The 72,089-nt window shown below is 42.5% G+C and overlaps 1 protein-coding gene and 1 pseudogene across 2 annotated transcripts in view; one reads left to right on the top strand and one right to left on the bottom strand.

The window, feature by feature from the left end:
• The window catches only part of LOC309960627 (UDP-N-acetylglucosamine--peptide N-acetylglucosaminyltransferase 110 kDa subunit-like), a gene marked incomplete at its 5' end in the record, with an annotated part of 3,157 nt that extends 1,266 nt beyond the window's left edge, over positions 1–1,891 (top strand). Inside the window, one exon of the mRNA XM_082837521.1 lies at positions 1–1,891. This exon is cut by the window's left edge and continues 1,266 nt beyond it. Coding sequence (XP_082693647.1) covers positions 1–1,875 — 1,875 coding nt within the window. The 3' untranslated portion in view covers positions 1,876–1,891.
• Positions 1,892–15,301: 13,410 nt separating this feature from the next.
• Positions 15,302–54,482, bottom strand: LOC309958861 (ferritin light chain-like; annotated as a pseudogene). Its single transcript has 3 exons — positions 54,342–54,482; positions 53,644–53,768; positions 15,302–15,844 (listed from the first exon to the last, which is right to left on the bottom strand). The product of its transcript is annotated as a ferritin light chain-like (transcript).
• Positions 54,483–72,089: the final 17,607 nt, after the last annotated feature.

The raw sequence follows: 72,089 nt of genomic DNA, 5'->3' as shown, positions 1-72,089 counted from the left end.
CAGATTAACCCTGCACTTGCGGATGCCCACAGCAATCTGGCTTCCATTCACAAGTATTCAGGGAATATTCCAGAAGCAATTGCTTCTTATCGCACTGCTCTGAAGCTTGAACCTGATTTTCCTGACGCTTATTGTGATTTGGCTCATTGCCTGCAGATTGTCTGTGATTGGACAGACTATGATGAGCGAATGAAGAAGTTGGTCAGCATTGTGGCTGACCAGCTGGAGAAGAATAGGTTGCCTTCTGTGCAGCCTCATCATAGTATGCTCTATCCTCTTTCTCATGGCTTCAGGAAGGCTATTGCTGAGAGCCATGGGAACCTCTGCTTGGATGAGATCGGTGTCCTTCATAAACCACCGTACGAACATCCAAAAGACTTGAAGCTCAGTGATGGTCGACTGCGTGTAGGATACGTGAGTTCTGACTTTGGGAATCATCCTACTTCTCATCTTATGCAGTCTATTCCAGGCATGCACAATCCTGATAAATTTGAGGTATTCTGTTATGCCCTGAGCCCAGATGATGGCACAAACTTCCGAGCGAAGGTGATGGCAGAAGCCCATCATTTCATTGATCTTTCTCAGATTCCATGCAATGGGAAAGCAGCTGATCGCATCCATCAAGATGGTATACACATCCTTGTAAATATGAATGGTTATACCAGGGGTGCTCGAAATGAACTCTTTGCTCTCAGGCCAGCTCCTATTCAGGCAATGTGGCTGGGCTACCCTGGGACCAGTGGCGTGCTTTTCATGGATTATATCATCACTGATCAGGAAACTTCACCTGCTGAAGTTGCTGAGCAGTATTCTGAGAAACTGGCTTATATGCCCCATACTTTCTTTATTGGTGATCATGCTAATATGTTCCCTCACCTGAAGAAGAAGGCAGTCATCGATTTTCAGTCCAATGGGCACATTTATGACAATCGGATTGTGCTGAATGGCATCGACCTCAAAGCATTTCTTGATAGTCTCCCAGATGTGCAGATTGTCAAGATGAAATGTCCTGATGGAGGAGACAACGCAGACAGCAGTAATACGGCTCTTAATATGCCTGTCATTCCTATGAATACTATTGCAGAGGCAGTTATTGAAATGATTAACAGAGGACAAATTCAGATAACAGTTAATGGATTCAGTCTTAGCAATGGACTGGCAACTACCCAGATCAACATTAAGGCTGCCACTGGAGAGGAGGTTCCCCGTACCATTATTGTAACCACACGTTCTCAGTACGGGTTACCGGAAGATGCCATTGTGTACTGTAACTTTAATCAGTTATATAAAATTGACCCATCTACTTTGCAGATGTGGGCAAATATTCTGAAGCGTGTTCCCAATAGTGTACTGTGGCTGTTGCGTTTTCCAGCAGTAGGAGAACCTAATATTCAACAGTATGCACAAAATATGGGCCTTCCCCAGAACCGTATCATTTTTTCACCTGTTGCTCCTAAAGAGGAACATGTTCGGAGAGGCCAGCTGGCTGATGTCTGCTTGGACACTCCACTCTGTAATGGACACACCACAGGGATGGATGTCCTTTGGTCAGGGACACCCATGGTGACTATGCCAGGAGAGACTCTTGCTTCCCGAGTTGCAGCTTCCCAGCTCACTTGTTTAGGCTGTCGTGAGCTTATTGCTAAAAATAGACAAGAATATGAAGACATAGCTGTGAAACTGGGAACTGATCTAGAATACCTGAAGAAACTTCGTGGCAAAGTCTGGAAGCAGAGAACATCTAGCCCTCTGTTCAACACCAAACAATACACGATGGACCTAGAGCGGCTCTATCTACAGATGTGGGAGCATTACGCAGCTGGCAACAAACCTGATCACATGATTAAGCCTGTTGAAGTCACTGAGTCGGCCTAAATAATGACTGTGTGCACAGGAGAATTACCCTGTACCTGAGCCTCAACCTTCTGGGGGAAAGGGAACTACTTTTTCCTTATCTGTACAATACCATGCTGCAGATGGGTGACAGACAATGATAAGAAATAGCACAGCCAGACTTGCTTCCTGCATGATCATGATCATGATAGGGAGAGACACAAGAGATGGGAAACTGCTGTTCCACAAGGAGTCTCCATAGAATTTTGCAGCAGCCAGGTGTCTGGAAGGTCTGGAAGGTAAGTCTGGAAGGTCTGATCTCCCTTGGTCTTCCATAGGATGGATGGTTAGTGTGGAAGGGAGATAGAGATTGCCCAGCCGTTTTGTGATTATCATGGATTGATTGAGTCTTCTGGATTAATATTTTTCTTTATATTTTGGGTATTGGAGCTTTTAAAAATGTTTGGTTTCAGGTATTTTTATTCATGTGAAGTGTGTATGATTCTCTTGAGATAAGCTTTTAAGCTAAAATATTCCTTGTTTTAGTTTCTGAACTCTACAGATAAATGGGGACTTTGCTGGTATAGTCTTTTTATAGGTTGTGTAAACCACTTGAGCTTATATCAGTCATTTTAGTGTCTGACATAATGTTCGGAACTATCAGTGCTTTGTTGGTTTATAGATGATGGCTTAAATTATTTTCCTGGTCCGTTTCCTTCTTCCCTTCCCCCCACTTTAAAAATTCTCCTGTAACTTGGCTAACAAAAAACCAAGTCTGATTCAAAACCTCCCAGAGTGTTTCTCTTAACCGCGTCATCTGGTGCCGAATGAAGATTCTTAGGAGTGATTATTAATTCTGAAGGGCACAGTTGTGGTACTGTCACTGATGATAATAATAATGGATTTTTGGCCTAGAGTGTTGACCTATTTCACCAGTGTTTTACCGTTGACTGCCCCTCTATGCTGCTTCCAAAAGTGATAGTGTGTGTTAAGATTTTTACTTTCATTTCTAATGTATGTTTGTTTGTTTTAGTGAGTCCTGTTCTTCCTTTTTCTTTCAGCAGAAATGAAATCCCAGGTAAGTATAAGTATTCAAATATTTGATCAGTAAGTCACAGTTATCTCCAGTACATTAAATAACTTTCATCAAAAAACATGTTCTAGGTAAAAAGCTCTGAAGGACCAGCTATGTATATGATAATTATGTTTCAGACCTTCTAGGGTATTATGTATAATAACTTGTCTTCTGGACGTGGTCTTGAAGTCTTTATGGATTCAGTCTCAGTAGTAGCGAACTGCACTGCTACTTGGTTTGGAGTACAAATTAGACTTTAGCCCTCTTGGAGGTTGAGTTTTTGGTATTGAAAACCATAGGAATGAAATTATTGTATTTCAACAAAGGATCGAGGGCTTGAGGCTTAAACAAGGCAACATACGTGTGGGAAGCAGTCAGCCTTGAGGGCAGGTAAGGACATGCCAGGCATGCGGCCGCTGCTCGAAGGGACTGTCCCTACTTGTTCCCCTCCTTGTTCCATTCCATGGGAGATAAATCACCAGGGCCCAGAGATCAGAAAGAATGTAAAATGAGACAAGCAAAGCTGTCTCCCCCCTGCACATGCAGGTTATTTTTGATGCTTCTGGGTTTATGGGTTTCCTCCCAGGGAAGTTTATCTTGAGCCGAGACAGTCTGTAGATAATGTAAACCACCATCTGGCAACCTTCCGATTTCTAGTCTAGATAATCTGCAACTGTAGCATAATAAAATTTGCCTTGCAACCATCAGTTGTCTTGGTCCTTCTGACCCCACCCTTCGGTGCCTCTTCAGTTCCTTACCCCTTCCCTTCTGACCCTGGGGGTGAGATCCTCTTTCTCCGGCTGGTCCGCGGCAAGTGGCACTCGAACAGGGACCTGAAGCGTGAAGGCAGTTAAAAGAAAAAGAAAGTGCAGGTAAGAGAACCCTTATGCAAAATATGTGTGGCCACCAGTAAAAGTGAAACGAATAGAGGCATAAGGCAATAGTCAGAAGTAAAATAAGATGGGGCAAAAGGGCTCAAAGATGTATGAATTATTTGCTCAGGTTTTACTTTTGATGCTTAAAGCTCGGGGTAATAAAGTTTCTGAACTTTATTGTTGACTGAATTTTTACAGCATATCCATGGTGTATCTCCCTGGTTTCCTGATGGTGGCTCTGGTGACATAGAAATCTGGCAGAAAGTTGGAGAAGATTTAAAAAATTATTACGAGTCTCGAGGGCCTACTCATACTCCTGTTGTTACATATAGTTTGTGGAATCTGATAAAAATATGTTTAGATTCTTCTCATGATAGTGTTGATTTGAATGTAAAGTCAGAAAAACATAAGCCTCTGACAGAAGGAGAGACTGTATTATCAGCTACTGTGTCGCCGCTTCCTAAACCGAAAGAGCTAATTAATTTAAATATTTTAGATGAAGAGGAACATTTTGACTTAACAGATGAGGCTTGTAAACATAAAAGAGAGAAATGTCCTGAGGATGATTTTCTAGTGGCTGTGATAGATAAGTCAGTGAGAAAGCTGCAGGTTAATAAGGACTGTCTTCCTCAAAAATCTACATCTGTAAAAATGCTCAGTCCCTTGCAGCACGCTGTACAAGGAGCCATAAAACGAGGAGAAGATCCTATTTTCTGTTGTCCCGTCATAGAGAGACCTGATCCTAATAATCCTCAACAAGCTACTAGGGAGCATCAGGCTCTCCCTTTTAAAGTTTTGAAAGATTGAAAATCTGCCTGTGCTCAATATGGGCCCACTGCTCCTTTTACTGCTGCTATGGTTGACAGGAGAAGCTCTTCCCCCCGCTGATTGGAAGTCTATTGCACGAGCTTGTTTAAATGGTGGAGATTATTTAATATGGAAGTTTGATTTTTATGAACGGGCTGCTGAACAAGCAGAAAAGAATGCTGCCCATAATATTCCAGTTGATTATCATATGCTGATTGGGGAAGGACAATATCTTTCTTTACAAGATCAATTAACTTATCCCTTTGTTGCTTATCCTCAAATAAATCATTTGGCATTACAAGCCTGGAGGAAATGTCCTTCTACACACAAAACTGAGGACCTTTCAACAATTAGACGGGGACCTGATGAACCATACGCTGATTTTGTAGATAGGTTGTCACAGGCGGTGGGGAGACTCATTGTGGACGGACTCACTGGTACGATTGTAGTTAAGCAGCTTGCTTTTGAGAATGCTAATAAGGCATGTCAGGCTGCGATTCGACCTTGGAGAAAACGGGGAACATTGGAGGCTTATATTCGCCTTTGTGCAGGCATTGGGCCTACTTATATACAGGGTGCTGCTGTGGCTGCAGCATTAACTAACGTGGGGTTTAAAAACAATCAAAAGAAAACAAAGACTTGTTTTAAATGCGGAAAGGGCAGGTCCTTTTGCTAGAGAATGTAGATCTTTTAATTCTAACCCTAGTCCTTCCTTCCCTACTCAGAAACCTCCAGATGGTCAGAAAATCCCTGGTTTATGCCCTACATGCAATAGGGGGAAACATTGGGCACAAGATTGTTGCTCAGTGGCCCACAAGGATGGGCCACCACTGTCGGGGAACTCCTCCCGGGGCCTTCCCCGGCCCCAACAAATAATAAGGGCAATGTCTGTGTATCCTCCTCAAATTATCAATCAGACATTAACCAAAAACAGAAACATACAATATCCTCGCTCTCCAGAGCAACACCAGGAAGCGCAGGACTGGAGCTCAGTACCTCCGCCCGATATGTATTAACTCCTGAAATGGGTCCTCAGGCCCTCTCTATGGGCATCTGTGGACCTTTACCCAAGGGTTTGATGGGACTATTATTGGGAAGAAGTAGTGTCGCCATGAAAGGTTTAACTGTTATGCCAGGAGTCATAGATTCTGACTACGAAGGAGAAATAAAAGTCATGGCACAAACTATTAAAAATATAATAACTATTTCTCCTGGTGATAAAATTGCACAATTGCTACTTTTGCCCTTTGTACCTCATGGACAAATTTTACAACATCAAAAGAGAGAAACAAAGGCTTTTGGATCGTCTAATGCTGCCTACTGGATTCAGAAGATAGGGAAAGAACGTCCAGAAATGAAATGAACCATTAATGGAAAGGTTTTTTCAGGTTTGTTAGACACTGGAGCTGATGTCTCTGTTATGACGCAGGTACACTGGCCTAAACGTTGGCCCATTAGTCCTACTATTACAGAACTTCACGGAATAGGACAAAGTTCTTCTCCTATGCAAAGTAGTCAGTTTTTTTTAATGGCAAGATAGTGAGGGCCATTCAGGATATTTCCAGCCTCATGTTTTGCCTGGGCTGCCTTTAAACCTCTGGGGCCGAGATATATTAAAAGAAATGGGAGTATTACTTTATAGTCCAAACTCTCAAGTCTCTAATATGATGTTGTATCAAGGATTTCTTCCCACAAAAGGGCTGGGAACAAATCAACAAGGAACTGTCTGTCCTATTGATGTGAAAATAAAAAGTGATAGACAAGGTTTGGGTTTTTCTTAGGCGCCTTGGATTCTCCACTCACTGCTGATCCAATTACTTGGCTGACTGATGACCCTGTATGGGTGGACCAATGGCCCCTCACAAAGGAGAAATGAGAAGCTGCAGAACAATTAGTACTGGAACAATTAGGGCATTTAGAAATTTCCAGTAGTCCTTGGAATACTCCTATTTTTATTATCAAGAAAAAATCTGGAAAATATAGGTTATTACAGGATCTAAGAGCTGTTAATAAAACTATGCTAATAATGGGAGCTCTTCAACCAGGCCTACCCTCTCCAACAGCCATACCACACAATTATCATCTTTTAGTTATAGATTTAAAAGATTGTTTTTTCACTATTCCTTTGTTTCCTGAAGATAGAAAACATTTTGCTTTTAGCTTGCCTTCCTTAAATTTTAAGGAACCCATGAGGAGATTTCAATGGAAAGTATTGCCTCAGGGCATGGCAAATAGTCCTACATTATGCCAAAAATATGTGGCTCAGGCCTTGACTCCTGTGAGAAAAAGGTTTCCATCGTTATATCTCATACATTATATGGATGATATACTTTTAGCCACTGATAATATTTCTTTATTAGAGACTGCTTTTCAATTTTTACAACAGTCCTTACAATCATTTGGCTTGGTCATTGCCTCAAAAAAAATTCAAAGACAATCTCCATTTTTATATTTGGGAAAATATATTGATAACACTACTATTAGGCCTCAAAAACTGCAAATTCGAGTTGATAATTTAAAAACATTAAATGCTTTTCAAAAATTACTTGGAGATATTAATTGGCTAAGGCCTTCCTTAAAACTTACTACTGCTCAATTACAGCCTTTGTTTGATAATCTTAAAGGTGACTCAGATCCTTCTTCTTCACGCTCTATGACTCCAGAAGGATTTCAAGCTTTACAAATAGTGAGTAGATCTATCAGTTCTACACAATTAACTAGAATTCATACTCACCTTCCAATTTTCTTAATAATTTGTCCAACTCCTCATGTGCCTACTGCCGTCTTATGGCAAACTGTTGGAATTATTGAATAGATTCATATGAAATCTACACCCTCTAAAGTTATTAACCCTTATTATGAACTTATTAGTAATTTAATAATGCAAGGTAGAACTAGATGCTTACAACCTATAAGTATAGAACCTTCTCAAATTATTATCCCTTATTCAGTTAGTCAACAAAATTGACTTTTTCAACATAATAATGAATGGGGTCTTGCTCTTGCAGGATTTTCAGGTACCTTGGAACGCCATTACCCTGCTGATAAATTGATCCAATTCAGCAAACTTAACTCATATCTTTCCTTCTATAATTAGGCAACAGCCTGTTCCTCATGTACCTTTGGTTTTTACGGACGGTTCTTCTTCAGGAGTGGCTACTGTAATCACTGACCACGGAACAAACCTCGTTAAAGAAACTTCCTTGACTTCAGCTCAACGTGTTGAACTGTATGCTGTCATTATGTCTTTTAAACATTTGCCTTCTATATCTTTTAATTTGTTTTCTGATAGTAAATATCTTATTAGCTTGTGATTTCTTCTGGAGACTGAGAGCATAGGACATACTAATGACCCTGAATTATCATCCTCTTTTTGTTTGCTTCAACAGCTTATTCGTTCCCATGATGGTCCTGTTGCAGGTCTGTATATCCGTGCTCATTCTAACTTGCCTGGTCCATTGACTAAACTTAATGCGACTGCAGATGTTTTAACTCGATCTAAACGTGATCTTTATCCTGTACATTTTCCTCCCAAGAATAGAGTTGAAGTTACTCCTCCTCCTCAATCTCTTTTCCCTAAAGCAGGACAGGTCCCAATTTACCGTACTCCTCCTTTCCGTTCATCATGCTGTCAAGAATGGCTAATGTACTGCATTCATTATCTTCATACTCTTGATACTCATGGTCCATGTCCTGGACACCCTCATATTATGGTAAGTTATGATCAAACTGCTTCACAAGCAGCACAGCCGTTGCACGCTTTACACCGTCAGTCGGCGGCTACATTACACGCACAATTTTCCCTTACTGGTGAAGCCGCCCGACAAATTGTTAAGCAATGCCCACAATGCTTACCTCACCTTCCTGTTCCACATTATGTTGTTAATCCTCGTGGATTATTACCTAGACATTTATGGCAAATGGATGTTACTTGTATTCCGTCTTTTGGGAAATTACAGTTTGTTCATGTCACTATCGATACTTATTCTGGTTTCCTCTGTGCTACAGCACAGACCGGAGAAGCTACTAAACATGTTATCACTCATTTATTACACTGTTTTGCTTTCATGAACCTTCCCAAAATTATTAAAACAGATAATGGGCCCGCTGCTTTTGCAACATTTTGTAATTCATTACAAAATTACCCATATTACAGGCATTCCATATAACCCTCAAGGACAATGTATTATAGAACGTGCAAATAGATCTTTAAAGCTAACTACTGAAAAAATAAAAAGGGGGGAATTGTATAGAACAACACCACAGAACCTTATAAATCATGCTCTGTTTATTTTAAATGTTCTCACTGTTGACAAATTTGGCTGCTCTGCAGGGGGAAGGTTGGTGGCTGAGCCAAGATTGGCCTCTCAATCTCCGGAGGTCCTCTGGAAAGATCCGTCAACCAGCACTTGGCGTGGTCCTGATCCTGTGTTGATTTGGGGACGTGGTCACGTGTGTATCTTTCCCAGATCAGTGCCTGGACTTTGCTGGCTTCCTGAGCGCTTAGTCAAGCAAATAGATGGCTCGCCATAGCTCACCTAGTTCAGAAGATGAAGAAGCTCTGCACCTCTCCTGAAAATTTGACAGTGTTGATTCAGAAGAAGAAGAAGAAGAGGAGACCACTTGCCAGGACGACTCAAAGGAGTGCTGTTCCAACTTGGGGACAAATTAAACAACTGGTTTCATGAGCTCAAGAGTCAGTGAAACAACAGAATAATCCTGTTACACCTGTAACTTTATTTTTGGTTATGTTGGCAACCATTTCATGTGTTCCCTCTGTTAATGCAGCAACTTACTGGGCCTATGTACCTTATCCTCCACTATTACAACCCATATCTTGGTCTGAAGCAGAGTTTCCTGTATTTTACAATGATAAGTGTTTATGGGCCTCTTATTGGGAATATAAAACAAATCAATATGTCTGTAAATTATACTAACTGGTTTAGTACCCATCCTGTCTGTCTTAGCCCATTGAATCTGGAAACTGGATGTGTAAAGGCTATTAGTTATGAGCATACAGATGTTTATGAGGGAACGGATCAATCAATTAGTTTGTCAGGCTCTCCAGGCATCCTTCGTTTTACAGGAACCAACATTACTCTTACATGCCCGGCTACCAGCCGACGAGAGGATCTTAAGGATACCATCATTTGGTATAAAATGGGCAAGCTATTAATATTAGAGGTCAAATCTCATACGCCTCACCACTTAGGGATTCCGCTATTACTATAGCCAAGGTTACAGGTGAAGATTCAGGAAATTATTTCTGTATGAAGTGTTTACTTGGAGGACAAGGGATACTTATAGCTGGACGTAAGGTTACTATGCTTAACAGAAAATCAAAAAATCAATTGCCTCCCCTTACGACCGTTAACTTTCCTGGATCCAATTTTGAACATTGCAATGCATCTGGGAATAATAACCAAATATGGTGTACTATAGATTATACCAAGGTGTCAATTCTTATCTCTTCTTTTCCCATCATAGATAGGTTTATCACATTTCAAAAGAACTGGGATATATGGAAACTAGCTCTAACTTATTCCAATACACCTGTTATAACTTGTGTTGCTCCTCCATATACACGTTTGTGTGGTTCTATTAACATTGGTAATTCTTCCAAAGGAGGATATAATATTAGCTGTGTTAATTGTATTTTTAGCAGTTGTATGTTCCCTTCTGCAGGAACGCAATCTGTGCTTATACTAAAGCAACCCATGTATGTTATGGTGCCTGTACATCTGAGAGAACCTTGGCATGAAGATACTGGAGTACAGGCATGGGTGGAAGTCTCTAAAGCCTTGCAGAGGAGACGCTTTCTTGGGTGGCTAATAGTAAGTTTACTTGCGTCGGCTGCTCTGTCTGCTACTGTGGCTACTGCCGGTCTTGCTCTTTCACAGAGTATTCATCATGCTCACTTTGCTAATCAGTTATCTCAACATACCAGTCTTGCTTTATCTTTACAAAGTCACATATATTTATGGATTAATAACAAGTTAGATGAATTTAAAAACGCAATTTTGGGGATTGGAGATCAGATGGCAGCATTAAAATTGAGGATGCGTTTAGCTTGTCATGCAAAGTATACATGGATGTGTGTTACTCCTTAAAAGTACAGTGACTGTATTTGGGAATGGGAAAAAGTAAAAATGCATCTGCTGAGTGTTTGGTCAGATAATAATATTAGTCTTGATCTTAAGAAATTAAATGCTGAAATTCAGGATATACAAAATACACATCTTGATGATGTTTCGCCAGAAGATGTAATTCAAACTTTACTGGATCATTTAAAGTGGTTAAACCCTCAGTCTTGGATTACTGGAAGGTTGTCAGGATTTATTACCCTGGCCATAATTTGCCTATTATTGATAATAATCTTCTCATGTCTGTTTCGTATCCTCATGCAACAGTACACTACTCTCGGCACTAAACTTCATGGAATTATTTTGCAGCAAAAGTTAAAAAATAAAAAAGACCTGTGGGAAGCAGTCAGCCTTGAGAGCAGGTAAGGACATGCCAGGCATGCCGCCGCTGCTCGAAGGGACTGTCCCTACTTGTTCCCCTCCTTGTGCCATTCCATGGGAGATAAATCACCAGGGCCCAGAGATCAGAAAGAATGTAAAATGAGACAAGCAAAGCTGTCTTCCCCCTGCACATGCAGGTTATTTTTGATGCTTCTGGGTTTATGGGTTTCCTCCCAGGGAAGTTAACCTTGAGCCGAGACAGTCTGTAGGTAATGTAAACCACCATCTGGCAACCTTCCGATTTCTAGTCTAGATAATCTGCAACTGTAGCGCAATAAAATTTGCCTTGCAACCATCAATTGTCTTGGTCCTTCTGACCCCATTCTTCGGTGCTACTTCAGTTCCTTACCCCTTCCCTTCTGACCCTGGGCGGTGAAATCCTCTTTCTCCGGCTGGTCCGCGGCACACATGAATATATGTTTTTGTCTTGCTGTACTGCACCTGTGCTGTCTAGTAACAGATATTTTGTCTGCTAGTAGTGTTCTAGATTATGTCTTTCCAAAGCGCTGAGGCAGTGCACCTATTCTGTAGTTGCAGCTGATGCCTGAATGTAGCCTAGCTGACAAATTATTGATTAATAAGAACTTGAATTTCTCAAAGATTTGTACTGTTAACCAAAATCTGAGCAAGGAGTCTCAAATGTAATTCTTAGCCAGAATTACATGTTAATGAACCATTTAACAGTGTGAATCAAGGAACATCAGTGTAAGGCTTTCTTTTAATTTATTTTTTACCTGCTTGAAATATCAGTTAAAGTTTGCCAGCTTGGTTGCAGATGAACGGACGTTTGAAGTTCACCAAACTACTTAATGTGGGATAGGATAATAGACTTCCAGCGCCCTCAAGGCTGTGACCTTGCAGCCATTTTACATAGCACATCCTCCTCCTATAGGGATGAACCTTTCCCTGGCCCGAAAAGTAGCAGCTCTGTTGAAGCTTTGCTTATTGTAACAGGATTTTGTTTCCAGGTTACATGTCTGTGGAAGACTTAATTCTGAATAGAGATATAGATATTACTGGAAACTAATTGTTTTTTCTATTATACTCTGATTTATCAAAACAGTAAAACATTTAAACTGTGCTACAGAAATTCAGAAGTTGTCTTGCAATCTTTAAACAATAAATGAATGAGTTGCCCTTAAAAAAAAAAAAAGGATTAAGCAGTTAAGCTGTTGGTCCCACATCAGACAAATTTTCCTATACCTTCTGTCAATATTGTTAACAGAGACTGTTATTTTATTAATCCTTATGATCCCGTGATTCTTTCTTTCATGTTTCAGGGCACAGCAGGTGAGAGAGTGGATTTGTTAAGCTGGGTGGGTTTATCCTTCTTTTATGCGTTCATTCAATTTATGTTCATTTACTTATTGTACACACATGGCAATAGAAGCTGCTAAAGCAATCATTGCTATTCTGCAAAACAACAAGGCACAGAAGCAGATGTCTTATTTCTGAGATTTCTCCCCCCAGGATTATTATGATTAAAGATCCTTTCCCCCCACTCCCTGGAGAGGACAAGGGGCTGCTCGCTGGAGGTTTTTTAATGACTTGGGGAAAGGCTCAAATATCCCCCCATTATGGTAATCCACCCCAGGGGCAAACCACACGAGAATATTATGAATTTCTTTTATTGTTCTATCCTTGCAAAGGTAATACTCAGCCCATTAGAATATGAAAACTATACTGTCAAATTTCAGAATTACATGGATGAAGAAAATCACCAGTGGCATCATATCACGTGTGTTATAGTTGTATTTACTATATTGACTATATTAACTATGTTGTGTTAACAATATATTGTATAACTATATATTGAAAAGGCAAAATGCTGTAACTTATTTCAGAAAAAATAATTATGTTGGCAAACCCCAAATTGTACACTGTAGACAGGTCCTAGGAAAAGAAGATTTAATTCATAGTGGACAAGAGGTTAGCTTCTGTTTTCAGCCATGTGCTATTTCAAGAATTAAACGTCATGAATAATACAGGATATAAGAGGAATAGTCTAAAGACGGAAAAGCACATTTTGATTAGGAAAGAGAATTTAAGGCTTAAGTCTTTTTTTTTTTAAGGAAAACTGCCTTATTACTATGAGATAAGAAAATTGTTTCCTTCTTTTCTTCCTTGCTTTCTTCTTTTTCTTTTTTTTAACCTTTTTAATTTTGGATATTTGACCTCTAAGCTGAGATGACTGAAAATGCCTCCTCTGGGCATCAACATTTTTGAAAGACTTTTTCCCCCTCCCTAAGGGCTGTTTGTCTCTTGGAGGCATTGTCTACATTACTCACCAAGAGGCAAGCATTTGTCCTTGCACTAAATGCTGACATGTCCTGATAAGAGGGAAGCTGCAAAGTAGAAGAATTGAAGGTCAATATGTTGATATTGGTCTCAAGAGCATTGATGTACATTTGTGTATTGGGGAAGGGGAGAGAAGCTTGAGAGTGGGCCAGTGGGGAGGGGTAAATATTTTGTGATGCTGTCTGCCTATGGGCTTATAAAGTTTACAGCTGCATTAGGAGGACAAGCATTACCATTAGCATGAAAAGTAGGGCAGACCTCAGTTGCAAAAGCTTCTAGCCATACACATAGGGCAATACGTAAATGATACACCTTATTGCATTCACCCATTCACCCTCCCCTGTTCATGCTAATTGGAAATTTCAATCCATTTCAGAGAAGTAACACAACTATCGATCATTTTCCCTGGCACAAATCTTCCTAGAGCTCACGCACTAGCCCATGTGTCTTAGATTTAATATCTGATCACTAGCTGGATTGAAGCCAAGAGGTGGTTCCCAAAGTTGCTGCACACTAGAATCACCTGGGGAACTCTGAGACCTCCCTGTGCCCAGGCTCCTCCCTAGACCTACTGAATCAAAATCTCTGGGGCTGGGACCCAGACACCAATGTTTTTCTTAAAAGCTCTTTAGGTAATTCAAATGAGCAGCAAAGCTTGAGAAGCAGCCCAATAACGGGAACAAACTTATTTCACACAGATAAAGTGGGGCAATTCATATGTTAAAAGAACATGAATATATGTCCATGCCTCTCTCACGCTTTGTCACAGTTTACCCTTCCCCCTCCCCATATCCTCAAGTCCGTTCTCTAGTAAGTCTGTGTCTTTATTCCTGTTTTACCCCTAGGTTCTTCATGACATTTTTTTTTCTTAAATCCATATATATGTGTTAGCATACAGTATTTGTCTCTCTCTTTCTGACTGACTTCTACACTGTTGGTGGGGATGTAAATTGGTGCAACCACTATGGAAAACGCTATGACAGTTCCTCAAAAAGCTAAAAATAGAGCTACCATATGATCCAGCAATCTTACTCCTGGGCAAATATCTGGACAAAACTATAATTCGAAAACATACATGCACCCCTATGTTCACAGCAGCACTATTTATAATAGCCAAGACATGCAAACAACCTAAATGTCCACTCACAGATGAATGGATAAAGAAGATGTGATATATATAAAATGGAATACTACTCAGCTATAAAAAAGAATGAAATAATGCCATTTGCAGCAACATGGCTGGACCTAGAGACTATTATACTAAATGAAGTAAGTGAGAAGGAGAAAGACAAATACCATATGATACTACTTATATGTGGAATCTAGAATATGATACAAATGAACTTATCCATGAAACAGAAACAGACTCACAGACATAGCACACAAACTTGTGGTTCCCGAGGGGAAGGGGGAGGTGGGGGAGTGATGGATTGGGAGTTTGGGATTAGCAGAGGTAACCTATTATATATATGATGGATAAACAACAAGGTCCTACTGTATAGTACAGGGAACTATAGTCAATGTCCTGTAATTAACCATAATGGAAAAGAATATGAAAAATTATATATATGTATAACTGAATAACTTTGTTGTACAGCATAAACTAACACAACATTGTATATCAACTATACTTCAGTAAAATAAATTTTTTAAAAAAGGAAAAAAAACATGAATATATATATATATACTTATAGATATATATATATATTTCTTTTTTTCCTCTTTATTCTGTTTGTGTTTCAAATAGGCTTTTTTTTTTTCCTTCTGCAAAAAGCGTTATTGTTTCCATTTGGTCCAAGGCTTGGGAGAGGGCTCCAGGGCGGTTACAAAGCTGCCTAGTAGCTGCAGAGCAGGGCTTCAGGCAGAAGCTCTGATGCCAGAGGGGCTCCTCAGAGGCGGCTGGACTTCAGAGACTCCTGTTTGTGCTCGAGGGTGAGCCTTTCAAAGAGATACTCGCCCAGCACAGCCTGCGGACCAGCCAGCCTGCGGAGGTTGGTCAGGTGGTCGCCCATCTTCTTGATGAGTTTCACCTGCTCCTCCAGGAAGCGGCTCTCCAGGAAGTCACAGAGGTGGGAGTCTGCGCGGGCGGAACCCAGGGCGCGCAGATCTGATAGTGCCTGGTGCAGGCTCTTCCCCCTAAGAATGGCAGCTTCCACAGCGTCCTGGGTTTTACCCCACTCATCTTGAGAAGGCTTCCGCGCATCCTGGAAGAGGGCGCGGCCACAGCACTGGTTTTGCATTTTCAAGAGACGCTGGGCGCCCTCACACTTCTCCTCAGCCAGTTGGCGAAAAATGTGGCCCACACTGTCCAGAGTCCCATTGTTGCTGTCGAAATAGAAGCTCAGAGAGAGGTAAGTGTCCCCAGATGCATGTTGAACAGGCGGTGGACAGCGGCCTCCACCTCGATGGAATAATTCTGACGAACCTGGGAACTCGTGGTTGATCAGTGATAAGGAGCTAAGCTCAAAAAACGGTGTTGGCCTGTCCTGGAGGCTGAGGATAGCTGAGTGGCTGATTCCAAAGGTTGCGACAGGAAGAAAGGTTGGAGGGTGGTCAGGGGCTGGAGCAAGGAGCGTCCCTGGGTCTGTTCATTCCAAACACTGTTGAAGCAAAAGACAGAACTGCAGGACTGCCGAGCGCACTGCCTCAAATAGGCTTTGATATAAATGAACAAGAAGTCCAAGCAAGGACAAAACTTACCCTTCCCCCCACCAAAATAGCTGGCGATACTAGAATCTAGACCTGGGAAGGGATTCTTCCATTACTTTCTGAACATTCCAAGCCACTAGAGCAGTGGTTCTCAAAGTATGGTCACCTTGTAACCAAGCAGTACCCTATGGGGCCTTCCTAGGACAGACCCATCCCCCATATCCTCTGCTGTAGTTCCTCTCTGAAGTACTCCGATAATAGTATCTCAGGCATATTTCTTGAGTTTTCAGATGCTAAAAACCACCACCCAATGGAAGAAATTAACTCCTTGATGATCATGAGCACGTAGCCCCCAGACCTTCTGGCACCTAAGGATGGATAATGTTACCTGCCCTGTGGCCTCAACATCAACCAATCAGAGGATTGTGCACGAGCTGATCACATTCCCTGGGACGTCCCTCCCTCACCTGGCCTTTAAAAATGCTTTGCTGAAATCCTTTGGAGATTTCAGGGTGTTTTGGAACTCGGGCCACCCCTCTCCTTGCTCGATCCTGCAATAAACCTTTCTCTGCTCCAGACTCCAGCCTTTAGGTTTGTTTGGCCTCACTGTGCTTCAGACAGACGAACCTGCATTCGGTAACAACCTGACCAGTTTTACCAGCGTCCCCTGATAATGTGTCAGATATTCAAGTTTTAGGGCCCTGTCCCAGCCCTATGGAATCAGCAGCTCTGGTGGGGCTCAGTGATCTCTGTTATAACAGGCCCTCCAGATGATTTTTATTCACCTTAAAGTTTGAAAATATCTGCATTGTCAGCTGGCCAAAGCGTCCACCAGCAGGTGAAGGGGATTGGTGCCTGGAAAAGATAGGGACCAGCCAAGGCAAGTACAGCAGCATTTGCCGTGGTAGTAATGGAGAATGCCTTTTCTTCACTGGTTGGCACAGACTAGGATCTGGGAGCAGTGGCAGGGTTATTTAGGATGCTTTACATTTCAATGTAGAGGGACCGCTGTCCTGGTTTGCCAGGGACTTCCCCTGTGTGAGCACTTAAAATCTCATCCTGGCAAACCCCTTAGCCCTGGGTTTGAAAAACGTAGGGAATAACATGAAATTTAGGGGAAACATGATCTAGGTTTTGGGCAAGTCACAAGTGCTAATTAAAGCTAAGCAAGTATGGACAACACTAGCGTTCTTTAGCCCTTTGCGGGGAGGTAAATCTGATTGGGTGAAAGGACTTATTGTTAAGAGATCTTTGTAGAAACATCCCCTTCTGCTTAGTCCGCTGGTTCTCAGTTCTGGCTAGACATTGGCATCGTCTGAGGAGATTTAAAATGATTTTATTGGTCTACGATGACCAACCGTCAGTGTGAGGGTTTTTAAAAAGTGCTTCAGATGATTCTAATGCACAACCAAATTTAGGTGCCACTGCTTAAGCTTTTGAACCGCTGCTGCATATTTGCACCTCATCTTCCTATGAGAATATCCAACTGTAGTTGAGGTTTGTTTTTTTTGTTTTTTTTTTCTTTTTCTAACTGTCTTATAAGATTTACTGTCTTAAATAAGGTTGAATGTACAGAAAATCTTGCTAGTCCATCTGGTATAGCTGGATACTTAGAATAATATAGTTAAGATATATACCATTTAAGTATTGTGACTGGCCTTTTTTTTGAAATTAACATATGCATTGAATTAGTATGTTCTCTTTTGAAGTTGTTATGTTGGGGAGCTATACCTCTAATCTGCCATTACTAAATATCTGGACACCTCTTATTAGGAATTGCTTTTAGAAATCTTTAGGGATTAAAACCAAGATTGCTGTATTATTTGTACTGGAACCACAAAAACCTCACAGAGTTCCCCCGCTGTACCTTCTACCCCCATCTCTAACCCTTGGCAACTTCTAAACTGTTCTCCATCTCCACGGTTTTGTTATTTTAAGAAAAATATGTAAACATAATCATGAATTACTTAATCTTCGGAGATCGGCTTTTCAAAATTTTTCCCTCGGCATCATTCCCTTGAAGTTCATTTCAATTTTTGCATATATTAATAATTTGTTCCAGAAACTTCCGGGAAGATGGCAGAAGAGTAAGACGCGGAGATCACCTTCCTCCCCACAGATACACCAGAAATACATCTATGCGTGGAACAACTCCTACGGAGCACCTACTGAACGCTGGCAGAAGACCTCAGACCTCCCAAAAGGCAAGGAACCCCCCACGTACCTGGTTAGGGCAAAAGAAAAAACTAAACAGAGACAAAAGGATAGGGACGGGCCCTGCACCAGCGGGAGAGAGCTGTGAAGGAGGAAAAGTGTCCACACACTAGGAGCCCCTTCGCGGGCGGAGACTTCGGGTGGTGGAGTGAGGGAGCTTGGGAGCCACGGAGGAGAGCACAGCAACAAGGGTGCAGAGGGCAAAGCGGAGAGATTCCAGCGCAGAGGATCGGGCCGAACGGCACTCACCAGCCGAGAGGCTTGTCTGCTCACCCGCCGGGGCGGGCGGGGCTGGGAGCTGAGGCTCCGGCTTCTGTCGGAGCGCCGGGAGAGGACTGGGGTTGGCTGCGTGAGCACAGCCTGCAGGGCGTTGGTGCGCCGCGGCTAGCCGGGAGGGAGTCCGAGGAGGGGTCTGGACCTGCCGAATAGGCAAGAGACTTTTTCTTCCCTCCTTGTTTCCTGGTTCGCGAGGAGAGGGGATTAAGAACGCTGCTTGGGAGAGCTCCAAGGACGGGCGCGAGCCGCGGCTAAAAGTGAGGAGCACAGAGACGGACATGAGACGCTAGGGCCGCTGCTGCCGCCACCAGGAGGCCTGTGTGCGAACACAGGTCACTGTCCACACCCCCTTCCGGGGAGCCTGTGCAGCCCGCCACTGCCAGGGTCCCGGGATCCAGGGACAACTCCCCCGGGAGAACGCACGGCGCGCCTCAGGCTAGCAACGTCACGCCGGCCTCTGCCGCCGCAGGCCCACACCACACTCCGTGACCCTCCCTACCCCCCCACCCCCACCCCGGCCTGAGTGAGCCAGAGCCCCCGAATCAGCGGCTCCTTTAACCCCGTCCTGTCTGAGCAAAGAACAGACGCCCTCCGGCGACCTACACGCACAGGCGGGGCCAAATCCAAAGCTGAGCCCCTGGGAGCTGTGAGAACAAAGAAGAGAAAGGGAAATCTCTCCCAGCAGCCTCAGAAGCAGCGGATTAAAGCTCCACAATCAACTTGATGTACCCTGCATCTGTGGAATACATGAATAGACAACGAATCATCCCAAATTAAGGAGCCCTGTGGATGAAAGGCTCTTGGTGCTGCAGCCAGGAATCAGTGCTGTGCCTCTGAGGTGGGAGAGCCAACTTCAGGACACTGGTCCACAAGAGGCCTCCCAGCTGCACATAATGTCAAACAGCGAAAATCTCCCAGAGATCTCCATCTCAACGCCAGCACCCAGCTTCACTCAACGACCAGCAAGCTACAGTGCTGGACATCCTATGCCAAACAACTAGCAAGACAGGAACACAACCCCACCCATTAGCAGAGAGGCTGCCCAAAATCATAATAAGTCTACAGACACCCCAAAACACACCACCAGACGTGGACCTGCCCACCAGAAAGACAAGATCCAGCCTCATCCACCAGAACACAGGCACTAGTCCCCTCCACCAGGAAGCCTACACAACCCACTGAACCAACCTTAGCCACTGGGGACAGACACAAAAAATAACAGGAACTACGAACCTTCAGCCTGCAAAAAGGAGACCCCAAACACAGTAAGATAAGCAAAATGAAAAGACAGAAAAACACACAGCAGATGAAGGAGCAAGATAAAAACCCATGAGACCTAACAAATGAAGAGGAAATAGGCAGTCTACCTGAAAAAGAATTCAGAATAATGATAGTAAAGATGATCCAAAATCTTGGAAATAGAATAGACAAAATGCAAGAATCAGTTAACAAGGACCTAGAAGAACTAAAGATGAAACAAACAATGATGAACACAATAAATGAAATGAAAAATACTCTAGATGGGATCAATAGCAGAATAACTGAGGCAGAAGAACGGATAAGTGACCTGGAAGATAAAATAGTGGAAATAACTACTGCAGAGCAGAATAAAGAAAAAAGAATGAAGAGAACTGAGGACAGTCTCAGAGACCTCTGGGACAACATTAAACGCACCAACATTCGAATTATAGGGGTTCCAGAAGAAGAAGAGAAAAAGAAAGGGACTGAGAAAATATTTGAAGAGATTATAGTTGAAAACTTCCCTAATATGGTAAAGGAAATAGTTAATCAAGTCCAGGAAGCACAGAGAGTCCCATACAGGATAAATCCAAGGAGAAATATGCCAAGACACATATTAATCAAACTGTCAAAAATTAAATACAAAGAAAACATATTAAAAGCAGCAAGGGAAAAACAACAAATAACACACAAGGGAATCCCCATAAGGTTAACAGCTGATGTTTCAGCAGAAACTCTGCAAGCCAGAAGGGAGTGGCAGGACATATTGAAAGTGTTGAAGGAGAAAAACCTGCAACCAAGATTACTCTACCCAGCAAGGATCTCATTCAGATTTGATGGAGAAATTAAAACCTTTACAGACAAGCAAAAGCTGAGAGAGTTCAGCACCACCAAACCAGCTCTACAACAACTGCTAAAGGAACTTCTCTAGGCAAGAAACACAAAAGAAGGAAAAGACCTACAATAACGAACCCAAAACAATTAAGAAAATGGGAATGGGAACACACATATCGATAATTACCTTAAATGTAAATGGACTAAATGCTCCCACCAAAAGACACAGATTGGCTGAATGGATACAAAAACAAGACGCATATATTTGCTGTCTACAAGAGACCCACTTCAGACGTAGAGAAAAAGGAAAAAGGTATTTCATGCAAATGGAAACCAAAAGAAAGCTGGAGTAGCAATTCTCATATCAGACAAAATAGACTTTAAAACAAAGACTATTAGAAGAGACAAAGAAGGACACTACATAATGATCAAGGGATCGATCCAAGAAGAAGATATAACAATTGTAAATATTTATGCACCCAACATAGGAGCACCTCAATACATAAGGCAAATACTGACAGCCATAAAAGGGGAAATCGACACTAACACATTCATAGTAGGGGACTTTAACACCCCACTTTCACCAATGGACAGATCATCCAAAATGAAAATAAATAAGGAAACACAAGCTTTAAATGATACATTAAACGAGATGGACTTAATTGATATTTATAGGACATTCCATCCAAAAACAACAGAATACACATTTTTCTCAAGTGCTCGTGGAACATTCTCCAGGATAGATCATATCTTGGGTCACAAATCAAGCCTTGGTAAATTTAAGAAAATTGAAATTGTATCAAGTATCTTTTCCGACCACAACGCTATGAGACTTGATATCAATTACAGGAAAAGATCTGTAAAAAAATACAAACACATGGAGGCTAAACAATACACTACTTAATAACGAAGTGATCACTGAAGAAATCAAAGAGGAAATCAAAAAATACCTAGAAACAAATGACAATGGAGACACGATGACTCAAAATCTATGGGATGCAGCAAAAGCAGTTCTAAGAGGGAAGTTTATAGCAATACAATCCTACCTTAAGAAACAGGAAACATCTCGAATAAACAACCTAACCTTGCACCTAAAGCAATTAGAGAAAGAAGAACAAAAAACCCCCAAAGTTAGCAGAAGGAAAGAAATCATAAAAATCAGATCAGAAATAAATGAAAAAGAAATGAAGGAAATGATAGCAAAGATCAATAAAACTAAAAGCTGGTTCTTTGAAAGGATAAACGAAATTGATAAGCCATTAGCCAGACTCACCAAGAAAAAAAGGGAGAAGACTCAAATCAATAGAATTAGAAATGAAAAAGGAGAAGTAACAACTGACACTGCAGAAATACAAAAGATCATGAGAGATTACTACAAGCAACTCTATGCCAATAAAATGGACAACCTGGAAGAAATGGACAAATTCTTAGAAAGACACAACCTGCCAAGACTGAATCAGGAAGAAATAGAAAATATGAACAGACCAATCACAAGCACTGAAATTGAAACTGTGATTAAAAATCTTCCAACAAGCAAAAGCCCAGGACCAGATGGCTTCACAGGCGAATTCTATCAAACATTTAGAGAAGAGCTATCACCTATCCTTCTCAGACTCTTCCAAAATATAGCAGAGGGAGGAACACTCCCCAACTCATTCTACGAGGCCACCATCACCCTGATACCAAAACCAGACAAGGATGTCACAAAGAAAGAAAACTACAGGCCAATATCACTGATGAACATAGATGCAAAGATCCTCAACAAAATACTAGCAGACAGAATCCAACAGTACATTAAACGGATCATACACCATGATCAAGTGGGGTTTATTCCAGGTATGCAAGGATTCTTCAATATATGCAAATCAATCAACGTGATACACCATATTAACAAATTGAAGGAGAAAAACCATATGATCATCTCAATAGATGTAGAGAAAGCTTTTGACAAAATTCAACACCCATTTATGATAAAAACCCTGCAGAAAGTAGGCATAGAGGGAACTTTCCTCAACATAATAAAGGCTATATATGACAAACCCACAGCCAACATCGTCCTCAATGGTGAAAAACTGAAAGCATTTCCACTAAGATCAGGAACAAGACAAGGTTGCCCACTCTCACCACTCTTATTCAACATAGTTTTGGAAGTTTTAGCCACAGCAATCAGAGAGAAAAGGAAATAAAAGGAATCCAAATCGGAAAAGAAGAAGTAAAGCTGTCACTGTTTGCAGATGACATGATACTATACATAGAGAATCCTAAAGATGCAACCAGAAAACTACTAGAGCTAATCAATGAATTTGGTAAAGTAGCAGGATACAAAATTAATGCACAGAAATCTCTGGCATTCCTATACACTAAGGATGAAAAATCTGAAAGTGAAATCAAGAAAACACTCCCATTTACCATTGCAACAAAAAGAATAAAATATCTAGGAATAAACCTACCTAAGGAGACAAAAGACCTGTATGCAGAAAATTGTAAGACACTGATGAAAGGAATTAAAGATGATACAAATAGATGGAGAGATATACCATGTTCTTGGATTGGAAGAATCAACATTGTGAAAATGACTCTACTACCCAAAGCAATCTACAGATTCAATGCAATCCCTATCAAACTACCACTGGCATTTTTCACAGAACTAGAACAAAAAATTTCACAATTTGTATGGAAACACAAAAGACCCCGAATAGCCAAAGCAATCTTGAGAACGAAAAACGGAGCTGGAGGAATCAGGCTTCCTGACTTCAGACTATACTAAAAGCTACAGTAATCAAGACAGTATGGTACTGGCACAAAAACAGAAATATAGATCAATGGAACAGGATAGAAAGCCCAGAGATAAACCCACGCACATATGGTCACCTTATCTTTGACAAAGGAGGCAGGAATGTACAGTGGAGAAAGGACAGCCTATTCAATAAGTGCTGGGTAAACTGGACAGCTACATGTCAAAGTATGAGATTAGATCACTCCCTAACACCATACACAAAAATAAGCTCAAAATGGATTAAAGACCTAAATGTAAGGCCAGAAACTATCAAACTCTTAGAGGAAAACATAGGCAGGACAGTCTATGACATAAATCACAGCAAGGTCCTTTTTGATCCACCTCCTAGAGAAATGGAAATAAAAACAAAAGTAAACAAATGGGACCTAATGAAACTTAAAAGCTTTTGCGCAGCAAAGGAAACCATAAAGAAGACCAAAAGACAACCCTCAGAATGGGAGAAAATATTTGCAAATGAAGCAACCGACAAAGGATTAATCTCCAAAATTTATAAGCAGCTCATGCAGCTCAATAACAAGAAAACAAACAACCCAATCCAAAAATGGGCAGAAGACCTAAATAGACATTTCTCCAAAGAAGATACACAGACTGCCAACAAACACATGAAAGAATGCTCAACATCACTAATCATTAGAGAAATGCAAATCACAACTACAATGAGATATCATCTCACACCAGTCAGAATGGCCATCATCAAAAAATCTAGAAACAATAAATGCTGGAGAGGGTGTGGAGAAAAGGGAACCCTCTTACACTGTTGGTGGGAATGTAAATTGATACAGCCACTGTGGAGAACAGTATGGAGGTTCCTTAAAAAGCTACAAATAGAACTACCATATGACCCAGCAATCCCACTACGGGGCATATACCCTGAGAAAACCATAATTCAACAAGAGTCATGTACCAAAATGTTCATTGCAGCTCTATTTACAATAGCCCAGAGATGGAAACAACCTAAGTGTCCATCATCGGATGAATGGATAAAGAAGATGTGGCACATATATACAATGGAATATTACTCAGCCATAAAAAGAAACGAAATTGAGCTATTTGTAATGAGGTGGATAGACCTAGAGTCTGTCATACAGAGTGAAGTAAGTCAGAAAGAGAGAGACAAATACCGTATGCTAACACATATATATGGAATTTAAGAAAAAAAAATGTCATGAAAAACCTAGGGGTGAAACAGGAATAAAGACACAGACTTACTAGAGAATGGACTTGAGGCTATGGGGAGGGGGAAGGGTAAACGGTGACAAAGCTAGAAAGAGGCATGGACATATATACACTACCAAACGTAAGGTAGATAGCTAGTGGGAAGCAGCCACATAGCACAGGGAGATCAGCTCGGTGCTTTGTGACCGCCTGGAGCGGTGGGATAGGGAGGGTGGGAGGGAGGGAGACGCAAGCGGGAAGAGATATGGGAACATATGTGTATATATAACTGATTCATTTTGTTGTGAAGCTGAAACTAACATACCATTGTAAAGCAATTATACTCCAATAAAGATGTTAAAAAAATAATTTGTTCCTTTTTGTTGCTCGGTAGTATTCTATCATCAGATTTTATCACAATTTGTTTCAACATTCATCCACTGAAAGACATTTGAGTAGTTGCCAGTTTTTGGCTATTATAAATAAAACTGCTATGAACACTTATGTGTAAGTTTCTGTGGGAACTTAATTAATTTTTTGTTTCTTTTGGATAAATGCTCAAGAGTACAATTACTGCGTTGTAGGGTGAATCTACTTTTAGGATTAAAAGAGACTGTCAAGCTGTTGATCAGAGTGGCTAAACCATTTTATTTTCCCACCAGTGATGTGATATAATTTTTCTATGTACTCGCCAGCATTTGATGTTGTCACTATACTTTAATTTTAGTTACTCTCTGACATCTCATTATGGTCTTAATTTGCATTTCGCTAATGGCTAATGATGCTGAGCATCTTTTCATGTGCTCCTTTGCCGTGTGTATATTCTATTCCATGAAATGTCTGTTCCTGTCTTCTGCCTATTTTCTAGTTGGATTTTTTTAAGTTGTTTGGAGAGTTCTTTGTATATTATAGATACAAGTCATTTGTCTCATATGGGATTTTCAAATATGTTTTCCTACTGTGTAATTTGAGTTTTCATCCACTTAAAAGGATCTTCTATGAAGCATTTTTAACTCATTTTCATGAGATCCAATTTATCAGTTTTTGCCTTTATTGATCATACTTTTGGTGTCAAGTCTAAGAATTATTCCCCTTGTTCTAGATGCCAAACATTTTCTCCTATTTTTTTTCTAAAAATGCCCTGCTTTTACATTTAAGATTATGATCCACTTTGATTTAATTTTTGTGTAAGGTGTGGAGGTTAAGGTTCATTTTTTGTTTGTTTTTGTCGAGGGATGTCCAACTGTTTCAGTACCATTTTTTGAAAAGTCTATTCTTCCTTGATAGCTTTTGCACTGCTGTCAAAAACAAGTTATATGTATTTATGTCAGTCTATTTCTGGGTTCTCTATTCCATTCCATTGATCTATGTATCTACCCTCCATCATTACTGCAAAATCTTGAAATTGGGTAGATTAATTCCTCCCATTTTCATCTTCCTTTACAAGTTGTTTTAGCTATTCTTCAGCCTCTTCTTACCATATCAATCTTAGAATAAGCTTGTCTATATCCACAGAAACCTTGAGGGCATTTTAAGAGTAATTGTGTTAAGCCTCTTAACTTGGGGAGAATTGACATCTTTACCATGTTGTGTTTTCTAATCCATGAACAAGGTATGTCTCCCTATTTGTTTGGGACTTAAAAATTTTTCTTCATCAGCATTTTGTAATTTTCAGTATAGAGGTCCTATAAATGTCTTATTGGGCTTATATTTAGGTATTTATTTAGGTCAGTTGTAAATGGCATCACATATTTTTATTTAAGCTTCTACACATTTGTTATTAATATATAATTTGATAAAATTGTGGTGATCTTGTACTCTAACTCATTTACAAACTAATATTATTTCTCAAGCTTTTTGTGGATTCCTTGGTATTTTCTCCATTTAGATTATCATCTCATCTTCAGATACAGACAGTTTTACTTTTCCTTATTCAGTATAATAGGATATATTACTATTCAACATTCAGTAGGATATGTTCCTTCCTATGCAACGTAGTAGGAATAGTCCTTTTATCTTTTAAATAAACTTTTTAAAAATTTAACTTTTAAATTTATGTATTTATTTATTTTTGCTTTATTTTCTTACTAGACCCTCCAGTGATATATTTAATAAAAGTGGTGAGAGCAGATATCGGTGCCTTGTTTCTGATCTTACAGAGAAAGCATCCAGTCTTCCACAGTTAAATATCATGTCGGTATAGGTTGTTTGTAGATCATCTTTATGAGTTTCAGTATGCTCCTTTTCTATTCCTAGTTTGCTTGGAGTTTTTTTTTCTTCTTTTTTTAAAATCATGAATGGGATTGGATTTTGTCAAATGCTTTCTCTGCATTAATGGATAGGATCACATGACTTTTCCCCCTTAATCTATTGGATATGGTGGATTACACTGTTTAATTTTCAAATATTTAACCAACTTTGCATAACTGGAATAAAACCCACTTGGTCATGGTATATTATTCTTTTCATATATTTCTGGATTTAATTTGCTAATATTTGGCTGAGGGTTTTTCAGCCAATTTCATAAAAAATATTGGTCTGTAGGTTTCTTCTTTCTATACTATCCCTGTCTGGTTTTGGTATCAAGGTAATACTGGCTTCATAAAATTAATTAGAAACTGTTCCCTCTACTTCTATTTCTTATCAAATCATGTAAAATTGGTGTTAATTCTTTAAGTCTTGGGTAAAAGTGAAACATCTAAGCCTGAACATTTCTTTTGGGAGTTTTTAAATGAAAAACCAGTGTTTCTAATGGTTACAGGAAAATTGAGATTATCTATTTCATCTTGGCTGAGTTTTGGTAGTTTTGGGTGTAGAAACATTGGCCCATTTCATCTACATTTTTGAATTTATAGTGTAGACTTGTTCATAGTAACTTGTCCCTCATTAACCTGCAGGATATGTCATGGTATCCCTGGTTGCATTTCTGATATCTGTGATTTGTGCCATCTCTCTGTTTATCTTTATCAGTCTTGCTAGATCTTTATTGGTTAGATTGCTTATTTCAAAGAACCAGCCTTTTGTTTCATTGATTTCCCCCCCCTATTTTCCTGTTTTCAGTTTCATGGATTTCTGTTTCATCTTTATTATTTCCTTCTTTCTGCTTGTTTAGTGTTTTTTCCTCTTCCTTTTTTACTATTTTAATATAGAAAATTAGATTATTGCTTTGAAATATTTTCTTTCCTAATTTAGTGCTATAAACTTCCCTTTCAGCATTGCTTTCACTTCATTCCGCAAACTTTGATCTGTTATATCTCCATTTTCTTTTATTCTATGCATTTAAAAATTTTTTCCTTGATGCTGTCTTTTTTACCCATGAGATATTTGGAAGTGTGATGTTTAGTTTTCATGTGATTGAAGGTTTTCCTGTTGTCTTTCTCTTATTGATTTCTAGTCTGATTCCATTATGGCTAGAGAACATACTCTCTATGATTTTAATTCTTTTAAATCTGCTAATGTTTTTTTATCGCCCAGTATATGGTATATGAGTGAATGTTCCATGGACACTTGAATATGTATTCTGCTCTTACTGAGTGTGTTCTTTAAATGTCAGTTATATCCTGTTGATGGATGATGTTTTCAGTTCTTCCATATCCTTGCTGATTTTTCTCTCTGGTAGTTGTATAAATTGCTGTGTTGAAGTCTCAAATAATAATTGTGGATTTAAAACTTTCTCCTTTTACCTTTTTCAGTGTTTGCCTCATGCATTTTGAAGTTCTGTTGTTTGGTGCACACACATTTAGTATCACTAGGTCATCTAGGTGGATTATTCCTGTTATCTTTATGTAATGACCCTCTTTGCCCCTAATAATTTCCTTTGCTCTGAAGTCTACTTTGTCTGATATTAATATAGCCATTCCTGCTTTTTCTGATTAATGTTCACATGATATATCATTTTCATCCTTTTACTTTGAACTACCTATATCATGATGTTTAAAGTAAGCTTCTTATAGACAGTATATAGTTGGATCATGCTTGCGATTTTTTAATCTACTCTTCCAATCTCTGTCTTTGACTTGGTTATTTAGATCATTTACCGTTAATGTAATTATTGCCATGTCAAAGATTTGGTCTACCATGTTATTTTTTGTTTTGTCTTTTACCTTAGTTTCTCAATCCTGTGTTTCCCTTATTTTGCCTTCTTGTGGGTTACTTAAACATTTTTTAATAAGTCCATTTTAATTTAATTCATTTATAATCATTTGTGTATACTGTTTGTATAGTTTTCTTAGTGGTTGTTTTTGGCATTACAGTATACATATGTAACTTATCATAGCCTACTGGAATCAGCGTTTCATTACTTCAAGTGAAGTTTCAAAATTTTACTTCCATTTAGGTCTCTTAATATTCCCCAGTTTTAAAGTATGATTTTCTGTAGTATTTCCTTTCTCTACATTGAGAACCCCATCAGATGGTGTCATCATTTTTGCTTTGACCATCATATAGAATTTAAGAAACTCATGAGGCTAATGATAGTCTCTTATATTTACCCCATTTGTTTTCACCCATTCCATTGTTCCCCTTTTCTTTCTGAAGTTCCCAGTCTTCTGTTATTGTTTATATTTTCATAACAGTAGGTGATATTTTGGATTTCCAGTGCAACTGGATATGAGTTTCAGGAAACACTGAGCCTGGCTCACTTAATGCTACTGAGTTGGAGGGTTTGTATACGTTGGGCCTGTTGGCACAGCAGATGCTAGCAGATTAGACTAATGTTGATGGGACTAGTGCCACAGGAGGATGGGTTCCCATTCAGGCTATGCTGCTGCTACAGTAGATCAAGTCCCCCTCTACCCCAAGTGTGGGGCAGTGACCTGCTGCTGTCACTGCTTTGTATTAGGCTCCTTTTGCCTCAGGTGTGTGGTGGGATCCCTTGGAAGCTGCTGCTGCTACTGCTGTCAATCACAAGCTTAAATTCATTTCAGAAATACTTAAGTATAAATATATAGCCTGGCTCTTGTAGGACCTCTGTTTTTTTTTTTTTATTGCTTTCATACAAATTATCCCAATTTAGTGACTCAAAACAACATAAATTTATTGCCTTACAAGTCTGACATTGGTCTCAATTAAGTAAAAGTGTTGGCAGGATCAACAGATGAATGGATAAAGATGTGGCACATATATACAATGGAATATTACTCAGCCATAAAAAGAAATGAAATTGACTTATTTGTAGTGAGGTGGATTGACCTAGAGACTGTCATACAGAGTGAAGTAAGTCAGAAAGACAAAAACAAATACCATATGCTAACACATATATATGGAATCTAAAAAAACAAGAAAAAATGGTTATGAAGAACCTAGGGGCAGGGCAGGAATAAAGACGCAGCCATAGAGAGTGGACTTGAGGACACAGGGACGGGGAAGGGTAATCTGGGATGAAGTGAGAGAGTGGCATGGACATATATACACTACCAAATGTAAAATAGCTAGCTAGTGGGAAGCAGCCACAAAGCACAGAGAGACCAGCTCTGTGCTTTGTGTCCACCTAGATGTGTGGGATAGGGAAGGGAGGGTGGTAGGCAGATGCAAGAGGGAGGAGATATGGGGATATATGTATATGTATAGCTGATTCACTTTGTTATGAAGCAGAAACTAACACGCCATTGTAAAGCAATTATACTCCAATAAAGATGGTTAAAAAAGAAAAAAAAGTGTTGGCAGAGCTACATTCTTTTCTGGAGGCTCTTAGGGGTGTTTCTGTTCCCTGGACTTTATCCGCTTCCAGCGGTCACTTGTAGTCCTTGACTCAGAGTCCCCTTTCTCCACCTACAAACCCCAAAATGTTGCATCTCTCTGATTCTGCTTCTATTAGGACATCTCTCTCTTTCTCTTTCTACAGTTGGGAATGGTTTTCTGCTTTTAAGGACTCATGCAATTAGATTTGTTCCATGAGGTAATCCAGGATAATCTTTCTATCTCAAGGCCTATAACTTCAGTCATATCTGCAAAGTCCTCTTTACCATGTAAGGTAACATATTATTAGGTTCTAGGGATTAGGGTGAGGGCATTTTTAGGAGCCAATATGCTGCCTACCACACCCTTAACAAGTGACCTTGAGCAAATTACTGAGACTTTAAAGCCTTACTTTCCTCAAACATAAAATGGAAAGAAAGATAACTAGTTAATATCATGAAAGTGAAACAGTATATATGAAATCAACTAATTCAAAAAATAAGATTTCTTCTTTTTCTTTATGATTGGCATGATTCTCAGAGTTCAGTTACTTGAAGAGTTACTTTTTTTTAAACAGAACTAAGGAATTTCAGGGTTCAGGTGCTGTAAGATTGTCTGAATTATCTGAGTAACAATTAGCTAAGCACAGGTGTAAAGCATTTGATTTACTCCCTGGTGTCCTTTATCTTCTCATCCCACTAAATCCATATCCCTTGTCTAGCTCCAGCCAGTAGAGTCAGAGCTTGTTTTACTGTTTAACTAAAGTTCAATTTAAATTTGCTCTACCTCTCCAGATTCTCAGCCCTGGTTGCATATTATAATCACCTGGGGAGATTTCAAGACCTACTTGATGCCAGAGTTTTACCTATCATGGATATTTGAGGAGGGACCTGGAATGAAATGCTCTAGCTTATGGTTTTGGGAGCCAAATCATAGTCTACACTGAGCCAAATCATTTGCGAGATCAGCTCTAAAAAGCAATTTATCTGTGGTGACTGATGCTCTTCCTTTGTCAGTATGCTTGTCCCTCTTTGGGGAAAAAGAAGAAGGGGAAAAAAACCCCAGCGGTTGGGCTCCCTGAATTATAACCTGATGCTGTGGAATTAGTGTTGGCTCAGAGCGCACATCTTCGGATACCCATTCTCTCTCCTGCTTCCTTGCATGAGCTTATATCCTTGGGCAGTTTTTCATCCACCACCCTCTTTTGCTTCTAATCTTAGCAAGTAAAGTCTCTCCTTAATGAAACAGCATTTCATGAGACTTACTGGGAGCATAGGTCTGTTCCAGACCTATCCTATGTTAGCTAAAGCAGATATAAGTGATGTATTTTTGGCATTCATCCTTGTGGGTTGGAGAGAGAAGACAGAATTTTATCCTTTAGGTGTCATATGACTGGGCAAATGGGCTCATTCCCTCTACTGCCTACCATGTAAAATACTGAGGGTATTACCTCTAGAAGGTATCTTCTAGGTATCAAAATAGCTCAGATAAGTCATATTTCTCAGTAAAAGGTGACAAAACTATGGCTTAGGTGGTGAATTTTCCATGTCAATTTGTCTGGGCCACCATGCCCAGTTATTTGGTCAAATATTATTCTGGATATTTCTGTGATGGTGTTTTTGTGTTTTTAAAAATTTTTATGTTTTATTTATTTATATTTTTGGCTGCATTGGGTCTTTGTTGCTGCACATGGGCTTTCTCTATTTGCAGCAAGCGAGGGCTACTCTTTGTTGTGGTGTGCGGGCTTCTCATTGCGGTGGCTTCTCTTGTTGCAGAGCATGGGCGCTAGGTGCACGGGCTCAGTAGCTGTGGTGCATGGGCTTAGTTGCTCTATGGCATGTGAGATCTTCCCAGACCAGGGCTCAAACCCGTGTCCCCTGCATTGGCAGGCGGATTCTTAACCACTATGCCACCAGGGTGTTTTTGGATGAAATTCATAATTAAATTTGTGGTGGACTTTGAGTAAAGCAGATTATCCTCCATAATATGCATGGGCCTCATCCAATCAGGTGAAGCTCTTAATAAAACAAAGACTGACCTCCCTGTCGCAAAAAGGAATTCTGCCAGAAGACTTACAGAAATTGAACTGCAACTCTTCCGAGTCTCTAGACAGCCTAACCTGCAGATTTTGAATTTACCAAGCCTCTATTATTGTGTGAACCAATTGTTTAAAATCTCTCTCTCTTTCTCTATCTTTATATAGATATGGATATAGATCTAGGTATCAATATCGATATCTAGATCTATATCTGTCAGTATATATGGGCACATTGTATACACATGCTGTTGGTTCTGTTTTTCTGGAGAACCTTGACTAATACAGTGGCCCATATAAATAAAAGGATGAACCCAAGTTCACCCAGGTAGAAAGTAGTACAATGAGAACTGGAACTTAAGGCCTCATGACTCATTCAGCTGTGAACACTGACCCAGAACTGGCGTCCGCACACTCTGGCCCACTGATCAGATCTCGCTTGACTCCTGGTTTTGTACATAACGTTTTGCTTGAACCCAGCCGCACTCATTCATTAACGTATTGTGCATGGCTGTTTCTGTGCTACAGCAGCAGATGGGCAGTTGCAATGGAGACGTATGGTACAGAAAATCCAAAATATTTACTATCTGACCCTTTACAAAGAAGATCTGCTGACCCCTGCTCTAGGATGCCATCTGATTTCTGATAGCACCGAGGAGAATAATTCATGCACATTGGGATAGATTGTTAATCTCATGTCCTCCTTAGGTCAAAGATCTCTTAAATGCTCACCCTTGCAATAGCTAGCTTGGGGAGCATTGTCTGAGGATGCAGAAATTTTTCTTGCCAGGTCTTTCCAATCCACACTGCTCCGTGACTATGGTTCTTAAAACCTTTTTTTTTTTTTAATTTTTATTGGAGTATAGTTGATTTACAGTGTTGTGTTAGTGTCAGGTGTACAGCAAAGTTGATCAGTTATACATGTACATATATCCACTTTTTTTTTTTTTTTCTTTTTTCAGTACGCGGGCCTCTCACTGTTGTGGCCTTTCCCGTTGTGGAGCACAGGCTCCAGACGCGCAGGCTCAGCAGCCATGGCTCACGGGCCCAGCCGCTCCGCGGCATGTGGGATCTTCGCGGACCGGGGCACGAACCCGTGTCCCCTGCATCAGCAGGCGGACTCTCAACCACTGTGCCACCAGGGAAGCCCCACTTTTTTTTTTTTTTTGGAGTCTTTTCCAAATAGCCCATTACAGAGTACTGAATGGAGTTCCCTGGGCTAATAAGAAGAGCAGGTTCTTACTAGTTATCTATTTTATGTATAGTAGTGTGTATATTTCAGTCCCAATCTCCCAATTTAGCCTCCCCGCCACAATCCCCTGGTAACCCTAAGTTTGTTTTCTACATCCGTGCCTCTACTTCTAAAACCTGTCTATTTTAACCAACTACCACTCATTGCTTACTGTCTCTGGCTTCATGTACTTGATAATAAATCTCCTTCTTGTTCTATCCTGGATGACATGTTCCAAGGACTGAGATAATATCTTATTCTACATAATTTGTCCTTGATATTGTCTATCTTGGGGTCTTCATCTATGTCCCAAAGAAGACAGTCACTCTGTCTTCTAGTACTACTATTAATACCACATTTTATGGCATGAAGTTGACCCAATGCACTGAACTATCCCTTTAGAAGCTGTATGCAACCTGTCACTGGGTTTTAGCACAGGGGTAGAACTCAGATTAGTGATCATATATAAACAAATCTACTTGACCAGAAACTTTTTGTCTCACCATTTATTACACAAGTAACTTCTGTCTTTGCATCTATGATGTAAATATTTTTAATCTCCTAAATTATCTGAAAAATTATTTAGAGCTTCCATTTCAGTAGGCATTGGAATTGCTGTGTTATGACTATTTCATTATTTTATTTCCAAGTGTTAAATTAGGCTTCAAGCTTTGGCCAAGAGTAGACAGGAAAGGGTTTCAAAGAAATGAAGAGTGGGAAAAACTTCTGATGCAAGGGAGACTTAATAAAGATTTGATTTTGAATCAATAATTTATAATAAAAGTTTGAGTTTGAATCAATAATTTATGTCATTGCAAAATAGCTCCCTGGTAAAATTCCATTCTTTGGTAATCATTAAGTACAGAAATTAACAATCAAAATATGCAGTGACCTTCTTCATTTTCTAAAAACAAACCTATATCTAGATGAGAGGAGAATTCATCTCATAACTCAGGCTCTGGACTTACGACTCCAAGTTCTGTCTTCTTTCAACCATACCTGCTAAGTTTCTGTCTAACTTCTTGAGCATGAGGTAATGGTGTCAGCTTTCATCCCCTTCCTCAGTATATAGCTTGGTGAGTATGAGTAAGGGATCTAAAACTTGAGAACCTGGGTTCAAATCTTGACTCTAAAATTTACTTGTTGAGTACTCTTGAGCATGTTATCTGTTTTTGCCTCAGTTTTCTCATCTATAAAATAGAGATACCATTACTTCTCTCAGGGAGTTGCTATGAGGGTGAAAGAGAAAATTCATACAATGCAAGAATTTATCAGTTCTTGGAACACAATAAATACTGAAAAATAATGTTAGCCATTATCAAGGCCCCCTCATTTTATGGATAATATAGATTAGTTTATATAGGTCTAATATTTACATATGCATAAACATTTTGTACCTATGTGTGTGTATACGTTCTTCTTAGAAATTGAGCAGTCAACATTCACATCTAAAAATCTGTGCTCTGTAGATATCCTGTGTACAGACACAGCGCTATAGTTATCTATTGCTACATAATAAAGAAGTCCAAACTTAGTGGTGAAATAAACAAAAGTTTTAATATGTGCCCAGATTTTGTGGGTCAGCAATTCAAACAGTACACAGAGGAGATGGCTTGTCTCTACTCCATGACTGATGTCTGGAACCTCAGCTCATGAGGATTCGGATGGCTGGAGCTGGAATCATCTAGATAATTTTAATTCACATGTCTGGCCCTTGAAGACTGGGCCCAACAAGAACTGTTGACTGGAGTGCCTATAGATGGCTGCCCAGGTGGCTTGGACTTCTCATAACGTGGTAGTTAGGATTCAAGATAGAGTATCCCAAGAGAATGAGTGTCCAGGGTTGAAGCATTCCACGAGAATCATGCAAAAGCTGCATGACCTTTTATGACCTAGTCTTAGATGTTACATAGCATCACTTTCATTATATACTATTGCAGGCGTTGGAGACCTTTTTCCATAAAGTGTCAGACAGTCAATATTTTAGGCTTTACAAGCCATACAGTCTCTTTTGCAACTACTTAGCTCTGCTGCTGTGATGTGAAAACAGACACAAACAATACATATACTAAGGAACATGGCTGTGTTCCAATAAAGCTTCATTTATAAAAGCTGGTAGAGGCCTAGACTTGGCCCACCAGCCATAATTTACTGACCCCTGCTCTATTGTTTGAAGCCATGGAAAGCCTGCCTAAATTCAAGGGAAAACACCCACATCTGGATGCGAAGAATGGCAGTGAATCTGAGACCCTGTATTAAAACCACTACATATGGGATATTTATAAGAGGATCTGTCTGCATACCTTGTTTCTCCCATGTATGGTGGGTATGAGGTATTGGGACATCTTACATCTCTGTAAGCCTGGGTCAGGGTCAAAGTTGGAATCTGAACTCAATGACCTTGATTTCTGGAATAATCGGTAACTCTAATTATGATTTGCTTACACTCCTTACCCCAATAAATATACCACAAAAGATAGATTTCAAGTAAACAATTGCTTTATGGCAAATTTTTATCAAGTCTCCATTGACTGAATTATTCCATTTTGGTTGGAAAGCATGAGCTTTTTTCTTTCCTAAAGAGATCTGCAACTTTTCAGATGTGGCATTTCATTCTACTGAGAGGATGATGTAGGTTTTTATAAACGGAAAAAGCAGGGCAGGCTGAGTTCACTCAGATCGTACTAGTGCTTAAAGGAATAACCGAAACTGGAACACAGGCTTCCAGGTTTTCCTGTCCTGTGCTCTTTCCGGTAGGTGCCATTGTCTGCTGGGTCTGGCAGTAATAATTTCTGACCTTTACCTCTCTATGCTCTTGTGAAGTGGTTTGGGGCTTTGTTAGCTTTCTTATGAGTTTGTACTAAATTGTGTCCATAAAGTAGGCTGAATTCCTCAGGGAAGGATGATAGCTGTTACTGTGTTATTACTGCAAATGTTGTGTTGGTTACCTTTTTTTCTTTTCTTTTGTCCAGTTGTATCCTGAACTTAAAAGTTATATTATCCGAAATGAAAGATGTGCATCTGGTAGAAAAGACTAATTTAAGGGATGAAAATTCCTGATGATTGCTTCAGTCAACCCTTAATACACACTGAGCTTCATTAGTAAATAGACAACTCTCAGACCATTCCCTTGGAAGAGGTCGCATAATCAGGCTTTGTGTTGATTTCGCATTCTGTTCGGTAGAGACAGAACAAATTAGAATAATTAGCTGGTACAGGAAAGCACAAAGAACTTTCTTCTGTTTTTGTGATGCATCCCATAATAAGGGTTGAAAATGAGACTGGAGGTAAGAACGTGAAACTCAGAAGAGCAAAGGAGAGAGGATATTGTTTCTTTGAAAATATTCTTTCAGTGTTGGCCCAGAAGAAATATGAAGCTGAGGAAATTTCTTTTTAATGATGATTTTTGTGTTGATGATGTGAGTGTGGAATTAGTAAGAATCAGGAAGCAAGCATCCTTTTCCACCAAGGACTTGGGAGCAAATGAAGCCATAAATACTCCCTGTTCTTGGAAACCCTTTTGGAGCAGTAATCAGAGAAGGGTAAAGGCAAAGCCTCAGGGCAGAGGTGTTCAGAGCAAAGGGATAGGAGGAGAACAAAAGGAGAGTGGATATGTTTAGAGCTGTCATTTTGAAATTTACCTGCTTCTGATTCAGTGCTGCTTTGCTGCTCTGTTGGTCCAGTGGAAATCCTCAAAGCAGGAGCAGCCGTATTTTAAAATAATAAGGTTAGAACAAATGACTTTAATCCAGTTCTCTTTAGCTCAAAAGCACAGAGGAGAGTGTGAGGAAAGAGTGAGGCCACAAGGAATTGTTCACTGGGTACCTTTTCCCCAAACCTCACTAACTGGGAGAAACTGACCACTGGATTATGTGCCTTGAAGGAAAGCAAATATGTTGAAAGCAAACAGTGTGGAGCTTGTTTAGAAAGCAAGCTGTATCATTTGGTCACCTGCTGATGATAATAGCATTGGCTGAGACCTGACCATTTACAATGAAGGCACTTCTGTAGGTAATAAGTTCCAGGAGGGCCCGAACTGAGTATGTCTGTTTCAGCATTTAGCATGGTCTAGCATCTGAGAGGCCGGTACATTATTGGCATATAGTAGACTTAAAAATGAATATTTGTGGATTGTCTGAATGAGTGGATGTGTGTGATTCATATCCTATTTGCAGGTCCTATGCCCTACAGTGGATTTTCAACCTCAGGTTGTGAAAGTATTTATGACGGGGATTGGCATTGTTCCCTATCTAATGGATAAAGATTACACATGAAAGGACTTTACATTGACATCCCAACAGCCTCATAGGAATTACTTAACAAAAAAATAAAATTGGATTCTGTATAATTTCTAATTTGTAAGCTGGCCAGAACACTGGTATTTCAGCCAGTCCTCTGGTAGTTCCGATGACGTTCCCATGATCACCCAGGCATAATCAGAATGGCTTTAGGATTTGGGAGCCAAAATGTTTCTCAGTATTTATGGCATTGCTAGTCCATTTAAGAAAATGGAGTATTGAAAAAATAGCTTCAGACACAATATGGCATTTTATGATTTAGCATGAAATCTGAGAAATATAGAGGTTATCGGAAGCCTGCAATGGTAACGTTTCCTCTGCTATTGAAGTTATTGTCTTTAAACAAAGCTTCTACATCACTAATGCTATATATATATATATTTTTATGATATTCAGGTTAATTTCCTATTCTCTCTAAGGAAGTAATTGGTTGGTTGGTATGGGAGATGGTGTGGCTTCCAAAGGTGAAAAGTATTATTTTGTTGTAATTTCCAGCTACCTAAGGATGGGAGAGGCCCAGGACACTGCAGTCAGTATATTATGTGGAGCAGGTTATATTGTGGTTTATTTATGAACTTTTACATGTTTATTTTCTATGCAAGTTTGTGTGCTCCTTTTTGAGTTTTGGTAGATAAGTGTTTTGTAACTTTGGAATACTTGGAGTTTATATATATATATATATATATATATATATATAAAAACATATATATATATATAAAACATATATATATATAAAACATATATATATATAAATGTAGTAGTTAAAGCCGTGGAGAGTGTACTAGTCTACCTAGGTTCAAATTCTGGCTTTACCCTATGACTTCCCTGTGGCTTCCCCTGCTCACCTATTAAAATGGAGGATAATAAGACTGCTGTGGTGAGTTACATACTAAGTGCTATTTAAGCATTTGCTATAATGATCATGTATACTCGAAGGCAAGGAACTTGCCCCTTGATCGTCTCTGTATTCCTAGTGCTTAAGAATTCCTAGTGCTTTCCTAGTGCATTGTCTTAGGATAGAGATAGCTCAGTACAGTTCTTCTCACTATAAAGTACTGTTACGTTGAAAGTCTTTGCTTGTGTACTAATAATCTATGACATATCTGCTGAGGACAAAGAAAGGAATAGTTTTAAAACTGCAATGGATAACAAAAGATTGTATGATATAATGCCTTTATTATGTAATTATAAAACTAACAAATGATCATGGTAGAAAATTTGAAAAACTCCTAGACAAAAGAGAGATCAACAACATTTGGAGTAACTTTCAGAGTGTAGAGCTGTCCATGAATATTAGTGCTTTCATATTTTCCAGGACTTTCAGTACACTCTGCTTCTTAAGAGTCTATTCATGATATTTTACTTTAATGATGTTTTCATCATGGGGACACACACACACAGAAATCTGTTAAAGAAAAAGAAAGACATGTAAATCACTGATGTTTCAGATAGCCACATGAAATAAAGTGAGAAAGGTCAACAAGCTGAAAGGATGTGGAGTAGCATCTCCTTAATTGCTTACATAATTCTGATAATTACCTCTTTGTGGATAAAGTAATTAATGGGGAATCTAATTTAAGAAAAAGATATGAACTGCAAGCCTTCTCGAAGCCAAGTATTTCTTTCCACAAAAGGTTACTTTCCACGGCCATTCTTCCTTATTACCAGACAGGGAAAGAGTATTGTATGGCAAAGGATCTTCCTGAAGGAGGGTGCTTCCCACACTGATTGTCATAAGTGACTTCGGGATTACTGTTGCTGTATTACCAAAATCTTAAACTAGGATATTTTTGACAAATTTGGTCCTTAGTTAATTTTTAGAGCTACAAACTGTCAGATGGCTCTGAAATAACAATTGTCTGGCTATTCTTCAGGGTGATCACAATATGGAAATGACCTTGAGGTATCACTAAAAAGCAGGAAGGTGTGAGTCTTCCTTTGGTTCCAGAGTGAAATGCGAGTTGGAGTTGGAGTTGGAAAAGAGGCCCACAACCAAGTGATAGAGAAGGAAATGTGAGGTCGTTAGAGAAAAACCAGGTTGAAGTTAAGGTGAAGAGGCATGAGGAAATGGTCAACTGTTACAGTATTACAAAGATCATCAAGAAGCATATCCATGAATGTAGTTTGTATTGCAATTTGCTGAAAAAGAGACAAATATCCTGGCCTGGCCTTCATGGAGATTATATTTTATTGATTCTGATAATAGATTATTGTTGAAAAGGGCCTCCTATAAATTATAACCATGCAAAGGCAGCAAGATAATGTTTTTTCCTTTATGTATGTGTTTCTCATTCCTACTCACTTCTCTCTTAGGGGAAGAGAAAATCACAAAAAGCAAAAATGTCAATTCTCAGCTATTCATTTTCAATATAATTTTTTTCCCAAATTCCAGTGGAGGCAATAGGTTAACTGTTAAGATTTGTAAGGCTCAAAAAGCTAGATTTTTACAAAGTGTAGCCAAATTTTATTCTATAAATAATAGCTTTGCAAATAATATATGGTGATGCAAAGTTGGAAAAAGCTGGTTTTTCTTCCGTGAATGGCTTCACTGTGCTGGGAGAAGAGGCACAGAAGAAATCAAAGTAATTAAACATGCGGTGAGTTTTCCTGATAGGGGACTCTAGTGCTTTAAAATAGACTAGATAATCCTAGGGATAATCTGAGGGTAGAACAGACCAATGCCTCATTTCCAATCTGGTACCCTGGAAGAAAACAGTGTATTTTCTTTAAGGTCTTGAGAGGTTTTTCTTCTGCTTTGTTTTGGTTTTGGTTCATTTTGTAATCAACCTTATTAAGGTATCATTTACATACAATAAAATGCAGACATTTTTAGTCAACGGCTCAGTGACTATTAATGTATACATTTGTATAACTAGCACCCCATAAAGATAGATAACAATTCTAAAACCCTAGAAAGTTTCCTCCTAGGCTTTTGCAAAAGTATCCCCATCTCCCACCCCAAGGCCACCACGGATCTGTTTTTTATCTTTAGAGATGACTTTTGCCCAGTTTAGAATTTCATGTAAGTTGAATAATACAGTGGGTGCCCTTCTGATCTGGCTTCACTTGCTCAGCATATGGTTTTTGAGATTCATTCATGTTGGGATGTTTTAAACCAGGACTTTAGCCTGGGTGGCTGATGTTGTCTGAAGGCACCTATAGGTACATCTGAGTCTCTGGCATTGTCACTGTCTGTTCTTGGCTCAGTATTTTCAACTTTCTAAGAAGCACAAGGTTGAAGTAAGGAAGATCATTGTCAGTATAATGGAGGTGAAGTGGGTTCTGTTATATAATATTCTCAGCAAAAATTGACCTGCTTGGAATCATTGTGTTGATAATGGACAAGGATACTCCTCCTCCAAAAACCTTGATACTATAAAACTTCTAAAGGACGCTGTCCTAGGACTCTTTTAATTTTCATGTTTTGGGAAACATTTCTGGAGAATTCAAATGCTCGCAACCTGAAAGAAACAATTATTCACCTGAAAGCTGACTCTGCTAAAGTTGAGTTGTCTGACCTTTACATGCTGATAGAACCCAAACAGTCTTGCAAAACAATGCTCTCTTGTTGGATATAAGCATATAGATTGTTTAAGATGGACGTGTATATGCAGTAAAGTGAAAAAGCAAAGAATCTTTGAGTTTCCCTTGCTGGATTTTTTTATTTTGTCATTTAAGTTTCTATAGCATATGCTAATAATTCAGGGAAACCTCAGGTTAGTTTTAGGTCCACTCTACATAAATTATGAAGTACTCCATATCCACCTTTTTTCTACCTTCCTTCTTTTCTTCCATCTTTCCTTTCTAACTTCTTATAATCGATTATACTTAATCCTGCATTTGCTGAGGTGGCAATTAGTGTAGGAAAATACTGTGAACTTTTGCTGTTCAGAATGCATGTTGACCAAATTCTATATTGAGAAAAGGTCTGAATTTACCCAGAGTAACCCTTTCTGAGCGTCTTTGAATAAAGGGCATAGAAACTGGGCTATATATAATATCCTGACAGGTATGTAGAACTCATATCAATTGCCCTAAAGAGCTTACCTAGCGTAGATGCATATGAATGCATTTAATAATTGCTTTATTGGCAGCAGTGCCAACCTACACAGTCTGTTTGGTTTTATATCATTCTCATTACCTGCTGTTTACCACTGTATACATTGCTAATGGTGTGGTTTCTATGGCTTGTGAATTTCACGGCCAAATAATATGTAATTTATTGCACACTTCAGTGTAGAAGATGGAGACTCCATAACTTTTCCTGTGCTCTTTGCCCCTTTAGAATGTATTACACTGAGATCAGGCAAAGTAATAAATTTATTTCAAATGTGCGTGATAGCTAAACATCAATTAGGACTGATGGGCAATATTTCTGCTTCCAGCAACATAACAGTTTTTAAAGACTAAGCCATTGAACGTGGAGTTACTGAACATGGGACTCAGTTCACTGGGATCCTTCTTAGAAAACTAAAGGAAAACTTGGATTGGATTTGTGTGGTTTATTCAAGTAGTAACTAATCACCTACATCTTGGTGAACTTAATTTGTCACAATTGTTTGGTATTTTATTAACTCACTTCCCCTTCTTCCCCGACTCTCACGAGAACGGATCATGAGTATCTTAAAACATACTAAGTCGTCTTCCATCCCTGTTTATCTAACTACAAAAGCACACTTTCCTTATCCAATGTAACTTACTGTCTTTTAGAGTGGCTGGGGTTTTAATTCTCTACAAAATTAAAACCAGCAAAGAGAAACATTTTCAAGGAGCCACCACATTGTAGCGCTTTAGAAAGAAGACTTTAGAATTAAGGGCAACTATATCATTTTATAGCTAAAGCACCTGAGGCCTAAAGTAGGCAGGTAACCATCGAGGTCAGGGAAAGGGGGTGAAGATCAGGTTTCCAGAAAGAGTCTAGAGGGACTCAATCTGAGCAGGTCAAAAACTGAAAGGAGGCCACGAATGTTCTGGGAAGGCTGGCATCTGGCCTCAAGTGTGGGATTCAGATGGGGAGTGGGTCCTGGGGGAACTGAGCTTCTGCAGTAGGCAGAGAAGTCCACCTCATCTCCGGAAAGTGCCACTGACATCAGGGAGTTGAGGGGAAAGAGCAATGAGTTCCAGTCCACCTGAGAAAGCAGGCCAGTCTGATTAACTCTGAATTTAGGCTTATTTCAGATACTTCTTGAGAAAGAACTTGGACAAGAGCAAGTCCCCCGCAGCCTCTTTTAAATCCATGCCCAGTATTTTCTGGTGGAGCTGCTTAAACCCTCCAAGTGACTCCAGTATTTTAATTTCACTCTGTATTTAATTCCGACAGTTCTCTGACTGATTATTTAATGGGCAAATAAGTAGGGTCACAAAAGAGTGTGAATGTATTTTACAGGATGAGGATGGGTGGAGTGGAGCAGTCTGGAACAGGACACCAGTAAAAAGGGATCTTGGTAAAGAAGAACGTCTATTAGAAATGGAGAGGAATTCACAAGGAAATTAGTGCCTGACACCACGCCCTTCTCTCTGCATGTTTAGAAGCTAGTTTCTAATTTTATTTTCATAGGAGATGTGCCTGTGATGAATTGTCTTTTACCTCCACACTATTTATCACATGGACATATTGTGAAGTTTGTGTGAGAGAAAGCAAGTATTAGAAATTGTTTTGCAAGGAGCTATAATCACTTCCTGGAACAATCTAGGGTAGAAGGAAAAGGAAAGGAAGGTGGAAACAAAGGAGAAAGACAGCTAATGATGCTGGAGTCTCTCGCTGGGATTTGTGGTATCTCTTTTTGAAACTAAGTACAGAAAGTCAGAACTTGACTGATTGTTTCTTGATCACAGTTTGTTTTCATTTTTGTTTTTCTCTTGCTCTCTCATCAGTTATTCCAGCCAGTGCCATGTCATTTTCAGTTTCAGTAAGCATGCCTGCCTTGTTTCCATTTGCATTATTCATGCAAACGTTGATTGAACTGATGACCGAGTTATGACGGGAAACATTAGATACACCAGTGGATACATTTCTTAATTTTAGAAAAAAATTCCCGAGTGAAGGTTAAAATAACTCCTCTTCAATTTGTCATTTTAAAAAAACTTCTCCTAACATACAATACTTCATTGCCTAACAATGCCAGATAAATGAAGAATTCCTATGTATTCATGAATGCAGGCTAGTCTGTATATCTTTTGGCAGGTATGACCGTTACCGAGGGTAATGGCCTTGTTTGCTGGCCATGTCCTGTCTCCTAGAAAGTTGTAGTTTCTGTTTTCTTTCAGTTGGTCCATTGGATATCAGAGGTGAATTTATAAAACTATACTTCCCTTTACACTTACTTTGTTTTGTTTAGTTTTGTTTTACCTGAAGTATTGTTGAATGACAATGTTGTGTTTCAGGTGTACAGCCAAGAGATTCAGATATATATATTTCTTTTTCAGATCTATTTCCTTTATACGTTATTACAAGGTATTAAATATAGTTGCCTGTGCTATACAGCAGGACCTCGTAGTTTATACTTTATACATAGTATACACTTACTTTGTGTGATCCACGCTGGTCAGACCACATAATTATTTTCACATCTGATATAATTTTTTCAGGTCCAACCTCAAATCTTTGATGAGAAGATATTTTAAAATAAGTTTAGCATGTGTGTGCTCTAAATCCAACAGTAGTTATTAGAGATATGATTTTGCACTAGGTATTCCTCTCTTTTTTGTTCTTGGCCAACCAATTGAAAATTAGTTTTTATTTTCTGGTTGGTTTGCTAGATGTTTATGACTATAATAAACGTGTTAAATTTTCTCTCATATCTTAAAGCACAATCTGAATTAGCAATGGATATTGTGCTATACATAGGGGCTGTGATATAAATATAGTTTCTAACTTCCAAAACATATAGCCTAGAAGGGAACACAGACAAATATGCAGCAATTATGACAACTGCATTTGTTTACTAAGTGAAATAGTACTGAGATGCATAAAGTGCTAGCAAGCCTTGAACAGGCAAATCAGCTTCAAAAATAGATGCGCAGTTCTTTAAAAATATTTTTAACATTTTTCTAGCTACATGTAGAATATAACTTAGCATAAAAACGGTATGGGTTTGAGGATATGGGGAGGGGGAGGGTTAAGCTGTGACAAAGTGAGAGAGTGGCATGGACATATATATACTACCAAACATAAAATAGATAGCTAGTGGGAAGCAACCGCTTAGCACAGGGAGATCAGCTTGGTGCTTTGTGACCACCTGGATGGGTGGGATAGGGAGGGTGGGAGGGAGACAAAAGAGGGAGGGGTTATGGGGATGTATGTATATGTATAGCTGATTCACTTTGTTATATAGCAGAAACTAACACACCATTGTAAAGCAAATATATTCCAATAAGGTCGTTAAAAATAAATTAAGTAAAAGAAGACTGACTCATCCAATTAAAAAAAAAATTCTCTCATCCTGGATTCAAGAGAAGGGATGAAGTAAAAGGATGAGGAAGAACAAGAAGAGGAAATGTGAGCCTGGAGAGGGTAGGAGGAAGAGCAGAAGGCAAATAAGTGTATGTGCATCCCTTGCCATCCCTGACTTTTTTTTTTTTTTTTTTGGTGCTTCAGGAAAACCCAAAAGCCAGAGGAGAGCACAGAGGTGCTCACCACTGCATGTGAACAAAAAGGTGGAGAGAAGAGAATGGTGGTAATCTGCGCAGGCAACTGGAGGATGACCTGAGTGCATCTCGCCAGGGAACGGTCCCCGTTCCATAGAAGCCCTGAATATGCCAGGCTCTTATGTTTAGATGGGGGGCCGAAGGCATCTGTGGGGTCACCACATACATCACTCCTGGAGGTGTTGTTGACATTGTGTTCTTTGTAAAGAGTGTCCCTGGTGAGGTTCCACATCTCCCTCTGCAGGACCCAGCCTTGCCCTCCCAACCTGCCGAGGTCAGCAGGCAACATCCCCAGTTAATCACCAAGTGTGGTGAGATATCTGGAGTGGCCCTGGTGCCCCCCAGTTCAGGCGTCCTGGGGAAAGGGTGAGGAGGACAGAGGCACCGGGGCTTCTTCTCACGCAAGCAGACAGCTCACCTGGCCCAGCGCTGCTGCATCCCTGTGGGCACGCGGTAGCCCTGGCATCCGGTAGGGGACACTGCAGGATCCACACCTGGCTGGGATTTGCCCACCCCCTGGGACCTCGCAGCCTCTGTGGAGCCCCACTGAAGGGCCTGGGTCACCTCATGGCACCATTTCTCAACCTGAGGTTCTATAGATTTTCCATAGATGTGTAAAAATTGAATACAACACACACACAAAATGAAGGCAATTCAAAGCAATGCTAATTTAGGATGAGTTAAAGGGCCAGGATTCCAAGTTAATTATGACCTTAAAATTAGATAACAAATACATCTGGTTTTATTACACGCTGAAAAGCAGTGTCTTCTACAAACTTTTCATGTTGGGATACAGCAAAGCTATAGAATTTATGATTCTATGACCACAGCATCAGGATATTTTTAAATTAAAAAGCACAGGCAAGTTTGGCTGGGGTGTTAAAGAAAGAAAAATGATTATTAGGGGAAAAGGGAACATTGCGGTTCTCTGCCCACTTCCACTGTGCTGGTCTCATGATGGGCCGTGTTGCGTGTGGGCTGGAGGGACAGGGTCACTACTCCCACCTGTGTCATCAGACCTCCCACTCACAGCGCCCAGGTGGGAGGGACCCACACTTTTCACCCTGGAGCCCCAGAGCCTCCCCTTTCCTCTGCATCACTTTCACTGTTCAGGGGACCAGTCACTTGAACGCCGCCCGGCCAAATGCCCAGGTTAAATCGCCCCTGTAGGACAGGTCTCTCTGCTACCAGAACACACTTGGCAAAGAGCAGCAAAGAGGCCCCAGTGCCCTGGGGATGTGAGCCCTGGGGATGTCAGGGCCCAAAGTCACTTGCAGGGTCTGAGTAGCCCCCTGGGTCCCACACACCGACCCCAGGGAGCCCACCTCCCCACTGACTCCAGTCCCTGCCTTTGTGTGGCAGGTTCTGGTCTGACACCTGTGAGGACTGTGACCTGGAGGCCTCAGCCTGAGACTCAGAGGGGATGGAGCTTGTGCAGCGTCTGGCAGCTTAAATGAGACAGGAGGCCAAGGAAGGAGGGCCGCCTCTCTGCTCCCCCTCCGCTCCTGAGTCAGCTAGTGAGTGCCGGTTACTTCCTGTCGGAGCTGTACAAATTTAGCATCAATTTTAGATACATGTCTTACTTTTAACAGTGAAAGGCTGTTACATCAAGCAAAATTGATCTCCTCCTCGGTTTTTTTTTTAAACATTTCTATGTAAGATAACACACAAGTATAGAAAAGCACCCTCCGCAAAGGGAGGGCTCAGTGAATTACAGTGGGCGCTCCACTCTGGGGAGCAGTAGTTTTTCCCTCTGTGAAAGCCCAGATGCTTCTGAGAAGCTCCTCAGCTTCCTTACTCTGGCCCGACCTCCACAGCGGAAATCCCAAAGGGACTGGATTCTCCCAGCCCTCCAGCACCCTCCACTACTTTCTGATTGTGCTGCCACACTCATTTTGAGTTATTTGTGTGTAAATCACTGCACTTGGAATATACATGGAGTAACTGATTTCATTCTTATAACCGAATAAGTTAGCACTTATTCTTCTCCCCTTCTACAGGGGGCAGCCAGGGTGCTGGGGACATCCTGTATATTGAACTGTGTGTTGGTAGCAGATGTGTTTATATTTACAAGAAACCATAAAGCTCTACGCTTAAGATCTGTGCCCTGTACAATACACCAAGGAAACTTCAATTAGAAAGAGATGCCAAAAAAATTTCCCCACAAAACAAACTTCAGGGCCAGGTGGCTTCCTCTGGTTTCTACCAAACATTTAAGACAGAAACGATGCCCGTCTCCTACACACTCTTCCAGAGAACAGATACAGAGGGAACACACCCACACTGCTTTCATCGGACCAGGAGAATACTGATGTCGTACCCGCAGCAGATATTACAGGACAGGAGAAATTACAGGCTGAACACTTCTGAATGTCGATGTCAAAATCCGAAAGCAAATACTAGCAGTCTAAATCGAGAGGTTTTCAGAAAGGAAGGAAACTGGGATTTCGTGGCGGTATTTCCAGTGGTTGATGTGGACAGGATCACTGGGTGTTTGGGCGCTGCCTGGGAACGTGGAGAGAAGGGACAATGCCATCGTGTTAGTGGAATGAACATTTGGTGACAGAGATTAGGAGGGCCTGGGTCATCCTCAGAGACAGTCCTGGGATGGGGTCTCTAGGCTGTGGCTATGGAGGGGTCCCTCTAGAAGGGCATGGGCCTCTCTCCTGTGCCACTGCAGGGTCTAGGGATGGATGAGGAGTTTGTAGGGGCTGGATTTTGATGAGGAAGGATGAGCAGGGAAGGTGCGCCCTCAGAGCCAGTGCAGCCACGGCCCCTCCCCAGCCAGGCCGTAGCCCAGGCTACTCCGACAATTGCTCACATCGATAGTCAGGCGACAGTGGGGCACGCCAGCTTCACCCACGAAACCACCAAGCACAGCCCAGCAGGCCACTGTCCTCATTAATCAGCACTACCTGTGCATCCAGGGCTGGTTGTTGAAGACCAAGCTAATTTGTTAGAGACGTGCCATGTGGGCAACTGGCTTGGAGAGACCAGGGCTCTGAGCCACGTGGAGACAAGCCGACCACTGGTCAGACCACCAGGAGGCTCACCCAGTGTGTGAAGACGCTGAGGGAGGAGGGACGTAGATGGGACCCCCTGATCCTTCAAGGGACCTTCCTTCAGGGATATTTAAGAGCTGTGGGGTCAGGGATCAACATGTAAGGGAGGCAGCGGGTCAGGCATGGGCCCTCCTGTTGGCTCAGACCCCTCCTGTCCTTGGAGCAACCATGGGGCAGTCAGGAGGATTGGGGTCATGGAGGGAGGGGAGCCCTGGGCTCAGGGGTCCAGAGCACCATCTAGAAGATTCAGGGGTTCAGGGATTTCTGTCCCAGGGAACCAACTACATTCCTGTCCCACATCCATCTGTCATCAGCTTTGCGACTCCGGGAAAGTCACTTACAATCGCAACATTTTCGTGCCATGTACCATAAAATATGGTTCACAGCACCTGCCATGAGTTCCCCACGGGGCTGATGTGGGGATCACAGGAGATGATGACAGATATTCTTCACAAGCTCTAAAGCATCACACCCATAACCTTCCCCACTCCCCTGCCCTGTGGCATCCAGGTCCCCTCTCTGGAGGCAGCACTACCACATTTCTTGCTTATTCTTCCAGACATTTAATATTTGAACACTTAGGTAGCACTTATGAAGTAACCATCATTTTTCATCAGGGTCTACCTGATTTGCTGTATTAAGCTTCATCATGTAATACTAATAAGTGGGCCCTATTGACATTTCCATTATCACAGAACAAGGAACTGAGGACAGAGGGTCTGCATAACTTTCCCAGGTTCATGTGGCTTCTGGTATGATTTGAATCCAGACCATCAGGCACCAGCCCCCACTCTGTCGGTCACTGTGCTGTGCTCCCTTTCTGTATTATCTCACTAAATAAAGTCATGTCCCTGTGCAGTCAGCCTGCTGGCTATTTTAAGTGCACACCACATTGCAACACCCTCTTCTCAGCCCAGCTTCGATTCACTTGACTCCCCTAGACTCCCCTAGGAGGCTGGTGAACAAAGAGAAGAGATGTGTGCCCTGGGAATGAATTGACACCTCTGCATGGTCTTCTCCCAGCAACATATCAATAGTTCTCTCAGTTTTTGTTGTGTTTTTCTGGATCATGACTCGGGTACCAAGAAGAAAAGGAAGATTATAAAGGAGTCAAACACAGGATGCACAAGAATATCATCTGCGATCAAGATAATCTGCTGGCCATCCGCAGCGGTGGTTCAGGCACATCAGAATCAGCATCTGGCCAAACAACAGGGTAGGGACACAAATAGCACCCCCACTAACCACTCCATTGAAGGTACTGTGGAAATAATACCAGCAAGTAGATTCAGGAGCAATGGCTGTAGTTTGTACAGCAGAGCCTGGATCTGGCTGAGGGAGGATTGGGCAGGGAAGGTGCCCACTCAGAGCCGGTGCAGCTACTGCCCGCTCTTAGGCAGGCCTTAGTCCAAGCTGCTCAGATGATTGGTCAGTTTCTAGTCAGTGAGACCCTGGGGTCCTGTAAAGCTCATCTGTTAAGCCACCATAACAACAGCCCAGTAGACCCTGTTCCCAGCTAATGAATATTAACTGCTCATCATCCAGGTTTGATCAGTTGAAGATGATGCTAATTCTCTGTGCAACTGTCATGTGGGCAGTTGGTTTGGACTGTCCTGGGTTTTGAGTCAGTTAGGGAGTCAAGTAGACTACTGGTCATTCAGGGTGGTCACCTGACCACCAGGAAGTCTCACTGCAAATCAGCTGCTAGAATCAAGTGCTGAGGGGGAAGGGAGGGAAGATGCACACATATTTGGATACCCCGGTCCATCAGGGGGTCTGCATTTGGGGGAAGGACATTGTATTTGGGGTCAGGGATTGAAACGTAGAGCCAGGAGGTGGGTCCAGATTTGAGCCATTCTCTTGGGCCAGGCACCTCCTCCGAGTACCAGCTGTCTCCCTGCAGCATCTTTGGGGCAGGAGGATGTGGGAAAGGGAGTGAGGAGAGCTCTTGGTTTGTGTATCCAGGGCATGATCTCATGTCCATGTGTTCAGGAATCTCTATCCCTCCCCTGCCTCAGACCCATCACTCATCAGTGTTGTGACTCTGGGCAAGTTACTCAATCTGTCTCAATTTCAGTGCCCTGAACCATAAAATATGGGTCACAGCCCCTACTCTGCCCACCCCACAGTGCATCACAAGAAATAATATTCTTTCCATGAGCTCTAAAACTTCTTACTCATGTCATCAATGTGAAAAAGTAGGCTCTATCCTCCTGTTTGTAGCCTCCTAGGTGCCCTTTCTGGAGACGACCTACTTATTCTTCCAGGCATTTAATACTTGAACATTTATGTAGGTAGCACTTATGAAGTACCCATCATTTTTCTTCAGGCTTTATATTTACTAATTTTTAGCCTCAGAACATAATACGAATAAGCAGGTCCTACTAATATTTCCATATCCCTGGCCAGGGAACTGAGAAACAGAAGGGCTAAGTAACTAACCTTCCTAGGTACACGTGGCGTTCAAATAGTCTATCTATCTATGTATCTATCTATCTATCTATCTATCTATCTATCTATCTATCTATCTATATCTGGATATGTCACATTTTCTTTATCCATTCACCTGTTGGACACTTAGTTGTTTCCTAGTCTTGCTTTGCCTTATTTATTTTATTTTTTTACACACACTGCATGACATGCGGGCCTTAATTCCCTGACCAGGGATCAAACCCATGCCCCCTGCAGTGGAAGTGTGGAGTCTTAACCACTGAACCACCAGGGAAGTCCCCTGCTTTGCCTATTTTAGAATCAGATTATTTGTTTTTGTTTGTTTGTTTGTTTGTTGCTATGGAGTTGTTTGAATTCCTTATAGATTTTGGATATTAACCTCTTATCATACATGTGGTTTGCAAATATTTTTTCCCATTCCTAGGTTGCCTTTTCATTTTGTTGATTGTTTCTTTTGCTCTCCAGGAGCTTTTTAGTTTGATGTAGTCCCATTGGTTGCTTTTTGTTTTTGTTGCTTGTGGTTTTGTTATCATACCCAAAAAATCATCACCAAGACCAATGTTAAGGAGTTTTCTCTTTATGTTCTCTTCTAGGAGTTTTACAGTTTCAGGTCTTACATTTAAGTCTTTAATCCATTTCAAGTTAATTTTTACAAATGGTGTAAGATAGGGGTCCACTTTCTTTGTTTTGCATGTGGGTATCCAGTTTTGCCAACACCATTTACTGAAGAGACTATCTTTTCCCTATTGAGTATTCTTGGATCCCTGTCAATTAGTTGCCTGTATGTGTGTGGATTTATTTCTCGGCTCTTGATTCTGTTGCATTGGTGTATGTGTCTGTTTTCATGCCAGTACCATACTATTTTGATTACTCTAGCTTTGTAGTATAATTTGAAATCAGGAAAAGTGTTGCCTCCAGCTTTGTTCTTCTTTCTCAGGATTGCTGTGGCTTTTGAAGTCTATTGCAGTTCCATACGAATTTTAGGATTGTTCTTTCTATTTATGTAAAAAATGTCATTGGAATTTTGATAGGGATTGCACTGGATCTGTAGATTGTTTTAGGTTGTATGGACATATACTCTCTGAGGGAGATGTGCATGTAAATGATTTGCCTAAGACCTATTAAAGCAAAACAAAAAAAGTCAAAGAAACTGCTACATTAGAAAATACTAAACGTGTAGAGTATGGGCGGCTGGTGTGTGCTCGGGATGACCCAGCCCCCTCCAGGCCAGAGAAGTGGGTGGGAAGTAGCAATTACAACAGACAAGGATGACCCTCCCTGTTTACCCCTCCTTCTGGGCCCATTTTATTCCGGGCTGCATCGTTTAAACTCAAAACACACTTTTAATATAGGGCCCTTGTAGCCATCTTGTTGTGCTACTACTGTTCACAACCCATGAGCAGGGTCACAGGAAACTAAACAGGTCTGGCTTTCCATGTTACCACTCATACAAGCCAGTGCTTTTCCACACTTGATCTACAGATCACAGACACGTGAGGATTATGCAAAAGAACAAGAACAAAGCTTTATTATAAGTTTCACATCGAAACAGGGTCCACACGAGGCCCAGCCTGGGAGGAGGTGGACACTGATGGCCTCGCCCCAAAGTTATTGGCTCAGGCCAACTTCCTCCTCTTAAACCCCAAGGTAATGAATCGAGACCTGGAGGAGAATGACTTGGTCGATGGCCCAGTGGTTTTTTGTCCAGCCAAGCCCTGGGCAGGTGATGAGGGGGCCCTAAGAGCAAGGCTGCACCTTGCTGTGCCCACTGCGGAGCTGAGGCTGATAGGAGTAGAGGCCGGAACCGACACACCCCTAAAGTCAGCCTTGGCTGGGCATGGGCTGCGCCCTCCGCTGGAAGTAGGGGGGCCCTGCCTGGGTGCGCCCCCAGGGATGTGATGTAAGATGGGGACAGTAGTGCCTCCAAACCTAGGCTTCTTCTTAGGGCTGGGTCCCATGGTCACCATGGGGTGGCTCTGGTGAGGCGGGCCCCAGGAGTTCAGGCCCACGCTGCCCCCATTGCTGTGTGTGGTGCTCGGGGGCCCCCTCTTTCTTGATGTCACTCTGAGAGCTGCAAACATGCAGCTCAGATCATCTAGGGCAGCCGCTCTGCTCCCAAAACCCAGCTGTGTGCTGGCATGGGTGCCCACGGTGGAATTTCTGGATGATGAACACCCAGAAGATGCTTGTGCGGGGCCGCCCGAAGCTGGGGGGCCTGGAGCAGAGGCAAATGCTGGGGCTTTCTGTTTCCTCTGCTGGGGAGAGCTGCCACAGGCGGTGGTTCCTCGCTGCTGCCAATCAGGGCCCCCAGGGATGTGCATTAAGATGGGGGCAGTAGTGCCTCCAAACCCAGGCTTCTTCTTAGGTCTGGGTCCCGTGGTCACCATGGGGTGGCTCTGGTGAGGAGGGTCCCAGGAGTTCAGGCCCACGCTGCCCCCATTGCTGTGTGTGGTGCTCGGGGGCCCCCTCTTTCTTGATGTCACGCTGAGAGCTGCAAACATGCAGCTCAGATCTAGGGCAGCCGCTCTGCTCCCAAAACCCAGCTGTGTGCTGGCATGGGTGCCCACGGTGGAATTTCTGGATGAACCACCCCCAGAAGATGCTTGTGCGGGGCCGCCCGAAGCTGGAGGGCCTGGAGCAGAGGCAAAGGCTGGGGCTTTCCGTTGCCTATGCTGGGGAGAGCTGCCGAGGTCCCCGATGGCATAGGTCTCATCCCGCAGCGCACTGTTGATGCGCCGGAACGCTGCTTCCTTCTCCGAGTCTAGGTCTTCGGCGGTGACCCGGAAACCCGGCTCAGGGGCTGGGGGCAGCCTCAGAGGCTCCCCTCGCCTGTGCGGCAGCAGAGGAATCCTGCGTTTTCGGGGCCTGGGACTGTCAGATGTGCAGGAGCCCTTCCTCCAGGGCCCTTTCTGCCCTCTTGCTGCCTCTGCATTTTTGTCAGGCTGGCTTTTCCTCTGGTAAACCACCGGAGCTGCAGATGGCGATGGAGGGCCCTCCTCGCCCCCTGTCTTCGCAGACTTCTGGGGCAGCCCTTGCGGTATGGCGGGACCCCTCCTTCTTTCCACTGGCAGGAAACCTCGGGTGGAGCTATATGAGCTCGTGATGGCGTTTCTTTGGGGGCAGGAACTCATACCAGAGGTCTGCTGTTTCCTGGCGGATCTGTCCTCTGCCCACTTGGCGTGGAGGTCTCTCTGCAGAGGTCCAGGCCTGGGCACGAAGAAAGAGCCCCCCAGGGGCCTAAATGCAGATCGTGCGCCCCCGGTGTCATCGGGGCCGCTTCTCTGGTCTTCGTTCCTCCCTGTGACTGTGGGGACTTCCTCCTGCTCGGCCATCCCTTGCCCGCTCTCCTCCAGGGCCCTCAACACCGTCTTCTCTGTGCTGTAGTTGTAGTTCGGGACACAGCTGGGTGTCGTGGCCGGCACTGGCTGCCCCTGCGTCACACTGACAGTGACTGTGTCCACTGCGGACACTGAGCTGCGGGACGTCGTGGAGGTGCGAGCACCCATCTCTGCCTTCTTCCGATGGCCTCGCCTGAAGATGGAGATAAGGATCCCCATAAGGAGTGCAGCGTCTGCGGGATGGTAGAATGGGGTCTCAGAGACTCTGTGGCAAAGTGCAGATGCAGAGTCACTGGACATTTGTGGGCTGGCCTGCGAGTGGATAGCCGGCCATAGACAGCTGGGTGACCCGGGCCGGCCACGGGAAGTCGGTGGGCGCGGGGAGCGGGCTGGGGGCAGCCGAGCCCTCCTGGCAGGTGCTGGTCCCCCAGTGCCAGGTGTGAGGGTGAGGGGCAGGGCCTACCTAAGTAACTGCTCCTAGAGAACATGGGTGAGGTCGGTCCGTGGATAGAGAGCTGGGCTCCGAGCACTCTCCTTCAGCTGCCAACTCGGCCAAAAGCGGAGTGCGCTCTCTTTGACCTGTTGCCTTTTTATACTCTGAAACCTGTGAGCGAACAATGGGCGTGCGTTGGCGGGGCGCAAAAGTTTAGGGAGGGGTGGCGCATGCGCAGAGTACACGTCAGGCCCTGGGGCGCACAGGTGAGGATGCGCGCCCCTGGACCTTCTAGCGCTTCTGAATCTCCCGGGGGTCTGAGGGCTGGAGGTGTTTGCCTTGAGGGTGATGAGCTTCTTGGCAGGACAGCTGGCCCTTCTCCCCTGGCCGCGCCCCAGTGCTGTCGGGGTAACTAACTGTACTGGACGGGATCCCCGCCCAGCAAAGTGGGGCAAGGTCGCTGGCTGTGCAGCTCCCACAAGAGGCGGCAGCTTTGGCAGCAGCGCCTCTGCGTCCTCCTGCCCTTTCCCCTGGCGGCACTGGAGGGGAGAGCCGCTAAGAACGAAAGTGCCCACACCATCCAGATCCTGCTGGGGTGACACCTGAAGTGGTGACCAGGGCTGGCTGAGAGGGCCATACTTACCATATGACCCAAAAACCCACTCCTAGGCAATTAACCAAGAGAAAAACTTTTCACAAAACACATATGTGAATGTTTTAGCTATCTTGTCCACAATTCCTAAATATAGGACTATTGAGGTTATCCAATTTTCTTGAGTTTGTCATTTTTTAATTGTTCTTGGAATAACACTATGTATACGTATTGTTTCACAGTCTAGAGTTAATATTTTACCAATTAAATAAAATTCAGAAGGCTTACATCCATATAGATTCTTTTACCTTCCACTCTTTGTTATAGCTGTCATATGTGTCACATTTATATGACGTCAACGCCACCCTCTGAGACTGTGGTATCCTTTTTTCATACATATACAGGGAATTCCCTGGCGGTCCAGTGGTTAGGACTCAGCACTTTCACTGCTGGGGCCCCGGGTTCAGTCCCTGGTAGGGGAACTAAGATCCCGCAGGCCACGCAGGCGTGGCCAAAAAAAAAAAAAGTCATACATATACAAAATAATGTAAGAGGATAATTTTTCCAGATACTTGCCATTTTTGTTGCCCTTCCTTTGTTCCTGAAGTTGCAAGCTTACTTCTTTCTTGTGTCATTTCACTTCAGCCTGAAGAAGTTCCTTTCATGTAATTATGTTATAGCAAATTGTCTGGTGATGAATTCTCTTAGTTTTCTCTCATCTCCATCAGACTGCATTTTGGCTTTTGTTTGACTTTCAGTCTTTAAGGATATCCTTGCTTTAAGGATATCATATCCTGGTTGGTCTTTTCCTTTAATACTTTAAAGATGTTATTCCATTCTTTTCTGGTCTCTGTTTTCTGATGAGAAATCACAGTCCTTCAAGTTGACATTCTGTGATGTATAACAGGTCAGTTATACAAGATTATTCTTCACCTTGGCTTTTTTATCAGGTTGTGTGTCAGGGTGAGGCTTTCTGAGCTTAGGTCTGTGTCTTGAAATCAGTGACGTTTTCAACTATTCTTTTCCTCATATATTTTCTTCTGCACCTTTCCTTCAGACCCTCCAACGGCACAAAAGTTAGAACTTGCAATATTGTTTCACATGTCTCTGAGACTTAATTTTTGTTCAGTCATTTATCCCCCTTCAGTTGTCACCCCAGAAGGATCTGGTTGGCTTGGGCACTTGTGGGTTTTTTTTTTTTTTTTTTTTTTTTTTGCACTTCTGTTCTTAGCGGCTCTCTCCTCCAATGTTACCAGGTGGGAGGGCAGGCGGACGCACAGGCGCTGATGCCAAATTTGCCACCTCGGGCGGCGGCTGCTGAGCCAGGTACCCTGCTCTCCAGCTTTCCTGCTCTGGTGGCCGGGGACCCATCCTGTACAGTTAGAGCCGGCCGGGGGAGAAGGGGCAGCTGCCCTACCAAGAAGCTCATCACCCTCAAGGCAAACACCTCCAGCCCTCAGACCCCCGGGGAGATTCAGAAGCGCTAGACGGTCCAGGGGCGCGCATCCTCACCTGTGCGCCCCAGGGCCTGACGTGTACTCTGCGCATGCGCCACCCCTCCCTAAACTTTTGCGCCCCGCCAACGCACGCCCATTGTTCGCTCACAGGTTTCAGAGCTGCATCCCAGCAACAGGCCAAAGAGAGCGCACTCCGCTTTTGGCCGAGTTGGCAGCTGAAGGAGAGTGCTCGGAGCCCAGCTCGCTAACCAAGGACCAACCTCACCCAAGTTCTCTAGGGTCAGTTACTTAGGTAGGCCCTGCCCCTCACCCTCACACCGGGCACTGGGGGACCAGCACCTGCCAGGAGGGTTCGGCTGCCCCCAGCCCGCTCCCCGCGCCCACCGACTTCCCGTGGCCGGCCCGGGTCACCCAGCTGTCTATGGCCGGCTATCCACTCGCAGGCCAGCCCACAAGTGTCCAGTGACTCTGCATCTACGCTTTGCCACAGAGTCTCTGAGACCCCATTCTACCATCCCGCAGACGCTGCACGCCTTATGGGGATCCTTATCTCCATCTTCAGGCGAGGCCGTCGGAAGAAGGCAGAGATGGGTGCTCGCACCTCCACGACGTCCCGCAGCTCAGTGTCCGCAGTGGACACAGTCACTGTCAGTGTGGCGCAGGGGCAGCCAGTGCCGGCCACGACACCCAGCTGTGTCCCGAACTACAACTACAGCACAGAGAAGACGGTGTTGAGGGCCCTGGGAGAGAGCGGGCAAGGGATGGCCGAGCAGGAGGAAGTCCCCACAGTCACAGGGAGGAACGAAGACCAGAGAAGCGGCCCCGATGACACCGGGGGCGCACGATCTGCATTTAGGCCCCTGGGGGGCTCTTTCTTCGTGCCCAGGCCTGGACCTCTGCAGAGAGACCTCCACGCCAAGAGGGCAGAAGACAGATCCGCCAGGAAACTGTAGACCACTTGTATGAGCTCCTGCCCCCAAAGAAACGCCATCACGAGCTCATATAGCTCCACCCGAGGTTTCCCGCCAGTGAAGAGAAGGAGGGGTCCCGCCATACCGCAAGGGCTGCCCCAGAAGTCTGCAAAGAAAGGGAGCAAGGAGGGCCCTCCATCGCCCTCTGCAGCTCCGGTGGTTTCCCAGAGGAAAAACCAGCCTGACAAAGATGCAGAGACAAGAGGGCAGAAACGGCCCTGGAGGAACGGCTCCCGCACATCTGACAGTCCCAGGCCCCGAAAACGCAGGATTCCTCTGCTGCCGCACCGGCAAGGGGAGCCTCTGAGGCTGCCCCCAGGCCCTGAGCTGGGTTTCCCTGTTGCCGCTGAAGACCTAGACTCCGAGAAGGAAGCAGCGTTCCGGCGCATCAACAGTGCGCTGCGGGGTGAGACCTAGGCCACTGGGGGCCTGGGCGCCATGCAGCCTTCCTGTCCCTTTCTGCTGCCTGCTGCAGGGGCTGCTTCTCCGCAGAAAATGTTTCATAGTTATTTCTATTTTAATATGATCATGGTACATTAAAATGTATTAGTGCTTCCCTGTGAACACTAAGGTCACTTGACTTGTAATTTTCTATATTGTTCTATATTTTTGTGACTAAAGGCATTACTTGGGGTAATTAAAGAATATCTTGAAGCGATTTTGGCTTTTGATCTGCCACTAATTCCTATTTAACCTTAATTCAGGGGTCGGATTCTTTGACCCAAGGAAACAGAATAGTATAAAAAGAATGTGAGTGTCAGATGGTGGCAGTGATTAAGTATAGCAAGAGACGCCTTTGCAAAAGTTACTGTTGGTCCCAGAAGACTCTCACTTAGCTGTGTGACGCTGGGCAAGTCACTTCACCTAAATCTCTGAATTATAGGGCTGTGCTGATGATTTAAAAGTGACTGAGCACGGTGGACACTCGGAAATCCTGGGTTCTCAATAAAGCCACTGCCCTGCTCTTTGGTCCTTTGGAATTACTAGATTAGTAAAATTTATACTTGACAGTAATTTTAGCTTAAAGTTTATTTTGTCTATTTCATCTCAGCCTTTTGGCTAAGATCAAGTGTAGTATCTGTTCTTGTCAATTTAAATAGCAAGAGAAAAGAAAGGAAAATAACGGGCATGCCCCCACACTCTTCAGACAATAGGAGCCTCTTAACCTGTTCCTTTGTCCAGAGACACAGGCCATTTCTCAGTGAAGGCCTCTGCCATCACTGAGGTTGCAGGGGAGATGTGGTAACTGGGGAGAAAAAGACCAATGGGGATGACCCCCTCACTCCTCAACATCCAAGCCCCCCACTTTCTCACTTGTCTGGCTAGAAATAAAAGGTTGATCCCATGGTTTTAACTTTCAGCTGTTGCTGGACTTTGCGTGCCTTGCGTAAACTGGGAGACAGAGGCAGGAAAAAACCCCACCATAATCACCCTGTTATGGGCTGTTATTCAACTTTGGACTTCCAGGCCCCATCTGCCTGTTAGCGTTCACTTCTTAGAGTTTCAAGTGCATGCTGTTTGTCCTCTATCTTGCCCCACGCGGCTCTCAAGCCTTCGTAATATGACCACATTTCTCGTGCCACATGTGAACATTCTAACACTTTGCAGATACTGAATTAAAAATCTATTATTTACATTGACTTCACCATTTTCATTTTCCTGGTGTGTTCATTAGAAAATTCAAAATTACATATGTGCCTGGCATTATGTATTTTTTGGTGAGCAGTGATCCAGAGGATGGAAATGTATGCCTCCTTCGACTCCTTAAACTTAACCTCACTCTGGGGCAATGTCCCAGCCAGGCAGAAACTGCAGTGTGTCTTGGAAAAGGTCTTTTGCATTGAGATAGTAGGATGCTCTTTTAGCTTCAAGAACTTGGATGTTGTTGAGTTTAACCTGGTATAAATTCAAATTAGAGTGTTTTAATTTTAGGATATTAAAGGTAATCCCCATGGTAAACACAAAGAAAATAGCTATAGAATAGTCCCAAAAGGAAGTGAGAAAGTAATTTAAATATTTTATTGTAAGAAATCAGCTAAACACACACAACGAAAGATAGGAATGCAGGAAATGAGGTGCAAAAAGCTTTGGGCAGATGGAAAAGAAACAGCACAATAGCAGAAATAAGTCTTTTTTTTGTCAGCAATTACTTTAAATGTAAATGCATTAAACTCTCCAATCAAAATACAGAGATTGGCGGAATAGGTAAAAACATATGACCCAACTATATGCTGTCTACAAGAGACTTACTTGAGATCAAAAGAATCAAGCAGGTTGAAAGTTAAAGGATAGAAAAGGGAATTCCAAACTCAGTGAGAAAACTCAAATAGTAACCAAGAGAGCAGGAGTGTCTATACCAATATCAGACAAAATAGACTTTGAATTTAAAATGGATCAAAGAGTTAAATATAAGAGCTAAACTATACAAATTTCTGAAGAAAAAAAGGGATAAATCTTCATAGTCTTGGATTTGGCAATGAACTCTTAAATATGATAGCAAAAGCACAGGCAACAAAAGGAAAAAGAAATTGGACTTTATCAAAATTAAAATCCTTTGTGTTTCAAAGAACACCATCAAGAAAGACATAATACAACCTTCAGAATGAAGGAAAATGTTTGCAAGTCATATATCAGATAAAGCCTAGTATTCAGAATATGTAAAGAACACTGGCAACTCAATAAAATGTCAAATAACCAAATTTTAAGAATGAGAAAAAGAATCTGCATAGATACTGCTCCAAAGAAGAGACACAAATTGCCAATAAGCACATGAAAACATGTCCAAAATTATTAGTCAAAATCATGCAAACTGAAACCACAGTGAGATACCACTTCATACCCACTATTGTGCCATATAATTTTTTTAAAAACAAGGGTTGGCAATGATGTGGGGAAATTGGCACTTTCAAGCATCGCTGGTGCAAATATGAAAAAGAAAATAGTTTGGCCCTTCCTCAAAAAGTTCAACACAGAGATACAGTATGGCCCAGGAACTCCACTCCCAGGTATATGTCCAGGAGAAATAAAAAACATATGTTCACACAAAAACTTGTACATGAGTGTTACATTGTCGTATCATTATTCATAATAGTCAAAAAGCGGAAACAACCCAACTATTCACCAACTGAGGAATGGAAAAATAAAATGTGTTATATCCATACAATGAATATTATTCAGCCATTAAAAGGGTGAAGGACAGATACATGCTACAACCTGGATGCACCTTGAATACATTTTGCTTACTGCAAAAGTCAGACACAGAAGTCCGCACATTGTGTGGTTCTTTTCATATGAAATGTCCAGCATAGGAAAATCAATAGAGACAGAAAGACCCAGGGCTGGGGTGAAAGGGGAGGACAGAATGAGAATGACTGATACTAGGTATGAGGTTTCTCTTGGGGATGATGAAAATGTACTGGAATTAGAGATGTTCATTGCAAAACCTGAGTACACTAAAAGCAGCCGAATCACACAGTTAATAAAAAATGTGGGGCTTCCCTGGTGGCGCAGTGGTTGAGAGTCCGCCTGCCGGTGCAGGGGACGCGGGTTCATACCCCGGTCCGGGAAGATCCCACATGTCGCGTAAGCGGCTGGGCCCATGGGCCATGGCCACTGAGCCTGCGCGTCCGGAGCCTGTGCTCCGCAACGGGAGAGGCCACAGCAGTGAGAGGCCCGTGTACCGCCAAAAATATATATATATATGAATTGATGGAATATGGATTATATCTCAATCAAAGATAATATGACAACATTTTTATAGTCATTACTCTTGATGAGTTTCAGGATGGAATTCCCACAGTGACGTCAATGGAGTGGCTTGTATGGGATGATAGTTGAGGCTCAACCCTTTGGGACTAGATGTTCATTTTGAGCTGTTGAATGACGGTGAGGGCCAGCCAGTATATTTTCTTCACGGAGGATCAATCCCCATATGTATCCTTGGTTTGAATCCTTGTCTTTTTCTTTTCATATTCCTGAAACAAGTTCCTAGGAAATACATTCACAATAGTGAGAGGTGTTGACATCTTCCTGGCAAAAGTCTTAACTTTTTCACAGGTGAAACTTCAGAGCTCCTTATTACTAGCTGCCCGGGGAGTCCCCTGAAGCAAAGTAGGGCTTATGAAGATGGACCTTGCATTTTAGCGTGCACTTAAAATACCCAACAGGCTGATCACATGGGGAAAATAACTTTATTTACATGAGACAAGTACAAAGTCAGCACAACACAATGAGGGAGAGTATGGGTGCTGGTGCCTGATGGCCTGAAATCAAATCCTATTTGAACGCCACGTGTACCTGGGAAGGTTAGTAACTTAGCCCTTCTGTTTCTCAGTTCCCTGGCCAGGGATATGGAAATATTAGTAGGACCTGCTTATTCGTATTATGTTCTGAGGCTAAAAATTAGTAAATATAAAGCCTGAAGAAAAATGATGGGTACTTCATAAGTGCTACCTACATAAATGTTCAAGTATTAAATGCCTGGAAGAATAAGTAGGTCGTCTCCAGAAAGGGCACCTAGGAGGCTACAAACAGGAGGATAGAGCCTACTTTTTCACATTGATGACATGAGTAAGAAGTTTTAGAGCTCATGGAAAGAATATTATTTCTTGTGATGCACTGTGGGGTGGGCAGAGTAGGGGCTGTGACCCATATTTTATGGTTCAGGGCACTGAAATTGAGACAGATTGAGTAACTTGCCCAGAGTCACAACACTGATGAGTGATGGGTCTGAGGCAGGGGAGGGATAGAGATTCCTGAACACATGGACATGAGATCATGCCCTGGATACACAAACCAAGAGCTCTCCTCACTCCCTTTCCCACATCCTCCTGCCCCAAAGATGCTGCAGGGAGACAGCTGGTACTCGGAGGAGGTGCCTGGCCCAAGAGAATGGCTCAAATCTGGACCCACCTCCTGGCTCTACGTTTCAATCCCTGACCCCAAATACAATGTCCTTCCCCCAAATGCAGACCCCCTGATGGACCGGGGTATCCAAATATGTGTGCATCTTCCCTCCCTTCCCCCTCAGCACTTGATTCTAGCAGCTGATTTGCAGTGAGACTTCCTGGTGGTCAGGTGACCACCCTGAATGACCAGTAGTCTACTTGACTCCCTAACTGACTCAAAACCCAGGACAGTCCAAACCAACTGCCCACATGACAGTTGCACAGAGAATTAGCATCATCTTCAACTGATCAAACCTGGATGATGAGCAGTTAATATTCATTAGCTGGGAACAGGGTCTACTGGGCTGTTGTTATGGTGGCTTAACAGATGAGCTTTACAGGACCCCAGGGTCTCACTGACTAGAAACTGACCAATCATCTGAGCAGCTTGGACTAAGGCCTGCCTAAGAGCGGGCAGTAGCTGCACCGGCTCTGAGTGGGCACCTTCCCTGCCCAATCCTCCCTCAGCCAGATCCAGGCTCTGCTGTACAAACTACAGCCATTGCTCCTGAATCTACTTGCTGGTATTATTTCCACAGTACCTTCAATGGAGTGGTTAGTGGGGGTGCTATTTGTGTCCCTACCCTGTTGTTTGGCCAGATGCTGATTCTGATGTGCCTGAACCACCGCTGCGGATGGCCAGCAGATTATCTTGATCGCAGATGATATTCTTGTGCATCCTGTGTTTGACTCCTTTATAATCTTCCTTTTCTTCTTGGTACCCGAGTCATGATCCAGAAAAACACAACAAAAACTGAGAGAACTATTGATATGTTGCTGGGAGAAGACCATGCAGAGGTGTCAATTCATTCCCAGGGCACACATCTCTTCTCTTTGTTCACCAGCCTCCTAGGGGAGTCTAGGGGAGTCAAGTGAATCGAAGCTGGGCTGAGAAGAGGGTGTTGCAATGTGGTGTGCACTTAAAATAGCCAGCAGGCTGACTGCACAGGGACATGACTTTATTTAGTGAGATAATACAGAAAGGGAGCACAGCACAGTGACCGACAGAGTGGGGGCTGGTGCCTGATGGTCTGGATTCAAATCATACCAGAAGCCACATGAACCTGGGAAAGTTATGCAGACCCTCTGTCCTCAGTTCCTTGTTCTGTGATAATGGAAATGTCAATAGGGCCCACTTATTAGTATTACATGATGAAGCTTAATACAGCAAATCAGGTAGACCCTGATGAAAAATGATGGTTACTTCATAAGTGCTACCTAAGTGTTCAAATATTAAATGTCTGGAAGAATAAGCAAGAAATGTGGTAGTGCTGCCTCCAGAGAGGGGACCTGGATGCCACAGGGCAGGGGAGTGGGGAAGGTTATGGGTGTGATGCTTTAGAGCTTGTGAAGAATATCTGTCATCATCTCCTGTGATCCCCACATCAGCCCCGTGGGGAACTCATGGCAGGTGCTGTGAACCATATTTTATGGTACATGGCACGAAAATGTTGCGATTGTAAGTGACTTTCCCGGAGTCGCAAAGCTGATGACAGATGGATGTGGGACAGGAATGTAGTTGGTTCCCTGGGACAGAAATCCCTGAACCCCTGAATCTTCTAGATGGTGCTCTGGACCCCTGAGCCCAGGGCTCCCCTCCCTCCATGACCCCAATCCTCCTGACTGCCCCATGGTTGCTCCAAGGACAGGAGGGGTCTGAGCCAACAGGAGGGCCCATGCCTGACCCGCTGCCTCCCTTACATGTTGATCCCTGACCCCACAGCTCTTAAATATCCCTGAAGGAAGGTCCCTTGAAGGATCAGGGGGTCCCATCTACGTCCCTCCTCCCTCAGCGTCTTCACACACTGGGTGAGCCTCCTGGTGGTCTGACCAGTGGTCGGCTTGTCTCCACGTGGCTCAGAGCCCTGGTCTCTCCAAGCCAGTTGCCCACATGGCACGTCTCTAACAAATTAGCTTGGTCTTCAACAACCAGCCCTGGATGCACAGGTAGTGCTGATTAATGAGGACAGTGGCCTGCTGGGCTGTGCTTGGTGGTTTCGTGGGTGAAGCTGGCGTGCCCCACTGTCGCCTGACTATCGATGTGAGCAATTGTCGGAGTAGCCTGGGCTACGGCCTGGCTGGGGAGGGGCCGTGGCTGCACTGGCTCTGAGGGCGCACCTTCCCTGCTCATCCTTCCTCATCAAAATCCAGCCCCTACAAACTCCTCATCCATCCCTAGACCCTGCAGTGGCACAGGAGAGAGGCCCATGCCCTTCTAGAGGGACCCCTCCATAGCCACAGCCTAGAGACCCCATCCCAGGACTGTCTCTGAGGATGACCCAGGCCCTCCTAATCTCTGTCACCAAATGTTCATTCCACTAACACGATGGCATTGTCCCTTCTCTCCACGTTCCCAGGCAGCGCCCAAACACCCAGTGATCCTGTCCACATCAACCACTGGAAATACCGCCACGAAATCCCAGTTTCCTTCCTTTCTGAAAACCTCTCGATTTAGACTGCTAGTATTTGCTTTCGGATTTTGACATCGACATTCAGAAGTGTTCAGCCTGTAATTTCTCCTGTCCTGTAATATCTGCTGCGGGTACGACATCAGTATTCTCCTGGTCCGATGAAAGCAGTGTGGGTGTGTTCCCTCTGTATCTGTTCTCTGGAAGAGTGTGTAGGAGACGGGCATCGTTTCTGTCTTAAATGTTTGGTAGAAACCAGAGGAAGCCACCTGGCCCTGAAGTTTGTTTTGTGGGGAAATTTTTTTGGCATCTCTTTCTAATTGAAGTTTCCTTGGTGTATTGTACAGGGCACAGATCTTAAGCGTAGAGCTTTATGGTTTCTTGTAAATATAAACACATCTGCTACCAACACACAGTTCAATATACAGGATGTCCCCAGCACCCTGGCTGCCCCCTGTAGAAGGGGAGAAGAATAAGTGCTAACTTATTCGGTTATAAGAATGAAATCAGTTACTCCATGTATATTCCAAGTGCAGTGATTTACACACAAATAACTCAAAATGAGTGTGGCAGCACAATCAGAAAGTAGTGGAGGGTGCTGGAGGGCTGGGAGAATCCAGTCCCTTTGGGATTTCCGCTGTGGAGGTCGGGCCAGAGTAAGGAAGCTGAGGAGCTTCTCAGAAGCATCTGGGCTTTCACAGAGGGAAAAACTACTGCTCCCCAGAGTGGAGCGCCCACTGTAATTCACTGAGCCCTCCCTTTGCGGAGGGTGCTTTTCTATACTTGTGTGTTATCTTACATAGAAATGTTTAAAAAAAAAACCGAGGAGGAGATCAATTTTGCTTGATGTAACAGCCTTTCACTGTTAAAAGTAAGACATGTATCTAAAATTGATGCTAAATTTGTACAGCTCCGACAGGAAGTAACCGGCACTCACTAGCTGACTCAGGAGCGGAGGGGGAGCAGAGAGGCGGCCCTCCTTCCTTGGCCTCCTGTCTCATTTAAGCTGCCAGACGCTGCACAAGCTCCATCCCCTCTGAGTCTCAGGCTGAGGCCTCCAGGTCACAGTCCTCACAGGTGTCAGACCAGAACCTGCCACACAAAGGCAGGGACTGGAGTCAGTGGGGAGGTGGGCTCCCTGGGGTCGGTGTGTGGGACCCAGGGGGCTACTCAGACCCTGCAAGTGACTTTGGGCCCTGACATCCCCAGGGCTCACATCCCCAGGGCACTGGGGCCTCTTTGCTGCTCTTTGCCAAGTGTGTTCTGGTAGCAGAGAGACCTGTCCTACAGGGGCGATTTAACCTGGGCATTTGGCCGGGCGGCGTTCAAGTGACTGGTCCCCTGAACAGTGAAAGTGATGCAGAGGAAAGGGGAGGCTCTGGGGCTCCAGGGTGAAAAGTGTGGGTCCCTCCCACCTGGGCGCTGTGAGTGGGAGGTCTGATGACACAGGTGGGAGTAGTGACCCTGTCCCTCCAGCCCACACGCAACACGGCCCATCATGAGACCAGCACAGTGGAAGTGGGCAGAGAACCGCAATGTTCCCTTTTCCCCTAATAATCATTTTTCTTTCTTTAACACCCCAGCCAAACTTGCCTGTGCTTTTTAATTTAAAAATATCCTGATGCTGTGGTCATAGAATCATAAATTCTATAGCTTTGCTGTATCCCAACATGAAAAGTTTGTAGAAGACACTGCTTTTCAGCGTGTAATAAAACCAGATGTATTTGTTATCTAATTTTAAGGTCATAATTAACTTGGAATCCTGGCCCTTTAACTCATCCTAAATTAGCATTGCTTTGAATTGCCTTCATTTTGTGTGTGTGTTGTATTCAATTTTTACACATCTATGGAAAATCTATAGAACCTCAGGTTGAGAAATGGTGCCATGAGGTGACCCAGGCCCTTCAGTGGGGCTCCACAGAGGCTGCGAGGTCCCAGGGGGTGGGCAAATCCCAGCCAGGTGTGGATCCTGCAGTGTCCCCTACCGGATGCCAGGGCTACCGCGTGCCCACAGGGATGCAGCAGCGCTGGGCCAGGTGAGCTGTCTGCTTGCGTGAGAAGAAGCCCCGGTGCCTCTGTCCTCCTCACCCTTTCCCCAGGACGCCTGAACTGGGGGGCACCAGGGCCACTCCAGATATCTCACCACACTTGGTGATTAACTGGGGATGTTGCCTGCTGACCTCGGCAGGTTGGGAGGGCAAGGCTGGGTCCTGCAGAGGGAGATGTGGAACCTCACCAGGGACACTCTTTACAAAGAACACAATGTCAACAACACCTCCAGGAGTGATGTATGTGGTGACCCCACAGATGCCTTCGGCCCCCCATCTAAACATAAGAGCCTGGCATATTCAGGGCTTCTATGGAACGGGGACCGTTCCCTGGCGAGATGCACTCAGGTCATCCTCCAGTTGCCTGCGCAGATTACCACCATTCTCTTCTCTCCACCTTTTTGTTCACATGCAGTGGTGAGCACCTCTGTGCTCTCCTCTGGCTTTTGGGTTTTCCTGAAGCACCAAAAAAAAAAAAAAAAAAGTCAGGGATGGCAAGGGATGCACATACACTTATTTGCCTTCTGCTCTTCCTCCTACCCTCTCCAGGCTCACATTTCCTCTTCTTGTTCTTCCTCATCCTTTTACTTCATCCCTTCTCTTGAATCCAGGATGAGAGAATTTTTTTTTTAATTGGATGAGTCAGTCTTCTTTTACTTAATTTATTTTTAACGACCTTATTGGAATATATTTGCTTTACAATGGTGTGTTAGTTTCTGCTATATAACAAAGTGAATCAGCTATACATATACATACATCCCCATAACCCCTCCCTCTTTTGTCTCCCTCCCACCCTCCCTATCCCACCCATCCAGGTGGTCACAAAGCACCAAGCTGATCTCCCTGTGCTAAGCGGTTGCTTCCCACTAGCTATCTATTTTATGTTTGGTAGTATATATATGTCCATGCCACTTTCTCACTTTGTCACAGCTTAACCCTCCCCCTCCCCATATCCTCAAACCCATACCGTTTTTATGCTAAGTTATATTCTACATGTAGCTAGAAAAATGTTAAAAATATTTTTAAAGAACTGCGCATCTATTTTTGAAGCTGATTTGCCTGTTCAAGGCTTGCTAGCACTTTATGCATCTCAGTACTATTTCACTTAGTAAACAAATGCAGTTGTCATAATTGCTGCATATTTGTCTGTGTTCCCTTCTAGGCTATATGTTTTGGAAGTTAGAAACTATATTTATATCACAGCCCCTATGTATAGCACAATATCCATTGCTAATTCAGATTGTGCTTTAAGATATGAGAGAAAATTTAACACGTTTATTATAGTCATAAACATCTAGCAAACCAACCAGAAAATAAAAACTAATTTTCAATTGGTTGGCCAAGAACAAAAAAGAGAGGAATACCTAGTGCAAAATCATATCTCTAATAACTACTGTTGGATTTAGAGCACACACATGCTAAACTTATTTTAAAATATCTTCTCATCAAAGATTTGAGGTTGGACCTGAAAAAATTATATCAGATGTGAAAATAATTATGTGGTCTGACCAGCGTGGATCACACAAAGTAAGTGTATACTATGTATAAAGTATAAACTACGAGGTCCTGCTGTATAGCACAGGCAACTATATTTAATACCTTGTAATAACGTATAAAGGAAATAGATCTGAAAAAGAAATATATATATCTGAATCTCTTGGCTGTACACCTGAAACACAACATTGTCATTCAACAATACTTCAGGTAAAACAAAACTAAACAAAACAAAGTAAGTGTAAAGGGAAGTATAGTTTTATAAATTCACCTCTGATATCCAATGGACCAACTGAAAGAAAACAGAAACTACAACTTTCTAGGAGACAGGACATGGCCAGCAAACAAGGCCATTACCCTCGGTAACGGTCATACCTGCCAAAAGATATACAGACTAGCCTGCATTCATGAATACATAGGAATTCTTCATTTATCTGGCATTGTTAGGCAATGAAGTATTGTATGTTAGGAGAAGTTTTTTTAAAATGACAAATTGAAGAGGAGTTATTTTAACCTTCACTCGGGAATTTTTTTCTAAAATTAAGAAATGTATCCACTGGTGTATCTAATGTTTCCCGTCATAACTCGGTCATCAGTTCAATCAACGTTTGCATGAATAATGCAAATGGAAACAAGGCAGGCATGCTTACTGAAACTGAAAATGACATGGCACTGGCTGGAATAACTGATGAGAGAGCAAGAGAAAAACAAAAATGAAAACAAACTGTGATCAAGAAACAATCAGTCAAGTTCTGACTTTCTGTACTTAGTTTCAAAAAGAGATACCACAAATCCCAGCGAGAGACTCCAGCATCATTAGCTGTCTTTCTCCTTTGTTTCCACCTTCCTTTCCTTTTCCTTCTACCCTAGATTGTTCCAGGAAGTGATTATAGCTCCTTGCAAAACAATTTCTAATACTTGCTTTCTCTCACACAAACTTCACAATATGTCCATGTGATAAATAGTGTGGAGGTAAAAGACAATTCATCACAGGCACATCTCCTATGAAAATAAAATTAGAAACTAGCTTCTAAACATGCAGAGAGAAGGGCGTGGTGTCAGGCACTAATTTCCTTGTGAATTCCTCTCCATTTCTAATAGACGTTCTTCTTTACCAAGATCCCTTTTTACTGGTGTCCTGTTCCAGACTGCTCCACTCCACCCATCCTCATCCTGTAAAATACATTCACACTCTTTTGTGACCCTACTTATTTGCCCATTAAATAATCAGTCAGAGAACTGTCGGAATTAAATACAGAGTGAAATTAAAATACTGGAGTCACTTGGAGGGTTTAAGCAGCTCCACCAGAAAATACTGGGCATGGATTTAAAAGAGGCTGCGTGGGACTTGCTCTTGTCCAAGTTCTTTCTCAAGAAGTATCTGAAATAAGCCTAAATTCAGAGTTAATCAGACTGGCCTGCTTTCTCAGGTGGACTGGAACTCATTGCTCTTTCCCCTCAACTCCCTGATGTCAGTGGCACTTTCCGGAGATGAGGTGGACTTCTCTGCCTACTGCAGAAGCTCAGTTCCCCCAGGACCCACTCCCCATCTGAATCCCACACTTGAGGCCAGATGCCAGCCTTCCCAGAACATTTGTGGTTTCCTTTCAGTTTCCGACCTGCTCAGATTGAGTTCCTGTAGACTCTTCCTCAGCTTGAAACCTGATCTTCAACCCCTTCCCTGACCTTGATGGTTACCTTCCTACTTTAGGCCTCAGGTGCTTTAGCTATAAAATGATATAGTTGCCCTTAATTCTAAAGTTTTCTTTCTAAAGCGCTAAAATGTGGTGGCTCTTGAAAATGTTTCTCTTTGCTGGTTTAAATTTTGTAGAGAATTAAAACCCCAGCCACTCTAAAAGACAGTAAGTTACATTGGATAAGGAAAGTGTGCTTTTGTAGTTAGATTAACAGGGATGGAAGATGACTTAATATGTTTTAAGATACTCATGATCCGTTCTTGTGAGAGTCGGGGGAAGAAGGGGAAGAGAGTTAATAAAATACCAAAGGATTGTGACAAATTAAGTTCACCAAGATGTAGCTGATTAGTTACTACTTGAATAAGCCACAGAAATCCAATTCAAGTTGTCCTTTAATTTTCTAAGAAGGATCCCAGTGAACTGAGTCCCATGTTCAGTGACTCCACGTTCAATGGCTTAGTCTTTAAAAACTGTTATGTTGCTGGAAGAAGAAATATTGCCCATCAGTCCTAATTGATGTCTACCTATCATGCACATTTGAAATAAATTTATTACTTTGACTGATCTCAGTGTAATACATCCAAAGGGGCAAAGAGTACATGAAAAGTTATGGAGTCTCCATCGTCTACACTGAAGTGTGCAATAAATTACATATTATTTGGCCGTGAAATTCACAAGCCATAGAAACCACACCATTACCATTATACAGTGGTAAAGAGCAGGTAATGAGAATGATATAAAACAAAATAGACTGTGTATGTTGGCACTGCTGCCAATAAAGCAATTATTAAATGCATTCATATGCATCTACGCTAGGTAAGCTCTTTGAGGGCAATTGCTATGAATTCTACATACCTGTCAGGATACTATATATAGCCCAGTTTCTATGGCCTTTATTCAAAGACGCTGAGAAAGGGTTACTCTGGGTAAATTCAGACCTTTTCTCAATATAGAATTTGGTCAACATGCATTCTGAACAGCAAAATTTCACAGTATTTTCCTACACTAATTGCCACCCCAGCAAATGCAGGATTAAGTATAATGGATTATAAGAAGTTAGAAAGGAAAGATGGAAGAAAAGAAGGAAGGTAGAAAAAAGGTGGGTATGGAGTACTTCAACATTTACGTAAAGAGTGGACCTAAAACTAACCTGAGGTTTCCCTGAGCTATTAGCATACGCTATGGAAACTTAAATGAAAAAATAAAAAACCCAGCAAGGGAAACTCAAAGATTCTCTGTTTTTTCACTTTACTGCATACACACGTCCACCTTAAACCATCTATATGCTTATATCCAATAAGAGAGCATTGTTTTGCAAGGCTATTTGGCTTCTATCAGCATGTAAAGGTCGGACAACTCAACTTTAGCAGAGTTAGCCTTCAGGTGAATAATTGCTTCTTTCAGGTTGCGAGCAGTTGAATTTTCCAGAAATGTTTCCCAAAATATGAAAACTAAAAGAAGGGTCCTAGGACAGCGTCCTTTAGAAGGTTTATAGTATCAAGGCTTTTGGAGGAAGAGAATCCTTGTCGATTATCAACACAATGATTCCAAGCAGGTCAATTTTTGCTGAGAATATTATATAACAGAACCCACTTCACCTCCATTATACTGACAATGATCTTTCTTACTTCAACCTTGTGCTTCTTAGTAAAGTTGAAAATACGGAGCCAAGAACAGACAGTGACAATGCCAGAGACTCAGATGTACCTATAGGTGCCTTCAGACAACA

Source organism: Leucopleurus acutus (assembly GCF_964270905.1).
Source record: "Leucopleurus acutus genome assembly, chromosome: 3".
NCBI lineage: Eukaryota > Metazoa > Chordata > Mammalia > Artiodactyla > Delphinidae > Leucopleurus > Leucopleurus acutus.
Note: the sequence above shows the minus strand (reverse complement) of the source record. Positions and strands in the feature narration are given on the sequence as shown.